Source organism: Bos mutus, chromosome X (assembly GCF_027580195.1).
Source record: "Bos mutus isolate GX-2022 chromosome X, NWIPB_WYAK_1.1, whole genome shotgun sequence".
NCBI classification, from domain to species: Eukaryota; Metazoa; Chordata; class Mammalia; order Artiodactyla; family Bovidae; genus Bos; species Bos mutus.
This window is the reverse complement of record NC_091646.1, coordinates 49,990,341-50,062,429: the sequence shown is the minus strand read 5'-3', so window position 1 is coordinate 50,062,429 and position 72,089 is coordinate 49,990,341. Positions and strand designations below refer to the sequence as shown.

Below are 72,089 nucleotides of genomic sequence, written 5' to 3'. Positions count from 1 at the left end.
CAAACCCTTGCCTTTTCTCAGTTCTCATCCTCCTTCACCTCTTGGCTGTACTTGGCATTATGTAGAGCAGATTTCCCTTTTCTGCTCAAAATGCTCTCTTCCTTTGCTTCCATGATGCTGTAACAAGAACTATCATCATTAATATATTGAGCTTTTACCATGTGTCTAGCACTGTGTTAAGCGTTTTATAGACTCATCAACCATATAAAGTAAATACTATTATTATCACCATTTTATGGATGAGGCACGTAAAGTTCAAAGAAGTTAATTGATTTGCTCAAGATCACAGAGCTAGTAAGTGCTGGTGCAGGGACTAGAACCCTAAACCTCTCTTAAGGTCATTGCTAGATCAAATAGGCAAGGCAGATCATCAATTCCAAAATCAAAGAAAGGAAACAACCCATTGAAGGGAATCTCTTCTTTTCTTTTCTCCCTGCTTTTCCACAACTCTCTTTCATTCTGGCTCACATACTGCTCTGGTAGATTTTCAAGGTCTTAGCAGCTGGGGAATTTAAACCCCATTACTAAGTAATTGAGAAAAAGTAAACCATAGTAGGTCAGGGAGAGAAGAGACCATGTACTACTGCCTTTCATTTTCAGGAATTCTGTCTCTTCCTAAATACCCTGTAGGCCCTTAACATTAAAACTTGTGTTATTTAGGACTTAGAATTTTGATTCCATTTTAATTACACTGGAGACCACTTATAGTTTTCCTGTTCTCTGGCCTAGGCTTTGTGTCCAGCAGCTAATTCCAGAGCTAGTCAAACATGACAGAGAAATGCTGGAGGAGTTCGACTTTAGGTTGAAACAGTCACCTGCTTGCTAGTGTTTCATGTTACCCTGTTTACTGATACCCTTAAGCATGTCAAACTCAGCATTCCTGGCCAGTACACAAAGGGTGAGGATGCAGGAAAAACAGTTTATAGCAACCTGGATCTCTGACTTCATGTAAAACAGACAATTAACCTGTGGATCCCCCAAACTCACCAGACTCCCATAATGTATTCTGAGCTACACAAGGTATAGTTACTTGAGACAGGGAGCTACATTAATGATTGTGAAGATCCTTCAGGGTTTGAAGACTCCATTACTTAGGTCAGAAAAGAATAAGGAGTATGGAAAAATCTCTACCTTCCTCTCAGTTTTGCTATGAATGTTAAACTACTCTAAAAAATAAAATCCTTGTGGTTGCCAAGATTGGAGGGTGTTGGGGAGGTATGGATTTGGAGTTTGGGATTAGTAGATGCAAACTAGAGGGTGGATAAAGAACAAAGTTCTACTGTATAGCACAGAGAACTATATTCAATATGCTGTGATAAACCAGAATGGAAAAGAATATGAAAACAAATGTTTATAACTGAGTCACTTTGCTATGTAGCAGAAATTAACACAACTTTGTAAATCAACTATACTTCAATAAAACTAAGTACAAAATAAAGTCTTAATAAAAAATAAAAATAAGAAGTACCAGTTTCTCTTCCTAGCTCTGCCACTAACTGGCTCCGTGTGTGTGTGTGTATAAATATTTATTGAGGACTTTTCTTCATTTTACTATCCATTCATGTACCTTAAACATTATAGGATATTGTTTTGTGTCCGTATATTTTACATAAATGTAATTATACAGAATTTTATGCAAGTTTTTTTCTCAATAGTATGGTTTTGATACATTTTACTCAGTTCTGTGTTGCTATATGTCGTTATAATTCATTTCAACTGCTTTATGGAATTTCGTCAGATGAATACACCATACTATAATTTATGTATTCATTCTGTTCATAGTCATTTAGGTTGTTTTTCATTTTTTTATTATCAGAAACCAAATCCTTCAGGGGACATCTGTACATGCATGTTTCCTTGTTCACACGTGGAAGAGTTTCTCTTGATTAAAACTCCATGAGTATTTCATGTGGCAACCTGGATGGGAGAGGAGTTTGGGGGAGAATGGATACATGTATACGGGTGGCTAAGTACCTTTGCTGTCCACCTGAAACTAGCACAACATTGTTAATCGGCTATACTCCAATATAAAACAGTTTAAAAAATAAAAAATAAAAATGCATGAGTGGTATACACCTGAAACTAACACAACATTGTAAACCAACTGTACTTCAATCAAGTAAGCAAGCAATAAATTAATAATAAAATGTATGATTAAAGAAATCCATGAGTGGAATTACTTGGTCATAGGGTAGGCATAAGTTCAGCTTTAGTAGACAGTGGCAAATACTCTTCCAAAGTAGTTATACCAATTTACACTACCACCAATGGTGGAAGAAAGTTCTAACTGACCCACGTTTTTATCAGTGCATGGTACTGTAGATCGTTTTTCATTTTAACCTCTCTGGTGGATGTGTGGTAGGATCTCATTGTGGTTTTAAGTTTTAATTCCCATGACAACTACCGAGATGAAGCACATTCCATAGGTCTATCATCTGATATGCTTTCCTAAAGCAGATATGGATAAGAACAAGGAAGAGGTGAGAGAAAGGGTGTATGGGGGTAGACTAAGGGATGAGGGTGAGATAAGAACACTGTAGAAGGGGAGTCTAAGGGCAGTAAATTACACGTTCTGAGCAGACCAGTTTCTTTCAAAGGGCTAGGCAAGTGTATACAGATTAAGGATTCTCTTAAGTTCTGCAGCTAAAGGTGTTATAAAGGTGCATATAAATGTGTATATTAAACATGTTTGAAGTAAATCATAAACGTCTGGCAAGGATCAAACATCAAGTTCTCTTTTCCACAACAGCAGCAGCTCTGGATACTTCCTGGCACTTTTCACCAGGTCAAACTCCCAATGGTTTCTCAAGGTACTCATCTCAAAAAATGACAGATCTGGCTTTGCAGATTCCATTTATAAGACCACATGATGCCAATGTTAAAGAGTAAAGAATGGTAAATATTCTTCCCTTCCTGTTTTATTGAAGTATGATTGACAAAATAAAATTGTAAAGATTTAAGGTGTACAACATGATGTTTTGATACACGTATACATTTGATACATGTATAAATTCATCTCACTCAATGAAACTATGAGCCATGCCATGTAGGGCCACCCAAGATGGATGGGTCATGGTGGGGAGTTCTGACAAAATGTGGTCCACTGGAGAAGGGAATGGAAAACCACTTCAGTATTCTTACCTTGAGAACCCCATGAACAGTAGGAAAAGGCAAAAAGATAGGACAGGAAAGATGAACTCCCAAGGTCGGTAGGTGTCCACTGGAGATCAGTGGAAAAATAACTCCAGAAAGAATGAAGATATGGAGCCAAAGCAAAAACAACACCCAGTTGTGGACGTGCCAGGTGATAGAAGCAAGGTCTGACGCTGTAAAGAGCAATATTGCATAGGAACCTGGAATCTTAGGTCCAAATTGGAAGTGGTCAAACAGGAGTTGGCAAGAGGGAACGTCAATATTTTGGGAATCAGCGAACTAAAATGGACTGGAATGGGTGAGTTTAACTCAGATGACCATATCTACTACTCTGGGCAAGAATCCCTTAGAAGAAATGGAGTAGCCATCAAAGTAAACAAAAGAGTCCAAAATGCAGTACTTGGATGCAATCTCAAAAATAACAGAATGATCTCTGCTGTTCGTTGATCTCTCATGTTCGTTTCCAAAGCAAACCATTCAATACCACAGTAATCCAAGTCTATGCCCCGACCAGTAATGCTAAAGAAGCTGAAGTTGAACGGTTCTATAGTAGACCATCTAGAACTAACACCCAAAAGAGATGTCCTTTTCATTATAGGGGACTGGAATGCAAAAGCAGGAAGTCAAGAAACACCTGGAGTAACAGGCAAATTTGGCTTTGGAGTACAGAATGAAGCAGGGCAAAGGCTAATAGAGTTTTGCCAAGAGAACACACTGGTCATAGCAAACACCCTCTTCCAACAACACAAGAGAAGACTCTACACGTGGACATCACCAGATGGTCAACACCGAAATCAGATTGGTTATATTATTTGCAGCCAAAGATGGAGAAGCTTTATACAGTCAGCAAACACAAGACTGGGAGCTGACTGTGGCTCAGATCATGAACTCCTTATTGCCAAATTCAGACTTAAATTGAAGAAAGTAGGGAAAACCACTAGACCATTCAGGTATGATCTAAATCAAATCCCTTATGATTATACAGTAGAAGTGAGAAACAGATTCAAGGGATTAGCTCTGACAGACAGAGTGCCTGAAGAACTATGGACGGAGATTTGTGACATTGTACAGGAGACAGGGATCAAGACCATCCCCAAGAAAAAGAAATGCAAAAAAGCAAAATGGCTGTTTGAGGAGGCCTTACAAATAGCTGAGAGAAAAAAAGAAGCAAAAAGCAAAGGAGAAAAGGAAAGATATACCCATTAGAATACAGAGTTCCAAAGAATAGCAAGGAGAGAAAAGAAAGGCTTCCTCAGTGACCAGAGCAAAGAAATGGAGGAAAAAAATAGAATAGGAAAGACTAGAGATCTCTTCAAGAAAATTAGAGATACCAAGGGAACATTTTATGCAAAGATGGGCTCAATAAAGGACAGAAATATTATGGACCTAACAGAAGCAGAAGATATTAAGAAGAGGTGGCAAGAATACATAGAAGAGCTATACAAAAAAGATTTTCATGATCCAGATGATCAAGATGGTGTGATCACTCACCTAGAGCCAGACATCCTGGAATGTGAAGTCAAGTGGGCCTTAGGAAGCATCACTCCAAACTCAAAATGGATTAAAGATCTAAATGTAAGACCAGAAACTATAAAACTCCTAGAGGAGAACATAGGCAAAACACTCTCTGACATACATCACAGCAGGATCCTCTATGACCCACCTCCCAGAATACTGGAAATAAAAACAAAAATAAACAAATGGGACCTAATTAACCTTAAAAGCTTCTGCACATCAAAGGAAACTATTAGCAAGGTGAAAAGACAGCCTTCAGAATGGGAGAAAATAATAGCAAATGAAGCAACTGACAAACAACTAATCTCAAAAATATAAAGCAACTCCTACAGTTCAACTCCAGAAAAATAAATGACCCAATCAAAAAATGGGCCAAAGAACACCTATCCTGCTCAAACTCTTCCAGAAAATTGCAGAGGAAGGTAAACTTCCAAACTCATTCTATGAGGCCACCATCACCCCAATACAAAACCTGACAAAGATCCCACAAAAAGAAAACTACAAGCCAATATCACTGATGAACATAGATGCAAAAATCCTTAACAAAATTCTAGCAATCAGAATCCAACAACACATTAAAAAGATCATACACCATGACCAAGTGGGCTTTATCCCAGGGATGCAAGGATTCTTCAATATCCATAAATCAATCAATGTAATACACCACATTAACAAATTGAAAAATAAAAACCATATGATTATCTCAATAGATGCAGAGAAAGCCTTTGACAAAATTCAACATCCATTTATGATAAAAACTCTCCAGAAAGCAGGAATAGAAGGAACATACCTCAACATAATAAAAGCTATATATGACAAACCCACAGCAAACGTTATCCTCAATGGTGAAAAATTGAAAGCATTTCCTCTAAAGACAGGAACAAGACAAGGGTGCCCACTTTCACCATTACCATTCAACATAGTTTTGGAAGTTTTGGCCATAGCAATCAGAGCAGAAAAAGAAATAAGAGGAATCCAAATTGGAAAAGAAGAAGTAAAACTCTCACTGTTTGCAGATGACATGATCCTCTACATAGAAAACCCTAAAGACTCCACCAGAAAATTACTAGAACTAATCAATGACTATAGTAAAGTTGCAGGATATAAAATCAACACAGAGAAATCCCTTGCATTCCTATACACTAATAATGAGAAAACAGAAAGAGAAATTAAGGAAACAATTCCATTCACCATTGCAATGGAAAGAATAAAATACTTAGGAATATATCTACCTAAAGAAACTAAAGACCTATACATAGAAAACCATAAAACACTAGTGAAAGAAATCAAAGAGGACACTAATAGATGGAGAAATATACCATGTTCATGGATTGGAAGAATCAATATAGTGAAAATGAGTATACTACCCAAAGCAATTTATAGATTCAGTGCAATCCCTATCAAGCTACCAACAGTATTCTTCACAGAGCTAGAACAAATAATTTCACAATTTGTATGGAAATACAAAAAACCTCGAATAGCCAAAGCGATCTTGAGAAAGAAGAATGGAACTGGAGGAATCAACCTACCCGACTTCAGGCTCCACTACAAAGCCACAGTTATCAAGACATTATGGTACTGGCACAAAGACAGAAATATAGATCAATGGAACAAAATAGAAAGCCCAGAGATAAATCCACGCACATATGGACACCTTATCTTTGACAGAGGAGGAAAGAATATACAATGGATTAAAGACAATCTCTTTAACAAGTGGTGCTGGGAAATCTGGTCAACCACTTGTAAAAGAATGAAACTAGAACACTTTCTAACACCATACACAAAAATAAACTCAAAATGGATTAAAGATCTAAATGTAAGACCAGAAACTATAAAACTCCTAGAGGAAAACATAGGCAAAACACTCTCTGACATACATCACAGCAGGATCCTCTATGACCCACCTCCCAGAATACTGGAAATAAAAGCAAAAATAAACAAATGGGACCTAATTAACCTTAAAAGCTTCTGCACATCAAAGGAAACTATTAGCAAGGTGAAAAGGCAGCTTCAGAATGGGAGAAAATAATAGCAAATGAAGCAACTGACAAACAACTAATCTCAAAAATATACAAGCAACTCCTACAGCTCAACTCCAGAAAAATAAATGACCCAATCAAAAAATGGGCCAAAGAACTAAATAGACATTTCTCCAAAGAAGACATACAGATGGCTAACAAACACATGAAAAGATGCTCAACATCACTCATTATCAGAGAAATGCAAATCAAAACCACTATGAGGTACCATTTCACACCAGTCAGAATGGCTGCGATCCAAAAGTCTACAGGCAATAAATGCTGGAGAGGGTGTGGAGAAAAGGGAACCCTCTTACACTGTTGGTGGGAATGCAAACTAGTACAGCCACTATGGAGAACAGTGTGGAGATTCCTTAAAAAACTGGAAATAGAACTGCCTTATGATCCAGCAATCCCACTGCTTGGCATACATACTAAGGAAACCAGAAGGGAAAGAGACACGTGTACCCCAATGTTCATCGCAGCACTGTTTATAATAGCCAGGACATGGAAGCAACCTAGATGTCCATCAGCAGATGAATGGATAAGAAAGCTATGGTACATATACACAATGGAGTATTACTCAGCCATTAAAACTAATACATTTGAATCAGTTCTAATGAGGTGGATGAAACTGGAGCCTATTATACAGAGTGAAGTAAGCCAGAAAGAAAAACACCAATACAGTATACTAACGCATATATATGGAATTTAGAAAGATGGTAACAATAACCCTGTGTACGAGACATCAAAAGAGACACTGATGTATAGAACAGTCTTATGGACTCTGTGGGAGAGGGAGAGGGTGGGAAGATTTGGGAGAATGGCATTGAAACATGTAAAATATCATGTATGAAATGAGTTGCCAGTCCAGGTTCAATGCACGATGCTGGATGCTTGGGGCTGGTGCACTGGGACGACCCAGAGGGCAGGTATGGGGAGGGAGGAGGGAGGAGGGTTCAGGATGGGGAAACACATGTATATCTGTGGCGGATTCATTTTGATACTTGGCAAAACTAATACAATTTTGTAAAGTTTAAAAATAAAATAAAATTGTAGTTGGAAAAAAAAAACAAACAAAGCTAGTGGAGGTGATGGAATTCCAGTTGAGCTATTTCAAACCCTAAAAGATGATGCTGTGAAAGTGCTGCATCCAATAGGCCAGCAAATTCGGAAAACTCAGCAGTGGCCACAGGACTGGAAAAGTCAGTTTTCATTCCAATCCCAAAAAAAACGCAGTGCCAAAGAATGTTCAAACTACTGCACAATTGCCCTCATCTCACACACTAGTAAAGTAATGCTCAAAATTCTCCAAGACAGGCTTCAGCAATACATGAACTGTGCAATTCCAGATGTTTTAGAAAAGGCAGAGAAACCAGAGATCAAATTGCCAACATCCGTTGGATAATTGAACAAGCAAGACAGTTCCAGAAAAACATGTATTTCTGCTTTATTGACTATGCCAAAGCCTTTGACTGTGTGGATCACCATAAACTGTGGAAAATTCTGAAAGAGATAGGAATACCAGAGCACCTGACCTGCCTCTTGAGAAATCTGTATGCAGGTCAGGAAGCAACAGTTAGAACTGGACACGGAACAACAGAGTAGTTCCAAATAGGAAAAGGAGTATATCAAGGCTGTATATTGTCACCCTGCTTATTTAACTTATTTGCAGAGTACATCATGAGAAGTGCTGGGCTGGAAGAAGCACAAGCTGCAATCAAGATTGCCGGGAGAAATATCAATAACCTCAGATATGCAGATGACACCACCCTTATGGCAGAAAGTGAAGAGGAACTAAAAAGCCTCTTGATGAAAGTGAAAGAGGAGAGTGAAAAAGTTGACTTAAAGCTCAACATTCAGAAAATGAAGATCATGGCATCCGGTCCCATCACTTCATGGCAAATATATAGGGAAACAGTGGAAACAGTGACAGACTTTATTTTGGGGGGCTCCAAAATCACTGCAGATGGTGACTACAGCCATAAAATTAAAAGATGCTTGCTCCTTGGAAGAAAGTTATGAGCAACCTAGACAGCATATTAAAAAGCAGAGACATTACTTTGCCAACAAAGGTCCGTCTAGTCAAGGCTATAGTTTTTCCAGTGGTCATGTATGGATGTGAGAGTTGGACTATAAAGAAAGCTGAGGGATGGGGGAGGAGTGTTCAGGATGGGGAACACAGGTATACCTGTATGGATTCATTTCGATATTTGGCAAAACTAATACAATATTGTAAAGTTTAAAAAATAAAATAAAATTTAAAAAAAAAAAAAGAAAAAAAAAAAAAGAAAGAAAGCTGAGGGTCGAAGAATTGATGCTTTTAAACTGTGGTGTTGGATAAGAGTCTTTAGAGTCCCTTGGACTGCAAGGAGATCCAACGAGTCCATCCTAAAGGAAATCAGTCCTGAATATTCATTGGAAGGACTGATGCTGAAAACGAAACTCCAATACTTTGGCCACCTGATGTGAAGCACTGACTCATTTGAAAAGACCCTGTTTCTGGGAAAGATCGAAGGCGGGAGGAGAAGGGGACAATAGAGGATGAGATGGTTGGATGGCATTACCAACTCAATGGACATGAGTTTGTGTAAACTCCGGGAGTTGATGATGGAGTTGATGATGGGAGTTGATGCCTGGCGTGCTGCGGTGAATGGAGTCTCAAAGAGTTGGACATGACTGAGCAACTGAACTGAAACATTGTGAAATGATTACTACAATCAAGCTAATTAACATATCTATCACCTCAAAGTTACTTTTAAAAAAAATAAATATTCTTTTTCCTCAGCACCAATCAAACAGAATTTTCAACAGTAGTCAATAATGGATTGTAAAGTTACATGGTTTAGAGTACTGTATTCAAACCTTCATGTGCATGTGAATCCCTTGGATATCTGTTACAATACAAATTCTGACTCAGGAAGTATGAGATGATGCCTGAGATTCTGCATTTCTAACAAGCTCCTGCATGCTGCTGATCTAGGATCACACTTTGTGTTTAGAACATGAGCTGTGAATCAGACAGGTCTGCGTTTAAATCCCAGCTCTGTTTTCTTAGCTGTGAAATCTCTGGTAAGCTATTTAGTCTCTCTGAGCCTTACGTTTCCTCACCTATAAAAAGATGAAAGCACTTACCGACTTCATAGGCTTTTTGTGAAGGTTAAGTAAAATAATGCATATAAAACATGTGTAGTGCTGTGTATGGAGAGAGTAATTTATAAATGCCAGCTATTGTTAATATTCTATGAAGTGGCACGCCTACACATTATGATACTCTGAAGACTGTGCTTCAGAATGATTATGTGGAAGCACTGCAAGAGCCCGGATTAATCAGAGAGAGACAGATTGAATCATATTTAGTCATACTTTATGTTAGGCTTACTTTATTATATTCTAAGTCTTTGAAAATTGAGACTTCATCTGTTTCAGTCAGGGTCCCAGCAGGAAACAGATGGTACACTCAAATTAGCATAATTAGTGGAAAGTTTAACAAAAGTACTATTCACAAAAGTGTGAGCAGAGTATATGAAAACAAAGGATATATGATAGTGCAGTAACTTGGGGCTGTTACCACCCTACACCCAAAAGGATGATGGGAGGAGGCACATACCAGAAAAGAGACTGTGGTGTATAGAGGGTCCCCTTGCAGGCACTATGACCTTTATTTTTAGTTAAGGAATAGCAGCCAGCCAGAGGCAATCCTATTGGAAGAAGCCAGGAACACTCTGACCTTAGTTTCTTTTCTCCCTTTCCTGTCCCACCAGGGATCTCCACTGCCCAAACCCTACCAGACGCCAAGGAAGAAAGGGAACACACTGATGTAATCCATATAGATTAGCTTCCTGGGGCACAGAGAAGGGTATAAGAGGGAAGAGGGTGGACCAGGAAGGATAGGCAAAAGATATCTGGTGTACAATTCATGACACATGTATTCAACCAAACTACTATCCAGAACAGAATTCTATTCTTCTGACCAAGCCAAAAAAGAACAGACTACTGTTTTAGTGTTAGTCACTCAGCCATGTCTGACTCTGTGACCCCATGGACCGTAGCCCACCAAGTTCCTCTGTCCATGGAATTCTCCAGGCAAGAATCTTGGAGTGGGTTGCCTGTTTTAGACAAAGCTAAATTCAACTAGTTTCTCACCAACTAATCCCAGGTTGTGCTGGTAGTAAAGAATCTGCCTGCCAATGCAGGAGATGTAAGAGACACAAGTTTGATCCCGGGGTCAGGAAGATCCTCTGGAGGAGGGAATGGCAACCCACTCCAGAATCCCATGAACAGAGGAGCCTGGTGGGCTACCGTCCATAGAGCTGCAAAGAGTTGGACACTACTGAAGCAACTGAGCACGCACACATGCAAAGATCAATAACTTCCAGTGTATTTCTCCATCACTTCCAGGGTATTTCTCCATCAGATGTTCTGTAATCACCCAAAACTCAACATAGCCAACCAACCTTCCCATTTCTATCAAAGGTGGTCTTTCATATGTCAATCTCTCAGCCTTAAAACATTCTTCCCTTTCCTTCTTGTATATTTAAATCTTACCTACTTACCTTTAAGTTGTAACTCAAACACTTCTCCCTTCTCCAAAAGGTCTTCCCCCAGCTACTTTAGTGTACAGTGATTTCCCTTTTCTTGGACCCTCATTGCCAGTTATTTAGTCCCTAATGTCAGGTATTGCTATTTAACCAGCTTGGGGTAGGCATACTATTGCCCCAACTAGATAGTATACTTCTTGAAGGCAGGAACTATGTCTTAACTTTATTTTTTTCTCCCTGTCAAGACCAAGCATCTTGAGGCTTGCTGAATGTAAGTCCATGATAAACACTTAAAGAATGAAGAATAGGAAAAGAATAGCTGAGTTCAAATTTTTAATTTCATTTTTCTATGAGAGCATCTCAGAAAAAGGCTCTCTGAGGAACTGCTGACCTTACGTAGAAATATGCAAGCACAAAGGACAGCTTTGCTCTCATCTATCCACTTGGCATTTTAAAAACACTCTTCAAATAACCCTTGGGTTAAATAGAGAATCAAAACAGAAATTAAAAACTATTTAGAAATGATGAGCAAGGAAATCAACATGCACCAAAACCCATGATAAGCAACTAAAGTGGTATGCATAAGAAAGCTGTAACATTAAATTCATTTATTTGTTCTGATATATTCAAATATATTTCAAATGATAATATATGAATTATCCTGACTGAAAAAAATGAATTAAAGTCAACTCAAGAATACACATAAATAAAAGAAGGAAAGAATTAAATATTTTTTTCAAAATTAATGGCCCATTTCATTAGTCTTCCTTCTTACAACAAAAACAAACCCTGGACAAAAATAACAATTAAGCATAAGAAGACTCTGAAAAGTGGAAAGAAGAAAGTAGACTGCCTGGAGACTATAGGATGTGAGGAACACTACAGTTGTAAGTTGCCTGGGATTTCTTTTTGCTTCTCATATATTACAAATAGGGCACTGGAGAAGCCTACAACCTGAAATTGTCAAAAGGCCCAGACCAAGAAAAGTCCCAAGAAAATATTGTTCCCTTTAGTTAAATAATCAAGGGAATGGTGGCCTAGTAGAACAGAAAATCTTTTTGATAATACCCAACCTATTCTAACCAAACATGAAAGGAAAAAATGTTCCTTCCCTGTGGTGTAAGCAGTACCAAATAGAGCCACCCATGTCTGGCCCCACATAGCAGCAATTAGACAAGGAGACTTGGCCCTCTGTCTCCCCCACAGGGGTAATATCAGTGGGATCAAACAGAGGGCAGAAATTCCACCCCACCTTTTTGGTAACAAAGAAGTGGAACAAGGCAATGCAGGATAGTGAGAGCTGGCACCCCATTTTCCCACTGGAATAATGTTAGTGGAACCATCCCCACCTGGCAGCAGTGAGGTAGTGAGAGTCAACATCCCCATTCCCCATTCTTCCCCCTGGTGCTGGGGAGGATCTAGCAGGGAGCTAAACTTCCACCCCCTCCCAGCAATAACTGGAAAGAAATGAACAGAGCCTCAGGGGGGCTGTGAGTAAATGAAAAAAGGACAGAATTTATAACAATGAAGTCTAAGAAAATAAGGAAAAAAGACTATGGAACTAAGAAAGTATTCAATATTTGAAGAAATGATGGCTGAAAACTTCCCAAAGGATAAAATATGGATATTAGTAGACTGTGATAAGTTACTCACATATAAATGTAATAATGAGAACAACTACTAAAAAAAATCTATTAAAATACTCAAAACCTATATAGACAAATCAAAATGAAATTCTTTAAAAAAGTTCAAGTAACACAAAACAAGGTAAAAAAAATTGAGAAGACGAACAAAAGGCAAAGGGAACAAACAAACAAATATAAAACAGCAACAAACATAAGCCTTAACATAACAACAATTACACTGAATGTAAATGACCTAAGTAAACCCACTAAAAAAATGAGTTCAGCACAGTGGTTTAAAAAAAATACATGACCCAACTATGTTGTCTACAAGAAATCCACTTCAAATACAATGACATAGCTAGGTTGAAAAGAAAAGGATGTAAAAAGATATACCATGCAAATAGTGTGAAAAGATAAAATAGACTCTGGAACAAAGAAAATTATCAGAGACTGAGAAGGAAATTACATAATGATAAAAAGTTTAATTCTGCAAGAAGACATAGCAAATCTAAGTGTGTATATATCAAACAATGGAGATGCAAAGTATTTTATAGAGCAAAAACAAATTGAAATGAAAAGACAAATAAATACATAATTCCACTTAGAAACTTTAATATCCTTCTCTCAACAACTGATAGAACTATTAGAAAATCAGCAAGGATATAGAAGAATTGAACAACAATATCAACCAACATCTGTAAAACATTTAACGCAATAGCAGAACAGATAGTCTTCTCAAAAGCCCATGGAATATTGACCAAGACAGACCATTTCTTAGACCATAAAGTAAATCTGAACAAATTTAAAAGAACCAAAAATATAAAAGTATATTCTCTGACCACTGTGAAACCAAACTAGAAGTCAGTAACAGAAAAACAACAGGAAAATCTCCAAACATTTGGAAATTAAGCAACTCACATATAAACATATCATGAGTCAAAAAAAATCCCAAGGGAAATTTAAAAAATACATTGAACTGAATAAAAATGAAAATACAATATATAAAAATTGGAAGAATGCAGGCAAAAGCAGTGCCAAGAGAGAAATTTATAGCACTAAATCCTTACATTAGAAAACAGGAAAACTCTTAAAATTATAAAAACAACAGTAAAATAAGCTCAAAGCAAAGACGGAAGGACATCATAATGATAAACACAGAAATCAATAAAATTGACAACAGAAAAACTACAGAAAATCAATGGCAAAAAAGCTGGTTCTTTGGGAGGGGGGGGGAAATCAACAAATTTGATAAACCTTTAGAAAGATTAGCCAGGAAAAGAAGATGCAATTTATCAACATCAGGAAAAAAAGAGGAAATACTGCCACAGAACTTGTATACATCAACAGGATAAGGGAATACCATGAACAAATTTACACAGATATATATGACAACTTACATGAAATGGACCAATCCCTTGAAAAGCACAAATTATCACAACTCATTCAACATGAAATAATTTCATTAGTTCTATAACTATTAAGAAAATTAAACTCATAGTTCAAAAACTGCTGAAAGCGAGATCTCCAAGCCCAAATGGTTTTACTAGAGAACTCTATCAAACCACTTACTGTTAAAGAAATAACATTAATACTACACAATCTCTTTCAGAAAAGAGGAAGAAATTCCAAATCACCTAATGGGGGCAATATTATCTTGAGATAAAAATCATATAAATCCAGCAGAAAAAGAAGAAAACTGCAGTGCATTATCACTGATGAACAAAGACTCAAAAATCCTCAACAAAATATGAACAAATAGAATTCAGCAACATATGAAAATAATTATGCATCATGATTAGCCACTCAGTCATGTCCGACTCTTTGCGACCCCATGGGCTATAGCCCTCCAGGTTCCTCTGTTCATGGAATTTCCCAGGCAAGAATACTGGAGTGTGTTGCCATTTCCTCATCCAGAGGATCTTCCCAACCCAGGGATCAAACCCAGTTCTCTTGCATTGCAGATAGATTCTTTACCATCTGAGCCACCAGGGAAGCCCCAATATATAAAAATAATTATGCACCATGACAAAGTGAGGTATATTCCCCAGATACAAGGTTTGTCAATATTTGAAAATCAATGTAATCCAACTATCAACAGACTTTAAAACAAAAAACATATTGTCATTTCAAATGATATATAAAAAGTGTTTGACTAAATTAAACATCTGTTCATGATAAAAGCTCTCAGCAATTAAGGAATACAAGATAACTTCACTAACCTAGTGAAGAACATCCATGAAAAATCAGAGCTAACATCTTCCTTAAGACTGAAAGACTGAATGCTTTCAGAAACAAGGTAAAAATGTCTTCCTCTAACCACTGCTATTCAACATAGTACTAGACGTTCTAATCACACAATAAAGCAAGAAAAATGAAAAAAAAAAAGAAAAAAAGACTGGAAAGGAAGAAATACAACCACCCATTTATAGATGACATGATTGTCTATGTAGAAATTCTGAAGGAAGACACACACACATGCACACACACACAACAAACAAACTATTGATACTACACACAATAAGTTGGATGGATCTAAAAGGAACTGTGTTGAGTGAAAAATCCAATCGCAAAAGGTTATGTAGTATATGATTCCATTTATATACCTTTCTCAATGATAAAATTATAGAGATGAAGAAAAGATAACTGGTTGCCAAGACTTAGAGAAAGAAAGATGACTATGACTATAAAAGGGTACAATGATGAATATATCTGGTTAAGAAACAGTTCTATATTTTTATTATGGTGGTGGTTATAAAAATCTATACATGTGTTGCAAACATTATCCTCAATGGTGAAAATTGAAAGCATTTCCCCTAAAGTCAGGAACAAGACAAGGGTGCCCACTCTCACCACTACTATTCAACATAGTTTTGGAAGTTTTAGCCACAGCAATCAGAGCAGAAAAAGAAATAAAAGGAATCCATATTGGAAAAGAAGAAGTAAAACTCTCAATGTTTGCAGATGACATGATCCTCTACATAGAAAACATACAGAGAAACACACACACTGAGAGACACACACACTGAGAGACAAAAACACACTGAGAGACACACACAGAGACACACAGAGACATGCAAATTGAGAGGGACACACACACTGAGAGACACACACACTGAGAGACGCACACACTGAGAGACATACACATACAGAGAGAGACACACACACACACATGCTAAGAACCAAACACACTCACATTGAGAGAGACACACAGCCTGAGAGAGACACACACACTGAGAGACACACATATTGAGAGACACACACAGAGACACACAGAAAAACTGAGGGACACAGAAACTGAGAGACACACACACTGAGAGACATACACATACAGAGAGACACACACACACATACGCCAAGAACCAGACACACTCACAATGAGAGATACACACACACTGAGACAGACACACATACTGAGACACAAAAACACACTGAGAGACACACACAGGAACAGGCAGACTAGAGGGACACACACACTGAGGGAAACACCCTCATCCAGGAAGAGACACACACTCCTGAGAGCGAGACACACACACACACACAGACACACACACACACTGAGGGAGAGAAACTTAAACAAGGAGAGCGAGACACACACTCACACACTGAGAGAGACACACAAACACTGAGAGACAGAGACACACAACTTAGAGGGAGAGACACACATTGAGCAACACACAGACACTAAGAAGAGACCCACAACACTGAGGCAGACACACAATGAGACAGAAACACACATGGAGAGAGAGACATACTGGGAGACACACAAAAAGAGACACTGGGAGAGTCACAGAGAGAAACACACACAGAGAGACACACACACTGAAAGGGACACACACACACACTGAGAGTAATGCACACTGAGAGAGACAGACAAACACACACACAAACTGAGAAAGACACACACATGAGAAAGACACACACTGAAAAAGAGTGAACACACAACATACAGAGAAACACACCCACTGAGAGACACACACACTGAGAGAGAGACAGAAAAACACTGAAAGACACACACAGAGACACACAGAGACATGCAAACCGAGAGGGACACACAAACCAAGAGACACACACACTGAGAAACATACAAACACAGAGACAGACACACACACACGCTAAGAACCAGACACACTCACAATGAGAGAGACACACAGACTGAGAGAGACTCACACACTTAGGGAGGGAAACTTAAACAGAGAGTGAGACATTCACACACTGAGAGAGACACACAAACACTGAGAGAGAGACACAAACAACTTAGAGGGAGTGACACACATACTGAGGAACACACAGACGCTACGAAAGAGATCCACTCCACTGAAGCAGACACACAATGAGACAGAAACACACACATGGAGAGAGAGACACACTGGGAGACACACAAACAGAGACACTGTGAGAGTCACAGAGAGACACACACACAGATACACACACTGAAAGGGACAGACACACACTGAGAGTTAGCCACGTACACTGAGAGAGACAGACAAACATACACACACACACAGTGAGAAAGACACACACATGAGAAAGACACACAATGAAAAAGACAGAACACACAACATACAGAGAAACACACACACTGAGAAACACACACACATAGAGAGAGACAAAAACACACTGAGACACACACAGAGACATGCTAACTGAGAGTGACACACTCACTGAGAGACATACACACTGAGAGAAACACACACTGAGAGACATACACATACAGAGATAGACACACACACACATGCTAAAACCCAACACACTCACAATGAGTGAGACACACCGACTGAGAGAGACTTATGCACTGAGAGAGAGAGAAAAAAAAACACTGAGACACACATATTGAGAGACACACACAGAGATACACAGAGACAGGCAGACTACAGGCACACACACACTGAGGGATACACCCTCATCCAGGAAGAGACACACAGTACTGAGAGAGAGATACACACCCACACTGAGGGAGAGAAACTTAAACAAGGAGAGTGAGACACACACTCACACACTGAGAGAGACACACAAACACTGAGAGAAAGACACAGACTGAGAGAGAGACAAAAGTACACGGAGAGACACAGACAGAGACACACAGAGACATGCAAACTGAGAGGGATACACACACTGAGAGAGACACCCTCATCCAGGAAGAGACACACACTCCTGAGAGTGAGCTATACACACACACACTGAGGGAGAGAAATGTAAACAAGAGGAGTGAGATCAACACTCACACACTGAGAGAAACACACAAACACAGAGAGAGACACACACATTGAGAGAGAGAAAAAGTACACAGAGAGACACACAGAGACACAAAGAGACATGCAAACTTAGACGGACACACACACTGAGAGAGACGCCCTCATCCAGGAAGAGACACACACTCCTGAGAGCTAGACACACACACACACACACAAACACACACACACACACTGAGGGAGAGAAACTTAAACAAGGAGAGCGAGACATACATTCACACATTGAGAGAGACACACAAACACTGAGAGAGAGAAAAAAACACAGGGAGAGACACACATATTGAGAGACACACATAAAGACAAACAGAGACAGGCAGACTAGAGGCTCACACACACTGAGGGAAACACCCTCATCCAGGAAGAGACACACACTCCTGAGAGCTAGACATACACACACACACACACTGAGGGAGAGAAACTTAAACAAGGAGAGCGAGACACACATTCACACATGGAGAGACACACACAAACACTGAGAGACAGACATACACAACTTAGAGGGAGAGACACACACATTGAGGAACACAGACATTAAGAAAGAGACCCACTCCACTGAGGCAGACACACAATGAGACAGAAACACACACATGGAGAGAGAGACACATTGGGAGACACACGAAGAGAGACAATGTGAGAGTCACAGAGAGACACAAACACACATACACACACACACTGAAAGGGACACAAACGCACTGAGACTTAGCCACGCACACTGAGAGAGACAGACAAACACACACACACATACAGTGAGAAAGCTACGCACATGAGATAGACACACACTGAAAAAGATTGAACACACAACATACAGAGAAACAAACACACTGAGAGACACACACACACTAAGAGAGAGACAAAAACACACTGAGAGACACACACAGAGACACACAGAGAGAGGCAAACTGAGAGGGACACACACACTGAGAGACACAAACACTGAGTGATATACACATGCAGAGAGAGACACACACACACGCTAAGAACCAGACACACTCACAATGAGAAAGACACACAGACTGAGAGAAACACACACACTGAGAGAGAGAAAAAAAACACACTGAGAGACACACATATTGAGAGACACACAGAGAGACAAACAGAGACAGGCAGACTAGAGGCACACACACACTGAGGGAGATAGCCTCATCCAGAAAGAGACACACACTCCTGAGAGCGAGCTCTACACACACACTGAGGGAGAAAAACTTAAACAAGGAGAGCAAGACACACACTGAGAGACACACAAACACTGAGAGAGAGACACACACTGAGAGAGAGACAAAAGTACACAGAGAGACACACACAGAGACATGCAAACTGACAGGGACACACACACTCAGAGACATACACATACGGAGACAGACACATACACAAAGAACCAGATACACTCACAATGATAGTGACACACTGAGAGAGACACACACTGAGAGAGAGAGAAAAACACAGTGAGAGACACACACAGAAAGAGAGAGAAAAACACACAGAGAGACACACATATTGAGAGACACACTCAGAGACCCACAGACACATTCAAACTGAAAGGGACACACACACTGAGACAGACACCCTCATCCAGGAAGAGACACACACTCCTGAGAGCTAGAACACACACACACACACACACACTGAGGGAGAGAAATGTAAACAAGGAGAGTGAGACACACACTCACATCCTGAGAGAGACACACAAACACTGAGAGACAGCCACACACACAACTTAGAGGGAGACAAACACACCTTGGCCTACACACAGACACTAAGAAGAGACGCACAACACTCAGGCAGACACACAATGAGACAGAAACACAAATGGAGAGAGAGACACACTGGGAGACACACAAACAGAGACACTGTGAGAGTCACAGAGAGAAACACACACACAGAGACACACACACTGAAAGGGACACACACACACTGAGAGTTAGCCATGCACACTGAGACAGACAGACAAACACACACACTGAGAAAGACACACATGAAAAAGACACACACTGTGAAAGAGTGAACACACATCATACAGAGAAACACACACTGAGAGAGACACAAATGGAAAAAGAGACAAAAACACATTGAGAGACACACATACTGAGAGACACACAGAGAGACACACAGAGACAGGCAGACTAGAGGGACACACACACTGAGAGAGACAACCTCATCCAGGAAGAGACACACACTCCTGAGAGTTAGACACAAACACACACACTGAGGGAGACAAACTGAAACAAGGAGAGCGAGACACACATTCACACACTGAGAGAGACACACAAACACTGAGAGACAGACACACACAAGTTAGAGGGAGACACACACATTGAGGAACACACAGACACTACAAAAGCGATCCACTCCACTGATGCAGACACACAATGAGACAGAAACAAACACATGGAGAGTGAGACACACTGGGAGACACACGAACAGAGACACTGTGAGAGTCACAGAGAGACACACACACGCACATACACACACACTGAAAGGGACAGACAGACACTTAGAGTTAGCCACGCACACTGAGAGAGACAGACAAACACATACACACGCACACTGAGAAATACAAACACATGAGATAGACACACACATGAGAAAGACACACACTGAGAAAGACTGAACACACAACATACAGAGAAACACAAACACACTGAGAGACACACACACTGAGACAAAGACAAAAACACATTGAGAGACACACACAGAGACACATAGAGACATGCAAACTGAGAGGGACACACACACTGAGAGACACAAACACTGAGAGATATACACAAACAGAGAGAGAGACACACACACACGCTAAGAACCAGACACACTCACAATGAGAGAGACACACAGACTGAGAGAGACACGCACACTGAGAGATAGAAAAAAACACACTGAGAGACACACATATTGAGAGACACACACAGAGACAAACAGAGACAGGCAGTCTAGAGGCACACACACACTGAAGGAGATACCCTTATTCAGGAAGAGACACACATTCCTGAGTGCAAGATATATATACACACAAACACTGAGGGACAGAAACTTAAACAAGGAGAGTGAGACACACACTCAGACACTGAGAGAGACACGAAGATTGAGAGAGAGAGACACACTGAGAGAGAGACAAAAGTAAATGGAGTGACACAGACAGAGACACACAGAGACATGCAAACTGAGAGGGATACACACACTGAGAGAGACACCCTCATCCAGGAAGAGACACACACTCCTGAGAGCTCTCTCTCTCTCTCTCTCTCTCTATATATATATATATACACACACACACCCACACACACACACACTGGGAGAGAAACTTAAACAAGGAGAGCAAGACCCATACTCACACAGTGAGAGAAACACACAAACACTGAGAGACAGAGACACACACAACCTAGAAGGAGAGACACACACACTGAGCAACACACAGACACTAGAAGAGACCAACAACACTGAGGCACACACACAATGAGACAGAAACAAACACGTGGAGATAGAGACACACTGGGAGATATAAACACAAATACTGTGAGAGTCACAGTGAAAACACACACACAGAGACACACACAATGAAAGGGACACACACACACTGAGAGTAATGCACACTGAGAGAGACAGACAAACACACACACACACTAAGAAAGACACACACATGAGAAAGACACACACTGTGAAAGAGTGAACACACAACATACAGAGAAACACACACTGAGAGACACACACACGGAGACAGAGACAAAAACACACTGAGAGACACACACAGAGACACACAGAGAGAGGCAAACTGAGAGGGACACACAAACTGAGAAACACAAACACTGAGAGATATACACAGAGAGAGACATACACACTGAGAGAGAGACAAAAGTACACAGAGAGAGACACAGAGATACAAAGAGACATGCAAACTTAGACGGACACACACTGAGAGAGACACCCTCATCCAGGAAGAGACACACACTCCTGAGAGCTAGAAAGACACACACACACACACACACACACACACTGAGGGAAGAAACAAGGAGAGCGAGATCCACACTCAAAAACTGAGAGAGACACACAAAAACTGAGAGACAGAGACACAAACAACTTAGAGGGAGAGACACACACATTGAGGAACATACAGACACTAAGAAAAGACCCACAAAACTGAGGCAGACACATAATGAGACAGAAACACACACATGGAGAGAGAGACACACTTGGAGACACACAAACAGAGACACTGTGAGAGTCACAGTGAGAAACACACACACAGAGACACACACACTGAGAGTTAGCCATGCACACTGAGACAGAGAAAAACACACACACATTGAGAAAGACACACACGAAAACACACTGTGAAAGAGTGAACACACAACATACAGAGAAACACCCCACTGACACACACACACTGAGAGAGAGACGAAAACACACTGAGAGACATACACAGAGACACACAGAGACATGCAAACAGAGAGGGACACACACACCAAGAGACATACACACTGAGAGACATACACATACAGAGAGAGACACACACACACGCTTAAGAACCAGAAACACTCACAATGAGAGAGACACAAAGACTGAGAGAGACTCACACACTGTGAGAGGAAAAAAAATGAGAGACACACAGAGATAAACAGAGACAGGCAGACTAGAGGCTCACACACACTGAGGGAAAACCCTCATCCAGGAAGAGACACACACTCCTGAGAGCTAGACACACACACACACACACACACACACACTGAGGGAGAGAAACTTAAACAAGGAGAGTGAGACACACATTCACACATGGAGAGACACATACAAACACTGAGAGACAGACACACACAACTTGGAGAGACACACACATTGAGGAACACAGACACTAAGAAAGAGACCCACTCCACTGAGGCAGACACACAATGAGACAGAAACACACACATGGAGAGAGAGACACACTGGGAGACACACGAAGAGAGACAATGTGAGAGTCACAGAGAGACACAAACACACATACACACACACACTGAAAGGGACACAAACACACTGAGACTTAGCCATGCACACTGAGAGAGACAGACAAACACACACACACATACAGTGAGAAAGCTACGCACATGAGATAGACACACACATGAGAAAGACACACACTGAAAAAGATTGAACACACAACATACAGAGAAACAAACACACTGAAAGACACACACACTAAGAGAGAGACAAAAACACACTGAGAGACACACACAGAGACACACAGAGAGAGAGGCAAACTGAGAGGGACACACATACTGAGAGACACACATTGATAGACACAAACACTGAGAGATATACACATACAGAGAGAGAAACACACACACACACTAAGAACCAGACACACTCACAATGAGAGAGACACACACACTGAGAGAGACACACACACTGAGAGAGAAAAAAATATACTGAAAGACACACATATTGAGAGACACACACAGAGACAAACAGAGACAGGCAGACTAGAGGCACACACACACTGAGGGAGACACCCTCATCCAGGAAGAGACACACACTCCTGAGAGCAACATATAAATATACACACACACACTGAGGGAGAGAAACTTAAACAAGGAGAGCGAGACACACACTCACACACTCAGAGAGACACACAAACACTGAGAGAGAGACACACACTGAGAGAGAGACAAAAGTACACAGAGAGACACACACAGAGACACACAGAGACATGCAAACTGAGAGGGACACACAGACACAGAGACATACACATACGGAGACAGACACATAAAAAAAAACCAGATACACTCACAATGACAGTGACACACTGAGAGAGACACACACTGAGAGAGAGAGAAAACACAGTGAGAGACACACACAGAAAGAGAGAAAAAAACACACTGAGAGACACACATATTGAGAGACACACTCAGAGACACACAGACACATTCAAACTGAAAGGGACGACACACTGAGAGAGACACCCTCATCCAGGAAGAGACACACACTCCTGAGAGCGAGATCTACACACCCACACTGAGGGAGAGAAACTTAAACAAGGAGAGCGAGACCCACACTCACACACTGAGAGAGACACACACTGAGAGTCAGAGACACATACAACTTAGAGGGAGAGACACACCCACTGAGCAACACACAGACACTAGAAGACACCCACAACACTGAGGCACACACACAATGAGACAGAAACACACACATGGAGATAGAGACACACTGGGAGATGCAAACAGAAACACCATGAGAGTCACAGTGAGTAACACACACAGAGAGACACACACACTGAAAGGGACACACACACACTGAGAGTTAGTAATGCACACTGAGACACACACACACACACACACTGAGAAAGACACACACATGAGAGAGACACACACTGTGAAAGAGTGAACACACAACATACAGAGAAACACACACTGAGAGACACACAGAGAGAGAGAGAAAAAACACACTGAGAGACACACAGAGAGACACACAGAGAGAGACAAACTGAGAGGGACACACACACAGAGACACACACACTGAGAGACACAAACACTGAGAGATATACACATAGAGAAAGACACACACACACACTAAGAACCAGACACATGCACAAAGACAGAGACACACACACTGAGAGAGACACACACACTGAGAGATAGAAAAAAACACACTGAGGGACACACATATTGAGACACACACACAGAGACAAACAGAGACAGGCAGACTAGAGACACATACACACACTGAGGGAGACAGCCTCATCCATAAAGAGACACACACTCCTGAGAGTGAGATCTACACACACACACTGAGGGAGAGAAACTTAAGGAGAGTGAGACACACACTCACACACTGAGAGAGACACACACACACTGAGAGAGAGACAAAAGTACACAGAGGGACACACACAGAGACACACAGAGACATGCAAACTGACATGACACACACACACAGAGAGACATACACACAGAGAGATATACACAAAGAACCAGATACACTCACAATGACAGTAACACACTGAGAGAGACACACACTGAGAGAGAGAGAAAACAGTGAGAGACACACACAGAAAGAGAGAGAAAAAACACAGTGAGGGACACACATATTGAGAGACACACTCAGAGGCCCACAGACACATTCAAAACTGAAAGGGACACACACACTGAGACAGACACCCTCATCCAGGAAGAGACACACACTCCTGAGAGCTAGAACAAACACACACACACACACACACTGAGGGAGAGAACTGTAAACAAGGAGAGTGAGACACACACACACACCCTGAGAGAGACACACAAACACTGAGAGACAGCCACACACACAACTTAGAGGGAGACAAACACACATTGACCTACACACAGACACTAAGAAGAGATGCACAACACTCAGGCAGACACACAATGAGACAGAAACACAAATGGAGAGAGAGACACACTGGGAGACACACAAACAGAGACACTGTGAGAGTCACAGAGAGAAACACACACACAGAGACACACACACTGAAATGAACACACACACACTGACAGTTAGCCATGCACACTGAGACAGACAGACAAACACACACACACTGAGAAAGAAACACACATGAGAAAGACACACACTGTGAAAGAGTGAACACACAACATACAGAGAGACACATACTGAGAGAGAGACAAAAACACACTGAGTGACACACACAGAGACACACAGAGACATGCTGAGAGGGACACACACACAGAGACACACACACTGAGAGACACACATACTGAGACACATACACATACAGAGAGAGACACACACACAAGCTAAGAATCAGACACACTCACAATGAGAGAGACAAACAGACTGAGAGAGACTCACACTGAGAGAGAGAAAAAAACACAGGGAGAGACACACATATTGAGAGACACACACAAAGACAAACAGAGACAGGCAGACTAGAGGCTCACACACACTGAGGGAAACACCCTCATCCAGGAAGAGACACACACTCCTGAGAGCTTAGATATATATATATATATATATATATATATATATATATATATACAGATATACACACACACACACACACTGAGGCAGAGAAACTTAAACAAGGAGAGCGAGACACACACTCACCCACTGAGAGAGACACAAAGATTGAGAGAGAGACACACACCGAGAGAGAGACAAAAGTAAATGGAGTGACACAGACAGAGACACACAGAGACATGCAAACTGAGAGGGACACACACACTGAGAGAGACACCCTCATCCAGGAAGAGACACACACTCCTGAGAGTGAGATCTATACACATACACTGAGGGAGAGAAACTTAAACAAGGAGAGCGAGACCCACACTCACACAGTGAGAGAAACACACAAACACTGAGAGACAGAGACACACACAACCTAGAAGGAGAGACACACACACTGAGCAACACACAGACACTAGAAGAGACCAACAACACTGAGCCACACACACAATGAGACAGAAACACACACATGGAGATAGAGACACACTGGGAGACATAAACAGAAACACTGTGAGAGTCACAGTGAGTAACACACACAGAGAGACACACACACTGAAAGGGACACACACACACTGAGAGTTAGTAATGCACACTGAGACACACACACACACACACACTGAGAAAGACACACACATGAGAGAGACACACACTGTGAAAGAGTGAACACACAACATACAGAGAAACACACACTGAGAGACACACAGAGAGAGAGAGACAAAAACACACTGAGAGATACACACAGAGACACACAGAGAGAGGCAACCTGAGAGGGACACACACACACTGAGAGACACAAACACTCAGATATACACATAGAGATAGACACACACACACACACTCTAAGAACCAGACACACGCACAAAGAGGAGAGACACACACACTGAGAAAAACACACACACTGAGAGATAGAAAAAAATCACACTGAGGGACACACATACTGAGAGACACACACAGAGACAAATAGTGACAGGCAGACTAGAGGCACACACACACTGAGGGAGACAGCCTCATCCAGAAAGAGACACACACTCCTGAGAGCAAGATCTACACACCCACACTGAGGGAGAGAAACTTAAACAAGGATAGCAAGACACACAATCACACACTCAGACACACAAACACTGAGAGAGAGACACACACTGAGAGAGACACACTGAGAGACAAAAGTACACAGAGAGACACACACAGAGACACACAGAGACATGCAAACTGAGAGGGACACACACACTGAGAGACATACACATACGGAGACAGACACATACACAAAGAACCAGATACACTCACAATGACAGTGACACACTGAGAGAGAGAGAAAAACACAGTGAGAGACACACATATTGAGAGACACACTCAGAGACACACAGACACATTCAAACTGAGAGAGAGACACACACTGAGAGAGAGACACACACTGAGAGACAAAAAAGTACACAGAGAGACACACACAGAGACACACAGAGACATGCAAACTGAGAGGGACACACACACTGAGAGACATACACATACGGAGACAGACACATACACAAAGAACCAGATACACTCACAATGACAGTGACACACTGAGAGAGAGAGAAAAAACACAGTGAGAGACACACATATTGAGAGACACACTCAGAGACACACAGACACATTCAAACTGAAAGGGACACACACACTGAGAGAGACACCCCTCATCCAGGAAGAGACACACACGCCTGAGAGAGCGAGATACACACACACTGAGGCAGAGAAACTTAAACAAGGAGAGCGAGTCACACACTGAGAGAGACACTAACACTGAGAGAGACACACACACTAACAGAGAGACAAGAATATAAGGAGAGACACAGAAAGAGACACACAGAGACATGCAAATTGAGAAGGACACACACACTGAGACAGACACACTCATCCAAGAAGAGACACACATTCCTGAGAGTGAGATAGATAGATAGATAGATGTATACACACACACACACACACACTGAGGGAGAGAAACTTAAACAAGGAGAGCGAGACCCACACTCACACACTGAGAGAGACACACAAACACTGAGAGACAGAGACACACACAACTTACAGGGAGAGACACACACACTGAGAAACACACAGACACTAGAAGACACCCACAACACTGAGGCACACAAACAGTGAGACAGAAAGACATACATGGAGATAGAGACACACTGGGAGACACAAACGGAAACACCGTGAGAGTCACAGTTCGTAACAGACACACAGAGACACACACACTGAAAGGGACACACACACACTGAGAGTTAGCCATGCACACTGAGAGAGACAAACACACACACACACTGAGAAAGACACACACATGAGAAAGACACACACTGTGAAAGAGTGAACACACAACTTACAGAGAAACACACACTGAGAGAGACACACACGGAGAGAGAGACAAAAACACACTGAGAGACACACACAGAGACACAGAGACATGCAAACTGAGAGGGACACACACACCGAGAGATACACACACTGAGAGACATACATACAGAGACAGACACACACACACGCTAAGAACCAGATACACTCACAATGAGAGAGACACACACTGAGACAGACACACATACTGAGACATAAAAACACACTGAGAGACACACATACTAAGACACACACAGAGAGACACACAGAGACAGGCAGACTAGAGGGACAGACACACTGAGAGAGACAACCTCATCCAGGAAGAGACACACACTCCTGAGAGTTAGACACAAACACACACACTGAGGGGGAGACAAACTGAAACAAGGAGAGCGAGACACATTCACACACTGAGAGAGACACACAAACACTGAGAGACAGACACACACAAGTTAGAGGGAGACACACACATTGAGGAACACAGACACTCGAAAGAGATCCACTCCACTGATGCAGACACACAATGAGACAGAAACAAACACATGGAGTGTGAGACACACTGGGAGACACACGAACAGAGACACTGTGAGAGTCACAGAGAGACACACACACACACATACACACACACTGAAAGGGACAGACAGACACTGAGAGTTAGCCACGCACACTGAGAGGGACAGACAAACACACACACACACAGTGAGAAATACAAACACATGAGACAGACACACACATGAGAAAGACACACACTGAGGAAGACTGAACACACAACATACAGAGAAACACAAACACACTGAGAGACACACGCACTGAGACAGAGACAAAAACACATTGAGAGACACACACAGAGACACATAGAGACATGCAAACTGAGAGGGACACACACACTGAGAGACACAAACACTGAGAGATATACAGAGAGAGACACACACACATGCTAAGAACCAGACACACTCACAATGAGAGAGACACACAGACTGAGAGAGACACACAGACTGAGAGAGACAACCTCATCCAGGAAGAGACACACACTCCTGAGAGTTAGACACAAACACACACACTGAGGGAGACAAACTGAAACAAGGAGAGCGAGACACACATTCACACACTGAGAGAGACACACAAACACTGAGAGACAGACACACACAAGTTAGAGGGAGACACACACATTGAGGAACACACAGACACTACGAAAAGAGATCCACTCCACTGATGCAGACACACAATGAGACAGAAACAAACACATGGAGTGTGAGACACACTGGGAGACACACGAACAGAGACACTGTGAGATTCACACAGAGACACACACACGCACATACACACACACACTGAAAGGGACAGACAGACACTGAGAGTTAGCCACGCACACTGAGAGGGACAGACAAACACACACACACAGTGAGAAATATAAACACATGAGATAGACACACACATGAGAAAGACACACACTGAGAAAGACTGAACACACAACATACAGAGAAACACAAACACACTGAGAGACACACACACTGAGACAGAGACAAAAACACATTGAGAGACACACAGAGACACATAGAGACATGCAAACTGAGAGGGACACACACACTGAGAGACACAAACACTGAGAGATATACATATACAGAGAGAGAGACACACACACACGCTAAGAACCAGACACACTCACAATGAGAGAGACACAGACTGAGAGAGACACACACACTGAGAGATAGAAAAAAACACACTGAAAGACACACATATTGAGAGACACACACAGAGACAAACAGAGACAGGCAGTCTAGAGGCATACACACACGGAAGGTGACACCTCATTCAGGAAGAGACACACACTCCTGAGAGCAACATATAAATATACACACACACACTGAGGGAGAGAAACTTAAACAAGGAGAGCGAGACACACACTCACACACTCAGAGAGACACACAAACACTGAGAGAGAGACACACACTGAGAGAGAGACAAAAGTACACAGAGAGACACACACAGAGACACACAGAGACATGCAAACTGAGAGGGACACACAGACACAGAGACATACACATACAGAGACAGACACATACACACAGAACCAGATACACTCACAATGACAGTGACACACTGAGACACACACACAGAGAAAAACACAGTGAGAGACACACACAAAAAGAGAGAGAAAAACACACTGAGAGACACACATATTGAGAGACACACACAGAGACACACAGACACATTCAAACTGAAAGGGACACACACACTGAGAGAGACACCCTCATCCATGAAGAGACACACAGTCCTGAGAGCTAGACACACACACACACAAACTGAGGGAGAGAAACGTAAACAAGGAGAGTGAGACACACACTCACACCCTGAGAGAGACACACAAACACTGAGAGAGAGACACACACACACAACTTAGAGGGAGAGAAACATACATTGATCTACACACAGACACTAAGAAGAGACGCACAGCACTCAGGCAGACACACAATGAGACAGAAACACAAATGGAGAGAGAGACACACTGGGAGACACACAAACAGAGCCACTGTGAGAGTCACAGAGAGAAACACACACACAGAGACACACACTGAAAGGGACACACACACACACTGAGAGTTAGCCATGCACACTGAGACAGACAAACACAGACACACACTGAGAAAGACACACATTGTGAAAGAGTGAACACACAACATACAGAGAAACACACACACTGAGAGACACACATACTGAGAGACAACACACTGAGAGACATACACATACAGAGAGAGACACAGACACACACAAGCTAAGAACCAGACACACTCACAGTGAGAGAGACACACAGACTGAGAGAGATTCACACTGAGAGAGAGAAAAAAACACACTGAGAGACCCACATATTGAGAGACACACACAGAGACAAACAGAAACAGGCAGACTAGAGGCACACACACACTGAGGGAGACACCCTAATCCAGGAAGAGACACACACTCCTGGGAGTGAGCTACACACACACACTGAGGCAGAGAAACTTAAACAAGGAGAGCGAGACACACATTCACACACTGAGAGAGAGACAAAAATATAAGGAGAGACACAGACAGAGACACACAGAGACATGCAAACTGAGAGGGACACACACACTGAGAGAGACACCCTCATCCAGGAAGAGACACACACTCCTGAGAGCGCTCTCTCTCTCTCTCTCTCTCTCCCCCTCTATATACATATATATATATATACACACACACACACACACACACACACACACACACTCAGGGAGAGAAACTTAAACAAGGAGAGCGAGACCCACACTCACACACTGAGAGAGACACACAAACACTGAGAGACAGAGAGACACACAACTTAGAGGGAGAGACACACACATTGAGCAACACACAGACACTATGAAAGAGACCCACAACGCTGAGGCACACACGCAATGAGACAGAAAAAACACATGGAGATAGAGACACACTGGGAGACACAAACAGAAACACTGTGAGAGTCACAGTGAGTAATATACACACAGAAACACACACACTGAAAGGGACACACACACACTGAGAGTTAGCCATGCACACTGAGAGAGACAGACAAACACACACACACACTGAGAAAGACATACACATGAGAAATACACACACTGTGAAAGAGTGAACACACAACATACAGAGAAACACAGACTGAGAGAGAGACAAAAACACACTGAGAGACACACACAGAGACATGCAAACTGAGAGGGACACACACTGAGAGACACACACACTGAGAGACATACACATACAGAGAGAGACACACATACACACCAAGAACCAGACACCCTCACAATGAGAGAAACACACACACTGAGACAGACACACATACTGAGACACAGAAACACACTGAGAGACACACATACTGAGAGACACACAGAGAGACACACAGAGACAGGCAGACTAGAGGGACACACACACTGAGAGACACAAACACTGAGAGATATACATATACAGAGAGAGACACACACACACACGCTAAGAACCAGACACACTCACAATGAGAGAGACACACAGACTGAGAGAGACACGCACACTGAGAGAGAGAAAAAAACACTGAGAGACACACATATGAGAGACACACACAGAGACAAACAGAGACAGGCAGACTAGAGGCACACACACACTGAGGGAGACACCCTCATCCAGGAAGAGACACACACTCCTGAGAGCGAGATCTACACACACACACTGAGGGAGAGAAACTTAAACAAGGAGAGCGAGACACACACTCACACACTGAGAGAGACACAAACACTGAGAGAGAGACACACACTGAGAGAGAGAGAAAAACACAGAGACACACACACACTGAGAGACACACACACACCGAGAGAGAGAAAAAAACACTGAGAGACACACATATGAGAGACACACACAGAGACACACACAGAAACAGGCAGACTAGAGGAACACACACATTGAGAGAGACACCCTCATCCAGGAAGAGACACACACTCCTGAGAGCATGAGATATACATATATATATGTATATACACACACACACACACACACACACACACACACTGCGGCAGAGAAATTTAAACAAGGAGAGCGAGACACACACTCACACACTGAGAGAGGCACACAAAACTGAGAGAGAGACAGACACTGAGAGAGAGACAAAAGTACATGGAGAGACACAGACAGAGACACACAGAGACATGCAAACTGAGAGGGACACACACACTGAGAGAGACACCCTCATCCAGGAAGAGACACACACTCCTGAGAGCTAGACACACACACACACACACACACACACACACGGAGGGAGGGAAACTTAAACACAGTGAACGAGACAAACATTCACACACTGAGAGATACACACAAACACTGAGAGAGAGACACACACAACTTAGAGGGAGAGAGACACACAACTTAGAGGGAGAGACACACACATTGAGCAACACACACAGACACTACAAAAGAGACCCACTACACAGAGGCAGACACACAATGAGACAGAAGCACACACATGGAGAGAGAGACACACTGGGAGATACACAAACAGAGACACTGTGAGAGTCACAGAGAGAAACACACACACAGGGACACACACACACTGAGAGTTAGCCCCGCACACACAGAGAGACAAACAAACACACACACATTGAGAAAGACACACACATGAGAAGACACACACTGTGAAAGAGTGAACACACAACCTAAAGACACCACCAGAAAATTACTAGAGCTAATCAATGAATATAGTAAAGTTGCAGGATATAAAATTAACACACAGAAATCCCTTGCATTTTTATATACTAACAATGAGAAAGCAGGAAGAGAAATTAAGGAAACAATCCCATTCACCATTGCAACAAAAAGAATAAAATACTTAGGAATAAATATACCTAAAGAAATAAAAGACCTAAGTATAGAAAACCATAAAACACTGATTAAAAAAAAAACAAAGATGACACAAATAGATGGAGAAATATACCATGTTCATGGATAGGAAGAATCAATATAGCAAAATATTAATATAATATTAATATACTACCCAAAGCAATCTATAGATTCAATGCAATCCCTATCAAGCTACCAATGGTATTTTTTACAGAACTAAAACAAATAATTTCACAATTTGTATGGAAATAAAAAAAAAAAAAAACAAACCTTGAATAGCCAAAGCAATCTTGAGAAAGAAGAATGGAACTGGAGGAATCAACCTGCCTGACTTCAGACTATACTACAAAGATATAGTCATCAAGACAGTATGGTACTGGCACAAAAAAGATCAATGGAACAAAATAGAAAGCCCAGAGATAAATCCATGCACCTATGGACATCTTATTTTTGACAAAGGAGGCAAAAATAAACAGTGGAGAAAAGACAATCTCTTTAACAAGTGGTGCTGGAAAAACTGGTCAACCACTTGTAAAAGAATGACACTAGAACATTTTCTAACACCATACACAAAAATAAATTCTAAATGGATTAAAGATCTAAATGTAAGACCAGAAACTATAAAACTCCTAGAGGAAAACATAGGCAAAACACTCTCTGATGTAAATCATAGCAGGATCCTCTATGACCCACCTCCCAGAGTAATGGAAATAAAAGCAAAAATAAACAAATGGGACCTAACTAAAATTAAAAGCTTTTGCACAATGAAGGACACTATAAGCAAGGTGAAAAGACAGCCTTCAGAATGGGGGAAAATAACAGCAAATGAAGCAATGGACAAAGAATTAATCTCAAAAATATACAAGCAGCTCCTACAGCTCAATTCCAGAAAAATAAATGACCCAATCAAAAAATTGGCCAAAGAACTAAACAGACATTTCTCCAAAGAAGACATACAGATGACTAACAAACACATGAAAAGATACTCAACATCACTTGTTATCAGAGAAATGCAAATCAAAACCACAATGAGGTACCATCTCATGCCAGTCAGAATGGTTGCTATCAAAAAGTCTACAAACAATAAATGCTAGAGAGGGTGTGGAGAAAAGGGAACACTCTTACACTGTTGGTGGGAATGAAAACTAGTATAGTCACTATGAGGAACAGTGTGGAGATTCCTTAAAAAACTGGGACTAGAACTGCCTTATGACCCAGCAATCCCACTGCTGGGCATACACACTGAGGAAATCAGAATTGAAAGAGACACGTATATCCTAATGTTCATCGCAGCACTGTTTACAATAGCTTGGACATGGAAGCAACCTAGATGCCCATCGGCAGACGAATGGATAAGAAATCTGTGGTACATATACACGATGGAAAATTACTCAGCTATTAAAAAGAATGCATTTGAATTAGTTCTAATGAGGTGGATGAAACTGGAGCCTATTATACAGAGTAAATTAAGTCAGAAAGAAAAACACCAATACAGTATATTAATGCATATTGGGGGCAAGAGGAGAAGGGGACAACAGAGGATGAGATGGCTGGATGGCATCACTGACTCGATGGACGTGAGTCTCAGTGAACTCCGGGAGTTGGTGATGGACAGGGAGGCCTGGCGTGCTGCGATTCATGGGGTCGCAAAGAGTCAGACACAACTGAGTGACTGATCTGATCTGATCTGATCTGATGGAATTTATAAAGGTGGTAATGATGACCCCATATGCGAGACAGCAAAAGAGACACAGATGTAAAAACAGACTTTTGGACTCTGTGCGAGAAAGCAAGGGTGGGATGATTTGAGAAAATAGCATTGAAACATGTATATTACCATATGTGAAACAGATCGCCAGTCCAGGTTCAATGCATGAGACAGGGTGCTCAGGGCTGGTGCACTGGGATGACCCTGAGGGATGGGTTAGGGAGGGAGGTGGGAGGGAGATTCAGGATGGGGAACACATGTACATCCATGGCTGATTCATATCAATGTATGGCAAAAACCACTACAATAGAGTCGCCAGTCCAGGTTCGATGCACGGTACTGGATGCTTGGGGCTGGTGCACTGGGACGACCCAGAGGGAGGGTGGGGGGAGGAGGGAGGAGGGTTCAGGATGGGGAGCGCAGGTATACCTGTGGCGGATTCATTTCGATGTTTGGCAAAACTAATACAATATTGTAAAGTTTAAAAATAAAACAAAATTTAAAAAAAAATAGTCAATATTAGCACATATAGTACTTTAAAAAAAAAACCACTACAATATTATAAAGTAATTAGCCTCCAATTGAAATTAATTAATTAATTTAAAAAATCTATACACATGTTAAAATTGCCCAGAATTTTATGGACAACTGGATATCCACCTGCAAAAGAATGAATTGGACCACTTGCTCATACCATTCATGAAAATTAATTTTAAATGTTTGAACCTAAGTATAAGGGATGAAATTATACATTCTTCTAAGAAAATAGGCATAAATCTTCAGGAACTTGGATTAAGCAGTGGTTTCTTAGATAAGATACCCAAAGCACAAAAAAACAAAAGGAATAACAGATAAATGGACTTCATCTACTTTTTAAAATTTTGCTGCAAAGGACACCATTAAGCAAGTAAAAACATGACTCATGATGGGAGAAAATTTTGCAAGTCACATACCTGATAAAGTTCTTGAATCAGAAATGTATAAATAACTCTTACCACTGAACAATAAAAAGACAAGCAAACAAACTTTTAAAATTGATGGAAGATTTGAATAGATACTTCTCCAAAGAAGATATACAAATGGCCTATAAGTACATAAAAAGATGCCCAACATCATCAGACATCAGAGAAATGTAAATCAAAACCACAATGAGATATCTCATCACACACCACAGGATGGCTATAATCAGAAGGATAGATAATAAAAATACTATCAAAGAGTGGCAATGGTGGAACTTTCATACACTGATGGTGGAATTGTAAATGGTGTAACTGCTTTGAGAAATAATCTGGCAGTTCCTTAACAATTTGTTTCCCATATAACTCAGCAATTCCATGCCTAGGTGTATGATTAAGAGAAACAAAAGATAGGCCCATACAAAATTTTGAACATCATGTCATCACAGCAGTATTCCTAAGAGCCAAAAAAATAAAAACAACCCAAAATCTGCATCAGCTGACAAATGGATAAACAAATGTTGCATATTCAATGCAATTAAATATTATTTAGCAATAAAAAGAAATGAAATACTAATACATGCTACAACATGGATGAGTCTTCCAAATATTATGCTAAGTGTAAGAAGCCTTTCACAAGAGATTACATATTATATGATTCCATTTACATTAAATGTACAGAATAGGCAATCAATAGAAAGTAAATTAGTGGTCACCTAAGACTAGGGGTAGGAAGGAAAGATGAGTGAATTCCAACAAGGAATGCTCTACACAGCAAACTTTAGATTAGAATTGAAGGAGAGATTCAAAATTTTCTAGACAAGCAAAAGGTAAAGGAGCTCATCAGCACTAGATCAGCCTGATAAAAAAATGTTTAAGAGACTTCTTTAAGCCAAAACAAAAGGGCACCAATTAGTAACAGGAAAACATATGAAAGAAAAATTTCATTGGTAAGGGTAAATACATAGTAAAACTCATAAAATCTAATATTGTAAAGGGGCTGGATTAATCACTTATAAAGCTAGTATGAAGGTTAAAAGATGTAGTAAAAATAACTATAGCCATAATAATTTGTCAATGGATACACAAGACAAAAAGATGGAAATTGTGACATCATGAACATGGGGAGGGAAGTAAAAATATAGAGTTCTGGAATAAATTCATACTTAAGTTGTGATCATATTAAAATAGTTTGCTATAGGACTCAGGGAACTCAAACCAAGGCTCTGTAACAACCCAGAGGGGTGGAATGGGGAGGGGGAGGGAGATTTAAGAGAAAGGGGACATATGTAGACCTAAAGCTGATTCATGTTGATATTTGGAAGAAACCAACACAATACTGTAAAGCAATTATCCTTCAATTAAAAATAAATTTAAAAAGACAGTTATAAGTTATTATATGTAAACCTCATGGTAACCACAAAGCAGAAACTTATACACAAAACATATAGAGAAAGGGTGACAGAAAATCATCAAATCACAAAGGAAGAGAGCAAGAGAAGAGGAACTACAGTCAGCCAGGGAAAACAATGAACAAATTTGCAATAAGTACACACCTACCAAAATTACTTTAAATGTACATGCACTAAATTCTCCAGTCAAAAGACACAGAGTGGTTTGAATGTATATATACAAAAAAAAGACCCATATATATGCTGCGTGCATCACACTGAAACTGAAAGATGGGGAAATATATTCCATGCAAATGAAAACCAAAAGAAAACTAGAATAACTATACTTATATCAGACAATATAGACTTTAAGATAAAGACTGTAAAAGGAGAAAAAGTCATTATATCATGATAAAAGGGTCAACCCATGAAGGGGATATAACATTTATAAATATTTATGCACCTAACATAAGAGCATCTAAATAGATAAAGCAAATATTAACAGACCTAAAGTGAGAAACAACAACAACACAAGAGAAGACTCTACACATGGACATCACCAGATGGTCAACACCGAAATCAGGTTGATTATATCCTTTGTAGCCAAAGATGGAGAAGCTTTATACAATCAGCAAAAACAAGACCAGGAGCTGACTGTGGCTCAGATCATGAACTCCTTATTGCCAAATTCAGACTTACATTGAAAAAAGCAGGGAAAACCACTAGACCATTCAGGTATGACCTAAATCAAATCCCTTATGATTACACAGTGGAAGTGAGAAATAGATTCAAGGGATTGAATCTGACAGAGTGCCTGAAGAACTATGGACAGAGGTTCATGACATTGTTCAGGAGGCAGGGATCAAGACCATCCCCAAGAAAAAGAAATGTAAAAAGGCAAAATGGTTGTCTGAGGAGGCCTTACAAATAGCTGTGAAAAGGAGAGAAGCAAAAGGCAAAGGAGAAAAGGAAAGATGTATCAATTTGAATGCATATTTCCAAAGAATGGCAGGGAGAGATAAGAAAGCCTTCCTCAGCGATCAATGCAAAGAAATAGAGGAAAACAACAGAATGGGAAAGACTAGAGATCTCTTCAAGACAATTAGAGATACCAAGGGAACATTTCATGCAAAGATGTGCACAATAAGGGACAGAAATGGTATGGACCTAACAGAAGCAGAAGATATTAAGAAGAGGTGGCAAGAGTACACAGAAGAACTGTACAAAAAAGATCTTCATGACCCAGATAATCATGATGGTATGATCACTCACCTAGAGCCAGACATCCTGGAATGAGAAGTCAAGTGGGCCTTAGGAAGCATCATGACATACAAAGCTAGTGGAGGTGATGGAATTCCAGTTGGGCTATTTCAAATCCTAAAAGATGATGCTGTTAAAGCGCTGCACTCAATAGACCAGAAAATTCGGAAAACGCAGCAGTGGCCACAGGACTGGAAAAGGTCAATTTACATTCCAATCCCAAAAAAAGGCAATGCCAAGAATGCTCAAACTATTGCACAATTGTACTCATCTCACACGCTAGTAATGTAATGCTCAAAATTCTCCAAGCCAGGCTTCAACAATATGTGAACCGTGAACTTCCAGATGTTCAAGCTCATTTTAGAAAAGGGAGAGCAACCAGAGATCAAATTTCCAACATCTGTTGGATCATCAAAAAAGCAAGAGAGTTCCAGAAAAACACCTACTTCAGTTTTACTGACTATGCCAAAGCCTTTGACTGTGTGGATCACAACAAACCGTGGACAATTCTTAAAGAGATGGGAATACCAGAGCACCTTACCTGACTCCTGAGAAATCTGTATGCAGGTCAGGAAGAAACAGTTAGAACTTGACATGGAACAACAGAATGGTTTCAATTAGGGAAAGGAGTATGTCAAGGCTGTATATTGTCACCCTGCTTAGTTAACTTATATGCACAGTACATCATGAGAAATGCTGGGCTAGAAGAAGCACAAGATGGAATCAAGATTGCTGGGAGAAATATCAATAACCTCAGATAGGCAGATGACACCACCCTTTTGGCAGAAAAGGAAGAACTAAAGAATCTCTTGATGAAAGTGAAAGAGGAGAGTGAAAAAGTTGGCTTAAAGCTCAACATTCATAAAACTAAAATCATGGCATCTGGTCCCATCACTTCATGGCAAATAGATGGGGAAACAGTGTCAGACTTTATTTTTTGGGGCTCCAAAATCACTGCAGATGGTGACTGCAGCCATGAAATTAAAAGATGCTTGCTCCTTGGAAGAAAAGTTATGACCAACCCCTAGACAACCTATTTAAAAAGCACAGACATTACTTTGCCAACGGAGGTCCATCTAGTCAAGGCTATGGTTTTTCCAGTAGTCATGTATGGATGTGAGAGTTGGACTATAAAGAAAGCTGAGCGCTAAAGAATTGATGCTTTTGAACTGTGGTGTTAGAGAAGATTCTTGAGAGTCCCTTGGACTGCAAGGAGATCAAACCAGTCCATCCTAAAGGAAATCAGTCCTGAATATTCATTGGAAGGACTGATGCTGAAACTGTCACTCCAATACTTTGGCCACCTGATGCAAAGAACTGACTCATCTGAAAAGACCCTGATGCTGGGAAAGATTGAAGGTGGGTGGAGAAGGGGACGACAGAGGATGAGATGGTTGGATGGCATCAATGACTCAATGGACATGAGTTTGTAAACACCAGGAGTTGTTGATGGACAAGGAGGCCTGGCGTGCTGCAGTCCATGGGGTCACAAATAGTTGGACATGACCAAGCGACTGAATTGAACTGAAAGTGAGAAACAGACAACAATACAACAATTTTAGGGGACTTTAATACCCCAGTTTTACCAATGGCTATATCATCCAGACAGAAAATCAATAAGAAAACAATGGCCTTAAACAACACATTAGACCAGATGGGCTTATATATGCACACACACACACACACACACAATGGAATATTAATCAGACATAAAAAATGAACATTTGACACATGCAATAATGTGGATGTCCCTGGACCTGATGGCTCAGCAGGTAAAGAATCCACCTTCAGTGCAGGAGATGCAGAAGACATAGATTCAATCCCTGGGTCAGGAAGATCCTCTGGAGGAGGGAATGGCAACCCACTCCAGTATTCTTGCCTGAAAAATCACATGGACAGAGGAACCTTGCAGGCTACAGCCCAAAGAGTCCCAAAGAGTTAGACACGACTGAGAAGCTGAGCATGCACACGCAGATGGACCTGGAGAGTATTATGCTTAGTGAAATAAATCAGACAGAGAAAGACAAATACTGTATTGCATCAGTTACATGTAGAATCTAAAAAAAAAAAATAGTGAATATAACAAAAAAGAAATAGACTCACAGATATAGAGAACAAACTAGTGTTCCCAGTGAGGAGAGGGAAGGGGGGATGAGCAAGAGATGGGTAGGGAATTAAGAAGTACAAACTACTATGCATAAAATAAGGTACAACAATATATTGTACAGCACAGGGAAAATAGTCAATATTTTATAACAACTATAAATGGAATATAATCTAGAAAAATTTTGAATCACCATGTTGTACAACTGGAATTAATATAATATTATACATCATGTCCGATTCTTTGTGACCTCATGGACTGTAGCCTGTCAGGCTCCTCTGTCCATGGGATTTTCCAGGCAAGAATACTGGAGTGGGTTGCCATTTCCTTCTCCAGGGGATCTTCCTGACCCAAGGATCAAACCTGGGTCTCCTGCATTGCAGCCAGAGTCATTACCATCTGAACCACCAGGGAACCACATTATACATCAACTACACCTCAATTTTAAAATATAATTAAATAAACATCCAAACTATTAAACAAAATCCTGAATATAAATGTTTATTCTAGCTCTATTTGAGTAATCCAAATGCTACTCAAAAGATAGAATAAATATACTGTGGTACATCCACACAATGGAATACTATTTAGCAATAAAGAGAAACCAAGTATTTAATAAACACAAGTACTTGGATGCATTTCAATGGCATTAGGCTGATATTAAAAAAGCCAGTTTTAATCACAAATGTATGATTCCATATATATAACATTCTCCAAATGACAAAACTATAATGACAGAGAACAGATTATTAGTTGCCAGAGGTTAGTGGTAGGGGGGAGGTTGAGGTAGAGGTGAAACTATAAAGGGATAACAACAGAGAGTTTTTTGGGGTGACAGAACTATTCTGTATATAGATGGTGGTGGTGGATACATCAATCTATGTGTCTTAAAACTGTATAGATGCAGGTTTTTAAAGTTTATGTTAATGTATGATAAACTTTAAAAAGAGAAGAAAAAAGAAAGGAATAGAACATAAACATGTAGATTAAATAAGATAATGGTTACTAGGGTGTTCACTTTATAGTAACGCTTTAAGCTAAGTTTTGTGTAGTTTTCTGTATCTTTACTTTAATTAAATGTTTAAAATAAAAATAAAAGGGATGAAAGGGGAAAGGAGAACAGCCTGAGTCAGGGAAGGCTTCTTTTGAGGAGGTGACAAGAAGACGAGAGAATTGAGAGATGACAATAAAGCATGAAAGTGAACAATGGGAGGAGAGTATTTGAGGCAGAGAACGGAGGCAAGAGATAAGAGATAATATAGAAGGAGGTCCTGCTGCAAGAACAGATAGCTGTTCTATCCCAGCAATAGGATATCTGTGTGTGTGTGTGTGTGTGTGTGTTTAGATTTATTACAAGGTATTGGTTTATACATTTATACAGTCTGGCAAGCCCCAAGATCAGCAGGATGAATTGGCAGGCTAGAGATCCAGAAGAGTCAATTGTTTAGTTCCAGGAGGAGTCCTAAGGCCTGAGAACCAGAACAGCAGATGGTGTAGTTCCAGTCCAAAGACCAGCAGGCTCACAATCCAGGAAGATCCATTGTTTCACTTTGAGTCTATAGGCAGGAAAGAAGTCAATGATCCAGTTCAAAAGCAGTCAGACTTCTGCCTGACATTTTCCTCTCTTACTTGGTGAAGGGTCAGCTTTTTTGATTTTAGTCATGCCTCCAACTGATTTTTAGTAGCTCAATCATGTCCAACTCTTTGCGACCCAGTGGACTATAGCCCACCAGGCTCCTGTGTCTGCGGAATTCTCCAGGCAAGAATACTGGAGTGTGTAGCCAATCCCTTCTCCAGGAGCTCTCCCCTACCCAGGGATCAAACTCAGGTCTCCTTCATTGCAAACAGAATCTTTATCATATGAGCCACTGAGGATGAGGTCAAATTAGGGAGGGCAATTTGCTTTCCTGAGTCCCAAAAATAAATAAATAAATAAATAAAAGTTGCTACTGCTGCTGCTGCTAAGTTGCTTTAGTCGTGTCCGACTCTGTGCAACCCCATGGACAGCAGCCCACCAGGCTCCTCCGTCCATGGGATTTTCCAGGCAAGAGTATTGGAGTGGGGTGCCATTGCCTTCTCTGCTATTTAAAAGTTAATCTCACCTAAAAACACTCACAGAAACACCCAAAATTATGTTTGGCCAAATATCTGGGCACACCGCAGCCCTGTCAAGTTGACACACAAAATTAACTTATTACAGAATGTGTATTATGAATGTACAAAACAACTTCATTGAAGGAGGCAGGGTTAAGAGTATTGACCCAACTAACTTTGGAAGTAAGTGGAGTCTGGGACACTAATGGCAAAAGCAACTTCACTAAGGAAATGTGACTGAGGTATGTTCTTTAGTTACTAATAATGTATCAATTCATTAGAAAAGACTGATGCTGCAAAAGATAGAAGGCAAAAGGAGATGGGGCAGCAGAGGATGAGATGGTTAGATAGTATCACTGACTCAACCGACACATCAATTTGAGCAAACTGACGGAGAAGGCAATGGCACCCCACTCCAGTACTCTTGCCTGGAAAATCCCATGGACGGAGGAGCCTGGTAGGCTCCAGTCCATGGGGTTGCTAAGAGTCGGACACGACTGAGCAACTTCACTTTCACTTTTCACTTTCATGCACTGGAGAAGGAAATGGCAACACACTCCAGTGTTCTTGCCTGGAGAATCCCAGGGACAGAGGAGCCTAGTGGGCTGCCGTCTGTGGGGTAGCACAGAGTAGGACACGACTGAAGCAACTTAGCAGCAGCAGCAGCAGCTGAAGATACTATAGCACAGGGAAGCTTGGCGTGCTGCACTCCATGGGGTCACAAAGAGTCAGACACGACTTAGCAGCTGCACAACAACAGCAACAACAATGCATCGATTCTGGTTCTTTAATTTTAACAAATGTACCATACTAGTGTGAGATGTTACAGAAATGAATAACAGAAACCTCAAATAAAAAAGTCAACAAGTCAGAGGAGGAGCTCTCACATCTTAGGACAATAGCAGCCCGGAACAGGAAGAAGAAAGAAAAACTTCATTGTTTCGCCTGGCAAGAGTTTAGCCAATGAGAGATTGCCACAACTCAGCCAATAAAAAGCCACTATACTTGGAACTCTCAATTCATCCAATGATCTGTCTGCTTATTAGACTTTGCAACTTCCTTTCCGTAACAGTCTTTTTCGGCTGAGGCGGAGGGCTTTGTTTGTGGCAGCCATAGTTGGAGACCCTAGGGTATAATTGTTTGCTGATTCTGAGTAAATCGGTTTTTACTGGAGAAGTAACTGGCAAACTGTTTAAGGTGAACATTTTGGTGTCCAATGCAGGGATTCAGAGAAGACCCCACAACGACTCCGAGGCTAGTAAGCAGATAGGTAAGTTACCTAAAAAGTCCATTGAAATTTTTTTTTTTCAATCACCAGCTCTGAGGCTTGAGGGTAAATTTTTCTCCTGGAGGTTTATTCGGATTAAAGCCTTATTCTGTCTGTGAGTTAAGCACTTTGGCCTGCTATTCCAAATGAAACTATGCTAGCCTTTAGCTGAATTTCTTTTGGAACAGGAGCTGTTTCATTGAAACTGTGCTGTTCAGTCTTCAGCCTGCCTCGTTCAGGATTAGGCTGTGCTGAGCAGCCTTTGTCCTGGCTCCTTTAAAACTAAACTGTTCCCTTAGAACTTGCTGATACAGGCCTGCAGGGTGTTTGAGTCCATTTAAGCTGTTTAGGCTGTTTGAAAATTACTGTTTTACTCTAAAGAAAAACCTCTGAGAAATGTGATTCCAATTAGCTAAATACTTTGAGGGTGCCCTTACAAGAATTCTGACTGATTTTATGTTTAAAAATCTGTAGTCCTTCCTCATTCACATTTCTAAGTAAATGGACCAACCTAACCAAAGGCAATTGAGAACATGAATGGGGATTATGGAGAAATACTGAAATCCCAAACTTACTTTTCTTAAAACAAAATTGGACAGCCATATCTGTAAAATTTCCAAAACTGAATGGAATGCCTATTTCTATATTTCATTATTTCCTGATAATGCATTATCAGGAGCCTAAAATTTCATCTCTGCAATGTAAGATTTTAAGATCAACTGAAGCAAGCAAAGACAAAATGGCTGCCAAAGCCTCATGTTCCTTGTCCCTGGCTTCTGTATCTCGGATACTGTCTCCAGTGTCATCTTGTTCCTTTCCTCTGACTCTGCCTCTGGCATCATCCTCCTTCTTCCCTTGAGAGTCTCTTGGACTGCAAGGAGATCCAACCAGTCCATTCTGAAGGAGATCAGCCCTGGGATTTCTTTGGAAGGAATGATGCTAAAGCTGAAACTCCAGTACTTTGGCCACCTCATGCGGAGAGTTGACTCATTGGAAAAGACTCTGATGCTGGGAGGGACTGGGGGCAGGAGGAGAAGGGGACGACAGAGGATGAGATGGCTGAATGGCATCACTGACTTGATGGACGTGAGTCTGAGTGAACTCCAGGAGTTGGTGATGGACAGGGAGGCCTGGCGTGCTGAGATTCATGGGGTCACAAAGAGTTGGACACAACTGAGCGACTGATCTGATCTGATCTGATACCTCATCTATAACTCTCAGTTCCCCCATACTAATTCTCTTGCCAAACTTTCCCTTTTCTCTGAAACTCCCCTGTGCCATTTCCTCTGAACTTATCAGAACCCGTCTCTTTAAAATTAAGCCTTCAGAGGATCCAGAGGCTATACTCTTAATTATTTTACATCTCCTGGACTAAAGTGGAACTGCAAAGCCATAGTCAAAGATTTTCCCAAAGTAACTGAAATCCTTACAGATTTGGTGAGGAATATAATATAGTTATTCAAACTTATCGACTCTGACTTAGATTAGTTAGTTCATATGCCTGTCAGTGAAGACCAGGCCTAAATTTGGATGAAAATTCACAACTGGGGAAATCCTGAGAGCTCTCTAGAATTATAACTGGGAGATTAGGCGATCACTAAGTGATTTCCAAGAGCAATTCATAAGGCTTTCTGAAAGCCTGTTAACTAGAACAAAATTCAGACTTGCACACATAAATCTGATGAACCTATTCATGAGTATTATGATCAACTTCAGAATGTATTTAAAGAAAATTCTTACCTTCCTTCAGATGTTGATTCCACTTGGGTAGCTTGCAACTGTATTTTTATTAGTGGGCTAAAACAGGATCTTTCTCTTCTAGTAAAAAGGACCAAGATTGAATGGGAAACTTTGTCCACTCCAGATTTAGTTAATCTGGCAACCCAGGTCTCTCACACTCTAGCTTAGTCATGTAAAAGGAAAACTGCTAGAATTCTTAATGTTCAATTCAAGCAAATGGAGGTCCCTAAACAAAAACAAAACCCTCCTAGTTTCTGCTATTATTGCAAAGAGCCAGGATATTAGAAAAGAGATTGTTACCAATTTTCACACTTTGGGTGCCTGCAGCCTTCTAAGTTGTCTTTCCAACATCCCCCTAATTCTCAATAACAAGAGTCAAAGGAACTATAAGAGCTATTCCCAATCCCTCCCTTTTGATTATCTTGAATAACATTTCTCCATGTTAAGGGTAAATTTTTTCCAGTCCTAAGTGACACCAGAGCCACATTCTTTGGTGTTCAATTCCACTACAATAAACAGTCTCTGCCTTGGAGTACTAAGATAGTTCAAATACTAGGGTTCTCTAATGAACTTCCAAAGGTTCCTATCTCTGAAGCCATTCTTTTCTCTAGGCCCTTTGAGAAACACACAACATTTTCTCCTCAGTTCCTCCACCCCTACCTATTTATTTGACCAAGACTTCTTAGGGAAGTATCATGCCAGAATTTTTCTCTCCCATGAGGAGGAAATAATTCTACAACTCGACAGTAGTCATCAAAGCAGTCAATCAGGTAAATTAAATGACCCTTTGACATATTTTATTTCTTCTGTCTTTGATGGTACTACAGCTGATTCTGGACACACTGATCATTTGTTCCTACTGGATCAGATACCACCCTCCTTATGGGCAAAATCTCCAACTGATATTGGTAAAATTCACAGTGCACATCCCATCAAGATCCAAATAAATACCCCCAAATTTCTCTCCAGAATGAATCAACACACTGTAAGGAAAGAAGGCCTTCGAGATAAAAAGCCTATAATAGAAGATAACAAGTCATCATTATCCCTATACTAATCCCTATAATCCCCTGATTTTACCATCGAGAAACCTAAGGGCTGAGGGTGGAAGTTTGTCCAGGATTTCTGAGCAATAAATAAGACTCTTATCCCTCAACACCCTTTATTCCTAACTCACACACTACTAACATCCATTTCCAACAGAAGCAAATTCTTTACTATAATTGATGTATGTGGTGCATTCTAACCAATACCTTTTTGGCCTCATTTGGAAAACAAAACAATGCATCCGTACAGTAATGACTTGGGGTTTTACTGAGAGCCTTTATTTCTCAGAAATCCTGAAGGCTGATCTGGATGATACAAAGTTCCTTAGGGGTTCTGCTTTGGTGCATTGTATGGATGATTTGCTTCTTTGTTCTCCTTCTCAAGCCTTCTCACAGGAAAGCAGCATCCACTTGCTAAAGTTATTAGCCTTAGAGGGACGTAAGGTTGCCAAGGGAAGATTGCAGTTTTCCCAAACCACTTCAATATTTAGGACACCTGATACCAGAAAAAGGGCTATACCTGAATCCAGAAGGCTTCATAATGTCCTAAGCTTCCAAAAATCCAAAATGAAGTGCCAAATGTGAGGTTCTCTCGGGCTAGTTGGATATTACTCAAACTGGATTCCAAATTTCTCTCTTATGGCCAAATCTCTGTATATTTTACTAAAGAGCAACCTCAACCCAATTTTATGGGAAGAACCAGACAAAATAGTCTTTAAGGCCTTAAAGGAGAGTTTGATGCACCTACACACTCTTGGGCATCCAATGATCAGGTTCTCTTTTCCGGTTTTATATATGGAATATATAAAGGAATATAATGCGTTTGGGATACTCACCCAAAAACATGAGAACCACCATCTATCCACAGAGTATTAAAGCCAGCAACTGTACACTGTGGCACAGGTCTACCCTGCTATTATTGCAAAGAGCCAGGATATTAGAAAAAAGATTGTTACCAATTAAGCACCTTGGGTGCCTGCAGCCTTCTAAGTTGTCTTTCCAACTTGCCTTAGAGCCATTACTGCCACTGCCTTTTTGGTTAAGGTCATCAAAAAGATTGAGGTGGGATTCCTTTCAACCATTTTTGTACCTCATGCAGTAGAAGCCCTTCTGAATTCTCACCACACTCAATATTTCTCAGTCAGCCACCTCACCTCCTAAGAAGTCCTTTTGTTAAGTTCCTCACGTAACTCTTTTAGGTTATAATAACCTTAATCCTGCTGCTCTTCTGCCCTCCATCACCAGTGAAGTCTCTCACCACTACTTAATGCTGATGGATCATATCCTGATGCCTTGTGATGACCTGCAAGAAAATAATTTGGGTAATGCTGACTTCTCAAAGTTCACTGATAGTTCTTATCTAAAAGGTGATCATGGTAAATACTGTGCTGGGTATGCTATAGCAACTCCTTTCATTGTTTTTGAGGCAGCATCTTTACCAATGGCTACTTCAGCCCCAAAGTCTGAATTATGTGATCTTACACAAGCTCATACTTTACCCAAGTACAAAACTGCCAGAATTTATACTGATAGTAGATATGGTTTCGGAGAAGCTCATGATTTTGGAATGTTGTGGAAGCAACATGGCTTCCTAACTTTCAGTAGAGATAAAATTTAAAATGGCTCCTATGTTCAAACATTAGTGAATGCAGTACTTTTACCTGCCACTTAAGCTATTATTAAAATTCCAGGGCATTTTTATCTTGACTCCCTGGAAGCTAAAGGAAATTACCTTGCTGACAGTTCCATAAGGAACGCTGCACTTAAAGGAATCAAAAGCAGTCAAACTTCTGTCATGATACAAAGAGGTATTTCCCCAAATGATAACTTAGAAAAACTGGCTGGAGAAGCCCAACAATTGGTCTCAAAAAAGAAAAAAGACTGGAAATTCAACTCTTGGTTTGATAAAAAGAGAAAGCTCTGATTCAGATCAAATAACAACTCAGTCCTACTAGAGATTGCAAAATTTATACTCCTAACCATTGTACATGCATTAGATCATTGGTCTACTGACAAAATTCCATCTTTCATGAATCAATATTGGTGGGGAAACATTTACAAAGTTGCAAAAAGTGCCTACCTCGCTTGCCCCACTAATCCAAAGGACAACCCAGGGAAGCCTGTTCTTACTGCTTCCAAACATTTTAAACTGTCTTAACGGACCATGCAAGGTCTGGCAATTGGATTTAATACAACTTTCCCCATCTCAGGGATATAAATATATTTTGGTCATGGTGTGAATGTTTTCACACTGGACTTAAGCCTTCCCTTGCAGACAGGCTACTGCTTTTTCTATGGCTGGTCTTTCTGGAAAATATTATCCCTACCTGGGGAAATCCTCCCACAATTCATAACCATCAAGGGACCCATTTTACTGGTCAGATATTTTGATACCTGTGCTGTTTGGCCAGTTTTACAACACTTTTACTGCATTTAGCATCCTCAATCCTCTGGTTTAGTCAAATGCACTAATGGAATTATTAAAACTCAATTGGCAAAATTTGTATGGGCCCTCCAAATATATTGGCCAAAAGCACTGCCACTGATCCTTCTAAATCTTATATCCATCCCTTGTGGAATTCAAACTCTCACCCTTTGAGATAGTCACAGGACACTCAATGCACTTGGCTCTTGCACTGTTTAACCTGCAGCTGATGAAACGAGAAATATTCCAGTGTTGCAAAGGCCTAATTGCTTCTATTAAAAATAACCATGTTTTGCTAGAGCAGTGGTTTCACAGTGCACTCTCCGGAGATGAAGACCTCAAGCACCCTTGCAACCTGGAGATTTCATATACTGGAAAAGACACCTTCAGAAGGATTCTCTTTAACTTCACTGGAGAGACCCCTATCAGGTACTGCTAACCAACCCTTGTGCCATGAAACTCCAGGCAACAGACTCTTGGATTCATGTGACACACGGAGAGAAAGCACCACACCCTGAGTGGACCTGCACATCATCTGGTGACCTGACAGTAAATAGCTCCCAGAATTGAAGCACACAACATCTGATGGAACAGCTTTCCCAAGAGAGTTAGATCAGGCTTGTCAGAAGTTTGTCTGCCAAATCTTTCATATGATCTCCAATGTTTATGATCTTGACTATACATGGACTTTAAGTTCAGTTCAGTTCAGTTGCTCAGTCGTGTCCGACTCTTTGCGACCCCATGAATCGCAGCACGCCAGGCCTCCCTGTCTATCACCAACTCCCGGAGTTCACTCAAACTCATGTCCATCAAGTTGGTGATGCCATCCAGCCATCTCATCCTCTGTTGTCCCCTTCTCCTCCTGCCCCCAATCCCCCCCAGCATCAGGGTCTTTTCCAGTGAGTGAACTCTTCACATAACATGGCCAAAGTATTGGAGTTTCAGCTTCAGCATCAGTCCTTCCTATAAACACCCAGGACTGATCTCCTTTAGGATGGACTGGTTGGACCTCCTTGCAGTCCAAGGGACTCTCAAGAGTAAGTGGCCTCAGAGTTGTCCCTTCTACCCTTCCTTGTTACTCAAATGTGACCTCAGTAGGTTTCCAGTGTGTATGCTTTCCCTCCATCATTGAATACCACACCCAGGAAAGGTCGTTTCTGGCACTGAGGGACAAAAAGTCACTGAAACCAGAAAACCCAAGTCTTAACCAGCACTGCTTTCAGAGGAAGATCATCTGGAGAGTGTGCTCAGTTGTGTCCAACTCTGCTACCCCATGGACTATAGCCCACCAGGCTATTCTGTCTGGATTTCCCAGGCAAGAATATTGGAGTGGGTTGTAATTTCCTTCTCCAGGGGATCTTCCCTACCCAGGGATCGAACCCACGTCTCCTGTGTCTCCTGCACTGCAGGCAGATTCCTCACTCACTGAGCCATCAGGGAAGCCCTTTCAGAGAAAGATCAAGATCAAAAGGAGGAAATGTAAAAATTAATAAAAAAATAACAATTAGAATAGGAGATCAGAAAGAGGAGCTCTCACACCCTATGACAACAGCAGAGCCCAACAGGAAGACTTCCATTTCTTGCCTGGCCAGAGCTCAGCCAGTGAGAGATTGCTACAACTCAGCCAATGAGAGATTGCTACAACTCAGCCAATGAAAAGCCACTATACTTCAAGCTCTGCTGCTGCTGCTGCTAAGTTGCTTCAGTCGTGTCTGACTCTGTGCGACCCCAGAGACGGCAACCCACTAGGCACCTCTGTCCCTGGGATTCTCCAGGCAAGAATACTGGAGTGGGTTGCCATTTCCTTCTCCAATGCATGAAAATGAAAAGTAAAAGTGAAGTTGCTCAGTCGTGCCTGACTCTTGACGACCCCATGGACTGGAGCCTACCAGGCTCCTCCGTCCATGGGGTTTTCCAGGCAAGAGTACTAGAGTGGGGTGCGATTGCCTTCTCTGACTTCAAGCTCTAAATTCCCCCAATAGACTCTTTTGTTTAGTATAGCCCAACCAACTACCTTTCCCCCTCCTTGCTGTGAGGGGTACTTGTGTGTGACTTGCTATGATGGCAGACCCCAAATTGTAATTCTTTGTTGATTCCAAATAAACCCATTTTTGCTGGAAAAATAACTGGTAGTCTATATGTGTTAGATCAATACTATTAATAAAGGGGGAAAACAGGTGCAGGGTATAATGTGAACTCTCTGTACTGTCTTTGAACTTTTCTGTATATCTAAAACTGTTCTTATAAAAGTTTATTTTAAAGTTGACTTAAAAAGGAGTACAATACAGTTTGTCCAGAAAATATGGAAAGGCCCAGAGCTGCGGTAGTTTCTCTGGCCCCTGAAAATCTCATTCACACAGCCTGTGAGACCCTTAATACACAGTCTCTGAAACTAGACCACCTGGCTTTGAATTCTGGGCATTACCACTTACTAAATGGGTACATTTGGGCAAATTACTTAACCTTTTTGTGAATGATGGCCCCTACTTCTTGCCATGTTATTAGGATTAAATGAGTTTAGTATGTATAGATTGCTTAAATGAGTGCTGACACACTGTAAGTTCTATGTAGATACTTTGTAAACTTAAAAACGTGATGACTAAAAATTCAGTAATTTAGTAATTAGCTATATAATCAGACAAGGTAGGGAGATATGAGTTTGGTTGCTATAAACCAAGCAGTGGTTACCATGGATATGTCAGAACCTTGACAGCCAGCATAAGGGGGCAACTGAACTGTGTTACTCTGGCAAGAAAGCTAGAAAGCGCAACACATCCATTTTAAGTCCTCTCAAAAAGAACCAACTTCTAATCAGATACATAATTAACCACCTCAAGGTAAGCAAAATATATCATTATCTCCATTCTGTAGATAAGAATTCTGAAAATGGTAGGTTTAATTTAGATGATTTCATCCTAGAGTACCCAGGAGAGGTGCTGGAAGTGAAAGGACCTGATAATCCCTAGTCCAATTATTTTCCTTCTTGGTTATCCTACTTATCCTTCTTTAAGATATGTTCTTAAGGAAGAATTTGTGTGATGCCAGTTGGACCTCTCTTAGTGGTACTAACAAATACAGACTGTCTGAGATCAAGCTAGGAAGCTCTGCAATTATCAGGAAACAGACATGAAGCTGCTACTTCTGTCTTAAAGGGAGATGGCTACCATGGAACCCAGACAATCAGACAGTGGTGTTTCAGGCTCCTGGTCTTATCAGCATCATGAGCAAAGCTGGAATAAGGCTGGTTTTGATCACAGGCCACATATCAGGTTTTCCTTTGGAAGGGCATAAGCCAGACCTATTTTCCAGGAGGTCCTTATGGGAATCTGAATGATTTCCTAGGGAATGAACAATGCTCTAATAAGAAATGCTATGAAATGCGAGTCTCTATTTGGGGATAGCAGTTCTCTAAAACAGTGGGTGATTCTGCAGAATCCTGCTAAGTTATCCATTGATAAGCAGATACATACTCACTACATAATCATCAGAGAGCTAACCAAAGCCCATCTGAGTATCAGCCTAAGTACTTTGGTAACCCAACCAGAGCTTCCCCCAGCTCTGGGCCCCATACATAGACATTCAGTTCAGTTCAGTCACTCAGTTGTATCTGACTCTTTGTGACCCGTGAATTGCAGCACGCCAGGCTTCCCTGTCCATCACCAACTCCTGGAGTTCACTCAAACTCAAGTCCATCGAGTCGGTGATGCCACCCAGCCATCTCATCCTCCGTCATCCCCTTCTCTTCCTGCCCCCAATCCCTCCCAGGATCAGAGTCTTTTCCAATGAGTCAGCTCTTCGCATGAGGTGGCCAAAGTATTGGAGTTTCAGCTTTAGCATCAGTCCTTCCAAAGAACACCCAGGACTGATCTCCTTTAAAATGGACTGGTTGGATCTCCTTGCAGTCCAGGGTACTCTCAAGAGTCTTCTCCAACACCACAGTTCAAAAGCATCAATTCTTAGGCGCTCAGCTTTCTTCACAGTCCAAGTCTCATATCCATACATGACCACTGGAAAAACCATAGCCTCGACTAGACGGACCTTTGTTGGCAAAGTAATGTCTATGCTTTTGAATACGCTATCTAGGTTGGTCATAACTTTCCTTCCAAGGAGTAAGCGTCTTTTAATTTCATGGCTGCAATCACCATCTGAAGTGATTTGGGAGCCCCCCAAAATAAAGGCTGACACTGTTTCCACTGTTTCCCCATCTATTTCCCATGAAGTGATGGGACCAGATGCCATGATCTTTGTTTTTTGAATGTTGAGCTTTAAGCCAACTTTTTTACTCTCCTCTTTCACTTTCATCAAGAGGTTTTTTAGTTCCTCTTCACTTTCTGCCATAGGGTGGTGTCATCTGCATATCTGAGGTTATTGATATTTCTCCCAGCAATCCTGATTGCAGCTTGTGCTTCATCCAGCCCAGGGTTTCTCATGATGTACTCTGCACATAAGTTAAATAAGCAGGGTGACAATATACAGCCTTGACGTACTCCTTTTCCTATTTGGAACCAGTCTGTTGTTCCATGTCCAGTTCTAACTGTTGCTTCCTGATCTGCATACAGGTTTGTCAAGAGGCAGGTCAGGTGGTCTGGTATTCCCATCTCTTTCAGAATTTTCCACAGTTTATTATGATCCACACAGTCAATCAAAACCACAATCATTAGGTTAGCCAAAAGGTTTATTTGGGTTTTTCTTAAGATCTCATGGACTTTTTGACCAGCCCAATAGACAAACACTTCACACCCACTAATATTAAACAAAAAGACAATGACGGTTGATGAGGATGTGGAGAAATTAGAACCATCCGGAACTGCTGGTAGGAATGTAAAATATAGAAACAATCTGGCACTTTCTGAAAATGTTAAACACAAAGTTATCATATGACCCAGCAATTACACTCCTAGGTATATACTCAAGAGAACTGAAACCATATGTCCATATAAAACTTATACAATCCTACACACACACACACATATATATAGCAGGATTATTCATAAGAGTCAAAAAGTAGAAACAATCCAAACATCTTATCAATTGATGAATGGATAAACAAAATGTGGTATATCCGTACAATGGAATGTTATTTAGCTATAGAAGGGAATGAAATATTAATACATGCTATAACATGGATTAACCGTGAAGCAATTGTCTAAAGTACCCTTTTTACTTAGGCAATGCATTTCTCCACCCTATCCCCAATTCCAAGGTTGAATAAAGATATTCCTAACAGGGATGAACTATGGCTGAAGGGATAGGCCACACCTAATGCCATCATGCTGGTGTAGGTTGCATTCCTAACAAGAAATCACTGTTTTGCCACTAGAGTTGATGATAATCGGTTCCCCTGCACCCCATCCATGACATAAACAAGGTTGGACAGAATGAAATAATGGACTTTTGACGGTCCCAGTCTGTTTATCAGTTTCTGTGTATTCATAAGCTAATTTAGGTTCAGAGTTAACCATGGGATGATTTCTTATTTCCCTTAATATTAAAGAACTAAGCTGAATCATGTTCCGGCTTCTGACCTCCTGCTGGTGTCATCTAAAGACAACTGAAAAGACCCAAAGGTAATACTGTAATTATTTCCTTAGACCTGTTCCACCATTTCCTCCAATGTACCTAGCCATAGTCCCTCACAGGACAAATCCTTATGATATATATTATTAGGGGGCATGACTAGGTAGTGTCTACAAGATTAGGGGCAGGGTTGGGGGAGGATGGCCAGTTCTACAAGGCAAGTGAATCAGGGAAGCAAAGTGTCCTTGGAGGCTTTGGGGAGTAGTTCCCACTCCACCTTCTACCACCTGGCTGTGCCTTTATGACTGCATTGGGACTACTGCAGGCAGAGCCCCAAACACCAAGAATATAATTCTTTCTTTAGACTGAGAACTAACAGTACTTTTAAGGCTTTGACTCATTTTTCTTTTCCATTTCTAGACATGTAGCCATCATCATCATTGGACTGCACAACTCAGGCAAAACTGATCTTGTGGAGGCCTTCCAGAGACGTAAGGAACTGAGAGCATTAGATACTAGTTTAGGTCTCCCCTGGGTCCCAGTGAACAATGAAATATCATTCCTTCCTACCCTTACTTCATGGCGCTCAAGTTACCTCATTTGAAGGTAAACACTTCCCAACACACAGGAACAAGACACACACACACACACACAGACACCATATACTCCTCTCCTCAGGTGTTATCAGCCTGTTTATGTAATGTCTGTTACCTGCTCCCTTTACAAGATACCCTAATTGAAGGTCTTTTCATAGTGTCAGTATGAATGAACTGTGACTATGCAAAGCACTGTAGTTGATAAGGAAGGATAGCAAGTTTGAAACAGTGTCTAGTGTCAGAGCTCAATTAAAGTGGAATTTGGTCTAGATAAGAGAGACAAGTGTGGGATGATGAACAATTTTAATAACGTGAAACTCTTTTTGACAGTTCATATAGAGGGTTGGAGCTTGAGAAATGGTGTCAGTTCAGAGACAGGCAAGTTTAATACCAAATCTCCAGTTTAATACCTTGACATTTCAGCCAGTGGTTCAGCCTGGTATTCCACCTTACAGGCAGCAAACTTGATTCTGCCTCTCCCAAATCTCTGATTGGCAGAAATGATAATTTAAAAAAAAAAAAAAAGGTAAGCAGCAGCAAGAAAATCAAGGAACCAAGATAAATCACAAGGTTACTGATAAAGGGAATAATTTTTAAAGCCCAATTCAGCACCACCCCTAGATTCCCATCCAGTCTGGGTGGGGCCTGGGAATATATTAAGAACACCCCAGGCCTTTCTAATAGCCATCTTAGGGAAGCACTCAACTGTAATTAGCCTTATGCTATTTTGCCTATGAGAATAGCATGTGCTTTCCATTCTAATTCCTAGAAGATAGAGCTTGCAGTCTAATTTGTTACTGTTTAACTTGCCTTGTGGTTGATGAATAACTTGGGGCTGATTCATAAACTTCATTCACAGAGATGTTTTTATGGCTAAGAAGCAAATTTCCACTAATGTCACATTCTGAAGAATTATCTCAGGCCACCTCTGTCCATGTAAGACTTCCAGAGACTAGTAGACTCCTCTGTACCCAAAATGCAATAGCTTGCCCCCTATAAGCTCCTGCAAATGTTTATAATTGCTGAAAACAGATGATAGCCTAGGGAGGAAGTTCCAATCTATAAGCAGTAACTTGTGTAAACATTTGAAGACACTGGCTATAAAATATTTTTGGACATAAGCCATTATTATCAACAACATCATTCACTATAACTATTTTGTCCGGCATGGTCATATGGGGCAAGTGAGGGCGTTTAAAGCAGTTTCAAACCTAGATATATATTTCGAACTTTAAAAGAAAATGCTGTCTTAGCCCCACCCCAGATCTCTCTCTCTCAAAGAATGAGGCCTAGTGTCATAGGTTTTAAGAGCTCCACAGGTGATCCTGGTGTGCAGAGTGGGTACTGAGAGCCAAAAATCAGAATCAGACCAACTCACAGGGGACCTGAAGGTTCAGATTTGGGCCTGGAGAAGGCCCAGGGAATCAAAAATCTTAACAGGTGCACCAGTAAGTCTGAGACAGGCATAAATTCTACTGCTCTTTAAGGCAGTGAGTCTCAAAATATAAGGTGAGAAGAATCACCTAGGGATTTTGTTAAACATAGGAGTTTGCTAAACATACAGATGCTTGTGTCCCAAATGTATGGATTCTTATTCATTTGGCACAGGGGGGGACTTAACCATCACCCCCATGTAACTCTAAAGCAGATGATCCCCAAACTATGCTTTATGTAGCATTCTGCTAGGGATATAGAGATGGATTTGACTCAGTACCTGTCCTCAGAGTGTTTATAAATTAATAGAGGAAATAAGAGAAATGTACATTGTCAGAGAGCAAGTTCTGATGGTTTTTAGGGTTTGCCAACAATAGATTGAATTATTGGAGAATTGGTAAGGTTGCAAATACAAAGAAATAACAGGGAAAAAACATAAAGTTTGCTTTGATATAGAAAACATGATTTAAAAATTACCTTTAGAGTTTTAACCTATTCACTTATTATTTTTAAGTAGTCTAATATAGACATAACAAATAACATAAAATTGTGAATGAAAATTATATGTTCTGTGAAAGCTATAATTAAATCATTGACTAACATAAAATCAGAAGAGGACACTATGAGATGATAGTAAAATGTAATAATATGTACATATACACACATATAGAGGCATATTATGTATACACACACATGTGTGTATAGTCATACATTTCCAAAGATCTGAAAGCATCCTGTTAACTTCTCAGCTAAGCAGCTTATTCTAGCAATCCTATAGAAAATGTCCCATGTAAATCTGAAACTAGAGATAAGAAGCTACTGATTCTGGTCTTAGAACTCCCAGGTATGAGTGTAGAGAATCTGTAAAATCATCTTGCTACTAACGTGGGCAGAGAGCTAAGCCAGGCTGTCGGTTTAATAGACTGGAATGTGTCTAGAGAAATGCTGAACTGCATTTCTCTGGGGGCTGAGTGAGAGGTGGAATGCCCTGTGGGACTGTATGGTCTGGCCATAGCCTTGAAAGGGCAAAGGTGTCTGAGTTTGGCATGGTTTCTAGGAGATATGAGAGGAAGAGGACTTCATACTCTCCTCCACAGTAACAGGCCCCATAAACATTTACTGAACACCTACTATGTGTAAGGGAATGCAGAGCCCCTCCCTCACAGAGCTTATATTTTCACTGGGGAGGCAGGATATGCACAGAATGAGGTGAAGGACCAGTTTAACACATCATGTGCTTAACTAGAGATCGAAGTGAGAGCTGGGCCAGTCAGCGAGGCTTCCTAAAGAAAGTGGTACTTGAGCTGGGCCTTAAAGAAAGGATGGGAAAGAAGAGTTTCATCAGATGCATTCAACAAATACTTATTGAACACCCGTCTGCCAGTTTCTGTGCTTGACATAGTGAATATATAATAGCAAATACTGAAGGGGTTTCTATCTTGTTGCAGTTTATAACCCAGATAAATAAATCACAGAATTTATAACACTGTAACATGGGCTTCCCTGGTGGCTCAGACAGTAAAAGATCCGCCTGCAATGCAGGAGACCTGGGTTCAGTCCCTGAGTTGGGAAGATCCCTTGGAGGACAGCATGGCAACACACACCAGTATTCTTGCCTGGGGAATCCCCATGGAAAGAGGAACCTAGCAGGCTACAGTCCATGGAGTCACAAAGAGTCAGACATGACTGAGCGACTAAGCATACATGTGCTGTGGTAGTGGTAAGCCCAGAAGAAAGGCACCTTATCCGGACTTGGGGATGGTAGTGTGAGTTAAGAAAATTTTCTAGAAGAAACAAGATCTGAATTGACCTTTTAAAAACAAAATAGGTTTTAACCAAGCAGAGTAGTGGGAAAGTGTTCTAACCAGTAGGACTAGTATCTTGTGAAGGCCCGGGGCAAGGGAGAGCCTGACATGCATGTGGAATGGGGGACAGGGAGGCACACGAGTCAAGAAGCAGAGGGAGGAAGAGGCTGGGTACCAGAGACCCTGGATACCAGTCAGGGAAGAAATGGATCTGGCAGGTTAGGAGGTAAAAGAGTTTGTATTCTGTCTTCAGAGCAACAGGCACTCAAGGAAGGTTACTGAGCCAGGATAGGGTAGTGTGGGCAAAGTGCTAGTTTAGGAAGATGAATCAGCATGAGCAGGATGCCAGGACACCTCCATAGGATTTCTGAGGGCAGGCTGTAATCAAGGTCCAGATAATCATTTAACAAATTATTTCATCCTCTCTTCCCCTATGCATAGAACTCCCTAGTAGGAGTAGGATGGACAGTTGTTCAAGCTCTGAACCAACCACACTCCTGGTGGATAATTATGAAGTTTCCATCTATGACCTAAAAGGAGACATGCAGGGCCGCAAAATCTGGCCAAACTACTATGCTCAGGCACATGGGCTTGTCTTTGTCCTCGATTCCAGTGACTTGGAGCGCATGCAGGAAGTGAAGGTCATCTTACCCAACATGCTGTCTGATGAAAGAGTGGCTGGGAAACCCATCCTACTGTAAGACTCTACCTTTGTGTCCAATTTCCCCTTCCATTCTGAGCCTTTAGAAGAGAAGTAGACAGAGGAAGGGCTAGGTGGTCCCTCTATCACATCCAATTAGACCGCCTCTCCTCTTTGGCTGAGGGGTAGTGGACCAGTCCTCTATGGGCTGTTTTCAAGAGCCACTTTCTACCAGACACTGCCATGGGGGAACCTATTATCTAATTGTGCAAAGGTAATTTTGAAGGCAGTCATCAAAGGGAAATGCACACACCCTCCTCACTCATTTGTCAACTCTTCCTGAAGACTGCCTCCCTACATTTGCTTCTCTTTTCTGGCTTCAGTCTCTGACCCTGAGATGAAGGCAGAAAACTCCTGTGTTGTATATTCAATGCCAGTGGCCTGCTCCCTTGGCAGAGTGCCCGAGACTTATGCCACTACCTCTTATTCCAGGGTGATATTTCAGGCGGCCTGTCAATCCTCCCCATGCCCTTTTAGCCTTTTTTATTCCTTGTTAGCACCCCCAGCTCAAGCATGAACAGAGTTTAGGGAAGGGTGTAAAAGCTCCAAATTTGTTCCTATCCCAGTTAGAAATTCTAATTAAAGTTTGATGGTGTAGTGTAGAAGTCAGAAATGAGGCTTGGGGATTATTTCAGATTCAAATTATTTGTGCTATTCTTTCCTCCATTGAGAGCTGGCTAGAAAAATGTCTGGATCACCTTACTGGGTATGGCTTAAAAGCTAGTCCCTGGATATGGAGCAACTGTACCAGAATTGGATATCCCCCTCTTTCCTTTTTTTTCTTGCCCTTGGTCTCTATCTCAGTTTCACTCATCCTCTCTTCTTCCCTAAAAATCTTCCAATGCCTGGTTTTAGCCTGGCCAACAAGCAGGATAAGATGGATGCCCTGCCACCTGGTGATATCATTGAATATCTGCTGCTGGAGAGACTAATGAATGAGAACAAGTCTCCGTGCCGAGTGGTAAGTGTCCTGCCCTCCCTTCCCTTGTCCTCTCAACCAAGGCTGATGCCTTCCACAGCCCATAATCAGTCTCCTATGCCAGATCTCAGGCAAAGCCTCTCCCTGACACAAGTATGGTAATGATTTCTGACTCAACTGTGATAATAAGTACCACTCACTCACAGCACTTTTGCATCTGTTTTCTCATTAGGCCTGTAAAACAGCTCTTTAAAGCTGGAAGTTTCAGTAGTCTCATTTTATGGTTAAGAAAGCCAAGGCTCAGAGACCCTGTGTGCCTTGTCCAAGGTTATACATCCAAGACGTGACACTTGATTAAAGGACCTAGCTTTTGTACCTTTCATTTACCTTCTCAGGAGTAAATGTTGAGTATCTCTTAGGAAGTCTTAAGAGCCTCTCTAGGTACAGCAGAGCTTCTGTGTACCTGTGTGCTGAGGGTGATTGAGACTATGGGCCCCAGAGGTCCCAAGCTCCTGGGCTGGAGTCTTCTCTTTTTGTCACAGGAACCTTGTTCAGTTGTCAAAGAACTCCAAAGGCGCTGTCAACCTATAATTGATGGCCTGCACTGGCTGTTATCTGCCATTGGGGAGAAATATGAAGAGCTGTGTACTCGCCAACAGCCACTGCCACCAACCATTGCAGCCTCCAGTAGCACTAGAGGATTTGAGGAAAGATCCCCAGCAGACAGGTACCGAGCTGCCTCTGTTAGGTGTACTGATAAGAATAGATGCGGGAGTTAATCTTCAATATAAGCAGGGAGTTCTGGGAGGAGCATGAATTCTGTGAGGTGCTGAGCAAGTCTCTCAAGATCAGTTGGCCCAAATGGGGTGAAGGCAGTGACCACAAACATCCCAACACTGTTAGGTACATCCTCCCCTAGGCACAATTTGAGTGGGATGAGTTAAATCATCAGTAATAGAGTTTCTTCAAAACAGGGTTTCTTTTTTTTTTTTTGGACTGTATATATTTTATTTTTAATTTAAATTTATTTTAATTGGAGGCTAATTACTTTACAATATTGTATTGGTTTTGCCATACATCAACATGAATCCGCCACGGGTGTACATGTGTTCCCAATCCTGAACCCCTCCTCTCACCTCCCTCCCCGTACTATCCCTCTGGGTCATCCCAGTGCACCAGCACCAAGCATCCTGTATCCTGCATCGAACCTGGACTGGTGATTCATTTCTTATATGATATTATACATGTTTCAATGCCATATTCTCTGGTTTGTTACACAGAGGAGAAAAGGAACACAGGCCCCTTAAGGAGCTTATTGGCAATATTCTATGGATAACTATCCTGGAGCTGCTCCACATTCTCTGCTTCCCATTCTCTGATCATTCCAATAATACAGCAAGGTGGGAGAGAACAGGAATATAGAAAAGAAGAAAAAGAGGAGGTGATCAAGGTTTTGAGGAATAAAAAGACTAAATGTCCTCTTCCTCTGTTGTTCCTTTAATTGTCTGAAGACACATGGTAGGGATGGGGGGATAGTTGAATTTGATTAAGGAGCTCGCATCTGTTTTCACTATGGCTTTATCCTCTCTATCTTCTCCAGCTTTGCTACCCAGATGGGAATGTCCAAAGAAAACAGACAGCATGTAGGACAACACTCAATGGAACCTAAGCCTCTGAAGTCAATCCTGCTAGTAAGTGGCTCATTAAATGTTATTACCTCAGGGACCAATCTCCAAACTCTTTGGGCACCAATTGACTTTCTCCTCCATCTTGCTGATGTACAGAAAGAAGGTGTAATAATAAGACCCAAGAAGAACGTATCAGTAACCTTTGCCTTAGATGAACCCATGGAGGAAGGTGAATATTCTGGGGAAAATGGATCTCATAACACTGCTGGACTGCGTAACACCAGTGGAGCTCATAACACAGCTGGAGCTGGTAACACTGCTGGGGCTCGTATCACCGCTGGGGCTCTTATCATCGCTGGGACTCGTATCATCGCTGGAGCTTTTAACACCCCCGAGCTTCGCTATGGTCCAAGTGATGACTTTCATCCCCCAGCCCCATATACTGAGGATGATCTTTTTGAAGGTAAGGCTGGAACATTGATTAGTTAAGGTAGAAAAGATATAAAGGCCTTTCCTCACAATTTAAAGTGAGGAGTGAGTTTTGAGCCCCAAACTCTTTTTTTCATGCTGTGGTTGGTGATCAGGAGAGAAGCAGATGAAGTGCTTGGAGAGTACCATTTGGCAGCCCAGTACGATGCTCCAGGATCTTTGTCTGGATGGCTGTAGGGTTATCTTAAAGGTTATGATTTCCAGTGGTAGACGTACAAATTGGTACACTCTTTAGAGAGAGTAGTTTGGTTGTCTGTCTCCCTCCTACTCTCCATCTCTCTTTCTCTATGTGTGTGTGTGTGTGTGCGTGCCTGTGTGTGTACATGTGCACATGCTCAGTTATGTCCAACTCTTTGCAACCCCATGGACTGTAGCCTGCAAGGCTCCTCTGTCCATGGGATTTCCCAGGCAAGAATACTGGCGTGGGTAGCCATTTCCTACTCCAGGGGATTTTCACGACCCAAGGATTAAATCTGTGTCTCTTGTGCCATATATATATATCTTGGAGAAGGAAATGGCAACCCACTCTAGTATCTGTGCCTGGGAAATTCCATGGACAAAGGAGCCTGGTGGGCTACAGTCCATGGCATCGTGAAAGAGTGGGACATAACTTAGCAACTGAACAACAAGAACAGCATATATATATATATATAGAGAGAGAGAGAGAGAGAGAGAGAAAGAGAGAGAGAACTTTAAAATTGTGGAAACCATATGAGCCAATCATTTTATGTCTTGAATTGTAGCCAAAGATAATTACACAAGTACACAAAAAAGAATGCTCATAGTTGTTCAATCACAGCATTGTGCATAACAGCTAAAAGCTGAAAACAAGCTAAAGGTCTAACAGTGGTGAATGGCTAAATAAATTATGGTGCACCAATACAATGGAATACTGTGCAGACCTTAAAAGGGCTAATGTTGACATATTGACTGGCATGGAAAGTTTTCCACAACCGTTGGTGTTTTGTTGGAGAAAATAAAGTCAGAGCACAGCATGTACAGCATGATGTATATATGTCCATAGACTATCTGGAGGGAAATCACCAAACATGAGCAGTGGTTTTCTCTAAGGGTAAGATTCTAGGTGATTTTTAGAAGAGCCGAGGTACCTTTTTTAGGATTTTTGTATTATCAGAAATTTTTTAATAATCATATATGATTTCTCCCAATACACTAAAGGCACTAAAAAAAAGAAAGCTGTGAGGATTTAAAGGCCCATTGTTGTTAATGGCTACTCCATCTCAAATGTTCCTTGGCCGCAGTTTCCATGATGGTAAACTGTCAATTTTATAATGTCACCTTTGCTCTCCAAAGAATCTGCCCTTCAGGCTACCTCAGAGCCTTGGGTTGTTACACCTACACAGAGGGGCTGTTAGTTCTGTCTGTTAATACCTCCACAGTCCCCCTATAATTCCACCTACTCTAACATAATATCCCTTAGAACTCCCGTTGTGCCCATACATCAATCTTCGAGCCATCTAATGAATCTTATCCCCATCAAGAGGCTCAAAAATAGTTAAGGGGAATAAATAGTTTGAAATAGTTTAAGAATGAAGACAACCTGGACAGGAACACTGAGGACAGAGGTGCTGCTCTGGGAAGGAGGATGAAAGTTGAGTGGCAGGAATACAGCAGAAGAGTGGAAGAAGTGTCTTTCTAGATGTCTGATTCTACTCCTAAGTCTGTGTCCAAAACTGAAACCCATTTTTCATTTCTGTAACCTCAGAGCCAAGGGCAAAAAGGAGAATGGGCACCTGGGACTCAGAGGACATGTTACTGGACAATCCCTGATGAAGCCTTTGAAGCCTTTGATGTGGTTAGTATTCCTTAGGTGAAGGGAAGAGAGCAAGAGGGAGAGCAAGTATGAGGTCAGGGCAGAGGGGGACACCTGGTGGGATGCAATCTACACCCCTTGGAAAGTAGGCAACACCCTCCTCACCTGGAAGGACAGGAAGCCTTGTGCCTAGCTTCGTTTGCAGTGACGCCTGTTTTCTTTCTCTTTTAGCAGACTTTTAACAGAGAGCTAAAGAGAAAAATGAAGGAACGTCCAAAGAAATATCTCATATCCCTCCTTTGGTAAATGGGTTCATCTACAGAACCATTAGAATTTTTCAGTTTTCAAATTTCTGTCTGTTAATACCTCCACAGTCCCCCTATAATTCCACCTACTCTAACATTATATCCCTTAGAACTCCTGTTGTGCCCATACATCAATCTTCGAGCCATCAAATGAATCTTATCCCCACCAAGGGGCTCAAAAATAGTTAGGGGGAATGAATAGTTTGAAATAGTTTAAGAATGAAGATGACCCTGGCAAAGAAAATCAGAAGATCTTTGTACCCTAATGCTCCTGATGAAGTCTGTGAGCAACATATCAAGGGTAACCAACTGCAATTGAGTCTTAGAAGTATAGGGTCAGTTTAGAACTACATTTTCTCCCCTTGTGTTCTTGGGTGGAAGGGGACTGGCATAAGTAAAGTATTCTGCTGAGAATTATGCTCTACGGAATCATTTTTAGTCACGCCTCTGAAAACAACTCGGTTTTAAATTCCCAGCCATTGTCTGTGAAGCCTGGCAACAATTCTTCTGCTGTCCCTTCAGGAATAGCAACTGATGTCTCTCCTAACATTTAGGTTAGGTGTGCAAAAACTGTACGAGCTTAAAAACATTCAACTGTCCATTCCAGAGAGGGCAGTGTTAGTGGTGGGAATCATCATTCACTATGACTACAGCTGCTACTTTCACCATCAGTACCACAGCCCCCATTTCCTGAGTGCCTTCTGGTTGTCAGACATAGCACTAAGCTCTTCACGTTCATTATTTTATTCACAACAACCCATGGGTGTAGGCAGCGTATTTGTTTTTGTTTTACAGATGAAGAAATTAAGGGGCAGAGAAAAATAACTTATCTAAGGTCCCAGAGGCTGTAAGATGCAGAACAAGGAACCAAACCCAGATCTGACTCTGAAGCTACTTTAGGCCAGAAAGATCTTCTTAAGCTTTTCTCAAACTTTACCCAGAAGAGAAAGCTATATCCAGGGAAAATGTTGAAGCTTCATCATGCCCATGTTAGAAGAATTAGGTTGACTGCAGTAAGCACACTGATGGTAGTGGCAGACCCAGGTGAGCTAGGACTTCCATTCTGCCAGACACTAGGCTAAGTGGTTTACGTACATTACTGCCTTTCATCTTCACAAGGCTTTGAGGTCAGTCCTACCATCATCTTACAGAGGCAGAAACTGATGTTTAAAGAGGTCAAACAATTTGTCCCAAGGCACCCATTAGGAAATGACAGAACTGCTCTTCAGACTAAACCAAGTTCCAACTCCATAACTCATGGTCTTAACTCCTACCTATATGGTCTCACCAGGAAGTATAAACCAACTAGCCTATAACTGTTTCTGAGAAAGAGAAACCTGGCACATAATAAGCATCAGTCTCACAACCCCATCTGGAGGGCCAGACACTGTCTAAGGCTGCAGCATTTGCTGTTATGCCTTATTATGCCTTATTATGGCTTTAAGTCCAAGGGGACCACCTCAGGCACTTTGTGGGTCTTTGACAGGATTCTAAGGTTCGGCTTAAGTCATGGCGCTGGAAGCAATCTTGAAGAACATCTAGTCCAATGCCAATTGTTATACAGATTAGGCATTTGGTACAGAGAGGTTAAGTGACTTGCTGAAGGCTGCAGAACTGATCACTGACAGACATGCTCCTGAAATCCAGATCTCCTGTGTGCCTGAGCCAATGTGCTATCTTCCCTGCCCCAATATACTACACCCTCTCTGGGTCTTCTCTGGACACTCTTGACCCATCTGTACTTGTGCTTGCATAATTGCTAAGTTGCTTCAGTCATGTGCAACTCTGTGCAACCCTATAGACTATAGCCCACCAGGCTCCTCTGTCCATGGGATTCTCTGGGGAAGAATACTGGAGTTGGTTGCCATGCCATCCTCCAGGGGATCTTCCCAATCCATGTATCGAACCCACATCTCTTCCATCTCCTGCATTGGGAGGTGGTTGCCATGCTGTCCTCTAGGGGATCTTCCCAATCCAGGTATTAAACCCACATCTCTTCCACATCTTCTGCATTGGGAGGTGGGTTCTTTACCACTAGCACCACCTGGGAAGCCCATCTTGACCCCACCTACATTCCCTTCAATTTGTCCAATAAATATTACTGGAAAATTCTGCTGACAATCATTCCAACCCAGGGATATATCAAATGTCTCTACTGAAGAGGAGTTTACCAGACAGGAGACTATAATTCAACAAACCAAGGTTCTTCACTCATGTTGCTCTTTACAGCATTATGTCTGAGGCAGGCATACCTTCTCAGCCAAGAGGGGAAGAAAGTATGGCTAAAAGGAATTAGGAGTGCTATCTATGAATATGAGCAGGGTGGAGAATTTAGGTTGAAACACTGACATAACTGAATTTCAATATATTGGCATACTTTCCTTTCTACAATATACATGTTCCTGGGTGTCAACCAAATTTTCCTACAGAAAGTCTATTAATCAAAAATATTTAAAGAATATCCCCTCAATACAGCCAGGAAAACCTTATTTATTTAGAGTGAATAATTTGGTTGCTGCAGGGTGTTGCCATACTTTCCAAACCCCTTATCAAGCTGAATGACCTGGCAATTACCCCCAGTGAAGACAAGAAGAAGAGCACATACCTCACAGGCTTGTTTTGAGGATCAAAGAGGACAAGCCAGGGCCAAAATGCTAGGCAGAGTGCCTGGCACATAATAAGTAGCTCATGAAATGTTACTGACTATTATTATGATTAGGGAAGGATCTTAGATCATCAGATAGCTATACTTCCATACTGGAGAAGTATCCTCTTTTCTGCAAAGGATAACCCAAGGAGAGATGTCTTAGATTCTAAAGTACAAAGAGTATAGGGAATCTAGGGTAATTATAGGGCTTCCCTGGTAGCACAGCTGATAAAGAATCCACCTGCAATGCAGGAGACCCCGGTTCGATTCCTGGGTTGAGAGGATCCCCTGGAGAAAGGATAGGCTATTCACTCCAATATTCATGGGCTTCCCTGGTGGCTCAGACAGTAAAGAATCCACTTGCAAGACCTGGGTTTGATCCCTGGGTTGGGAAGAACTCCTGGAGAAGGGCATGACAAGCCACTCCAGCATTCTTGCATGGAGAATCCCCATGAACAGAGGAGCCTGATGGGCAACAGTCCATGGGATCACAAAGAGTCAGACATGACTGAGCGATCGAGTATATAGCACAGCACAGGGTGACTATAACCACTGCCAACCACCACTTCCCAGAGCCTCGTCTTTGAGAATCCTAAAATCTGCCAAAAAACAAAGGTCTTACAAACTGTCTCAGTGTGGCAGCTCAGGGACCAAGATTAATGAGAGCTTCTTGAGCCTTGGGGGCAAATATTCTTTCAGGCAAATGGTTGCCTTGGAGTTTCTCTCCTTTCATTGTCAAGGTCTTGGCCTGCCTCCTCCAAGACTTTTAAAGTCTAGCTCCTGTCAGAGACACTTCAAATATATGACCCTGGCTCATCATTCAACAAGCCCTATGTGGCTCTGGGTACTTGTCCATTTCGTCTTGCAAGACAGGCCTGGGCTTTTGGATTAGAGAATTCCATGTGTATAGGTAGAGATGCTGTGTTGTGAATGGTTTTTACTCCTGAAATCTTGTCACCACTCTTCATATGCTGTTACTACCCATCCTAGTGTGCAATCAGTAGGGTTGGTATCCAGTATGATCTGCACAACATGGGTCAGAGATTCAGGACACTGTTAAGAGTTAAGGAAGAATTGTGATGATTTGGGATTGGATATGGAAACCAAGAACAGGTAAGTGAAAGTGAAGTCACTCAGTCGTGTCCGACTCTTAGCGACCCCATGGACTGCAGCCTACCAGGCTCCGCCATCCATGGGATTTTCCAGGCAAGAGTACTGGAGTGGGGTGCCATTGCCTTCTCCAGATTATATGTATAGTAGAGCTTTCGAACTTACAAATAACATGAAATACCAAAATAGGTTGTTACTTTTCCTTTCTCCACCTCTCTCGTTCTCTCTCTTTCTCTCTCTCACACACACACACAGACACATACTTTTTAGTGTTAAGACAATTGTATGAAAAACAGGTAATACATTTTTTATATAACATCTCAATATTCAAACAAAACTGTACTTCATGTATGTAAAACAAAAACATAAATTATGCATTGGTTTCTCTATATTTGATATTATTGAATAATGCTATAATTCAAATTTTTGTTTTTAATGGGGTTTTTAACTTTGAAATCCTTGCTTCAGACTTACTGAAAGTAGAATTAACAGGGTTTTTTGACCTCCTACTTTTAGATTTGGGGGTGATGGTTCAGAATCAGATGCATTCACAGTAATGGATGCTACTTCCACCAATCCTGGTTGAAGGGGTTCCAGTGATACCTGAATAACAACAGGTAACCTAGTCACAAATCCCCTGGAAATTTGAGCTTCTGATGCTTGAACCATCCCAGTTGTGTTTCAAATATCACTCTTTCCTCCCAGTATCCTATTAAAACCACTCATCTTCAAGGCAGTTGCAACTGGCAAGACTTAAATACACCACTCAGGAGAATTTTGCCAACTAGCATTCTTAACTATAAAACACCATTGGCTATGGGTGGGGTAGGGCTCAAGTCGGGATTCACTGCTTTGGCATTCACCCCTGTAAACTCTTCATTGGATAGCCCAAACTTGGATTTCTGACAGGAAAGGGTGTAGAGAATAGAGGTGTTCTATCGCCCACCATCCCAACATCCCACTTCATTTTCACAGGTGCGCCTAAAAGAACTATAGCCATGGCACCTCTGACCCATGCCTATTCCTTTAACTATAATAATCCTTGGCTTTTTCTCTTATATCAAGCTCTATGGGAAACACAGGTGGAGTTATCCCAGGCGAGAGAGAAAGCAGCAGAAACTTCCTGCTGTTGGGAGGGAGACCATATCGGCTTAGGGCTGTGGGAGTCAGGGGGCTTGTACTTCCACTCCAGTGCTCCTGGAGTGCCTGACTCAGGTCCCAGGAGCCCAGGAGGCTCTGCTGGTTGGTGGTGGGCAAAGCGATGTTAACAAAGCGCTCAAACTGCTGGGCGATGATGACTCAAGAATCCCACGCAATCCCACGCTCCTGCTACTCACCACTTCCAGGAATTAAAATAGACCTCTGGTGCTAAGAGACAGCAGGCCTTTTATATCTGCTCAAAAAAATGAGCCCAGCCTTAAGGACTATCCTGCTATTTGATACAATGGAATATTACACAGCCATTAAAGATGCCAATTATGTGCACTGTGCAGGTGGGAACCAGAATGTGAAATAATGTTACACAAAAACAGCACAATAGGAAATAGGTACACATGCTGATCAGAACTATGGAAAACACACATTGAATAATTCATCCCTAAAGTACCAAAGAGAATGAAGAGCACCACAGTCCTTTGAGTTTCCACCCCTACCCCCAACAACACCTTGTATTATAATACACTTTTTAAAATTGTTGTGCTGGTCATGCTAGGTTACTAAGACATCTGCCTTTTAAGTGACACAGGAGTTAACTCTGCAGATTATTTGATTCAGGGAACAAATAAGAATTTAACACTAAGGGGGCTGATGCTTTAAAATGGGCTTCCCAGGTGGCACAGTGGTAAACAACCTGCCTGCCAATGCAGGAGACGAAAAAAGACATGGGTTTGATCCCTGGGTTGCGAAGATCCCCTGGAGTAGGAAATGGCAACCTACTCCTGTATTCTTGGCTGGGAAATTCCACAGAGGAGCCTGGTGGGCTCCAGTCCATGAAGTCACAAAGAGTCGGACATGGCTGAGTGACTGAGCACATATACGCCATTTCAGGTTTAGCACTCCAATGAAAAATTCCTTCAAAACACCTAGTCCACAAAGCTCCAATATGGGAGTTTAAGGAAACATGTGTTTGGACCTCTTTTAAGTGGGATTGCTGTGTTTTGAACTAAGCTAGCTTATAAGGAGAGAAAGAAACTATTTTTGGATAGGCTTCCAGAAATCCCTCATTGAAGAAGAATTGCTAAATGCTTTCCCCCAGCCCCACCCTTGTCTCCGGTAGTGCTTATTACACTTAGCCAAACATCTAGCACATATATGGGTATCTGGGTAAGCACTATTCTCCTTCTGGAGCCCTGGCCTCAAGCCCTGCCCAGACTTGGGTTTTTTTAGAATTAGCTTTCAATCAGTACATCTAGTTTTTAAAAGACTATGTGTAGTCTTTTCTTTTTTTTTCTAATTTTATTTTTAAACTTTACATAATTGTATTAGTTTTGCCAAATATCAAAATGAATCCATCACAGGTATACATGTGTTCCCCATCCCTCCCCCCTCCTCCCTCCTCCCTCCCCCTCCTTCCTCCTCCCTCCCCTCCTCCCTCCTCCCTCCTCCTCCCTCCTCCCTCCCCATACCATCTTTATTAAAAAAAAAAAAACTTGTATTCTGAAATTTTAGATTTATGGAAGATTTGTAAACATAGTATGAAGAGTTCCCATAAACCCCTCACCCAACTTCCCCTAACATTAAGATGCATATAACTCTGGTAGATTGATCAAAACTATGATATTAACATTAGCACAATACTATTTATTAAACTATAGACTTAATTCAGATTTCACCAGTTTCTCCAATAATGTCCTTCTTCTGTGCAGGGTCTAATCCAGGATCCTATGCAGTGATTATAATAGTTTAGTTTAAAAAAAAAAAAAAAACCTAGAAACTATTCTCCTTTTAGGAGGTGAAACAGGTAAGCCAGGTGAAACAGGTAAGTGTCTGGCCAATTTATGATCCTGAGCTATTCTAAGAAACTCATGAGGGAACTCTATTACTTCTGTACCCAAGCTCTGAATTTGCGACACCTCTCATCATGGTTATTTTCAGAAAACATGTCTTACATCAGCACTTCTGACAGTAGTACAAAGGTATTTGACAAGTGGGTTATTTTAGCAACCAATATTATGAGGGTGACAAAATGAGCGGATGGCCTTATCTGTTTCCTATGTGTCATTTTTCTTCAAATTGTAGTTAAACGTCTAACTAGAAGCTGTAATATTTGACTGTAACATAAATGCTGAGAAACACCCACACCAGCACAAAAGGGACTCTCTCCGATGTGTGTTTGGTTTTGTTTGCCTGAAATGAAGTACTGAAATCTTACAGAAACCAAATTGAATAGGTTATTTTGACTCTTTGCTAAT

The 72,089-nt window shown here is 41.4% G+C and overlaps 1 protein-coding gene across 1 annotated transcript; it reads left to right on the top strand.

The window, feature by feature from the left end:
- Positions 1-54,456: 54,456 nt before the first annotated feature.
- On the top strand, positions 54,457-63,062 carry ARL13A (ARF like GTPase 13A). Its single transcript, XM_070366091.1, has 6 exons — positions 54,457-55,322; positions 55,693-55,763; positions 59,549-59,804; positions 60,663-60,768; positions 61,269-61,453; positions 62,327-63,062. The coding sequence occupies exons 1-6, from the start codon at positions 55,264-55,266 to the stop codon at positions 62,841-62,843; spliced, it is 1,194 nt and encodes a 397-aa protein (XP_070222192.1). The 5' UTR covers positions 54,457-55,263; the 3' UTR covers positions 62,844-63,062.
- Positions 63,063-72,089: the final 9,027 nt, after the last annotated feature.

Excerpts from the sequence above, each read along its gene's own strand:
- ARL13A (XM_070366091.1), top strand. The coding sequence starts at position 55,264 with ATGTTCCGGCTTCTGACCTCCTGCTGGTGTCATCTAAAGACAACTGAA. Across the intron at positions 59,805-60,662 it reads GCTGGGAAACCCATCCTACT|CCTGGCCAACAAGCAGGATA; the intron begins GTAAGACTCTAC and ends GCCTGGTTTTAG. Across the intron at positions 60,769-61,268 it reads ACAAGTCTCCGTGCCGAGTG|GAACCTTGTTCAGTTGTCAA; the intron begins GTAAGTGTCCTG and ends TTTTTGTCACAG.